Source organism: Cyrtonyx montezumae, unplaced genomic scaffold (assembly GCF_038088225.1).
Source record: "Cyrtonyx montezumae isolate F1298 unplaced genomic scaffold, pur_monq_1.0 scaffold_143, whole genome shotgun sequence".
Lineage (NCBI taxonomy): Eukaryota > Metazoa > Chordata > Aves > Galliformes > Odontophoridae > Cyrtonyx > Cyrtonyx montezumae.
The window spans coordinates 1-55,193 of record NW_027071874.1 but is presented as its reverse complement, the minus strand read 5'-3'; the positions used below and the strand labels follow the sequence as shown (position 1 = coordinate 55,193).

The 55,193-nt window shown below is 69.4% G+C and overlaps 7 protein-coding genes across 10 annotated transcripts; 1 reads left to right on the top strand and 6 right to left on the bottom strand.

Annotated features, from left to right (window-relative positions):
* Positions 1-9,036: 9,036 nt before the first annotated feature.
* CDC6 (cell division cycle 6) lies at positions 9,037-12,261 on the bottom strand. The gene is given in 12 exon segments (XM_065731616.1): positions 9,037-9,165; positions 9,283-9,423; positions 9,672-9,878; positions 9,928-10,027; positions 10,154-10,341; positions 10,343-10,395; positions 10,479-10,585; positions 10,671-10,840; positions 10,976-11,175; positions 11,254-11,472; positions 11,570-11,799; positions 12,062-12,261. Coding segments are annotated over 11 exon segments (1,695 nt in total). The 5' UTR covers positions 11,790-11,799; positions 12,062-12,261; the 3' UTR covers positions 9,037-9,075.
* Positions 12,262-12,904: 643 nt separating this feature from the next.
* Positions 12,905-22,194, bottom strand: WIPF2 (WAS/WASL interacting protein family member 2). Of its 2 annotated transcripts, none has more exons than XM_065731611.1 (8): positions 22,114-22,194; positions 16,575-16,682; positions 16,110-16,242; positions 15,832-15,951; positions 14,793-15,452; positions 13,912-14,121; positions 13,688-13,789; positions 12,905-13,278 (listed from the first exon to the last, which is right to left on the bottom strand). In XM_065731611.1, the coding sequence occupies exons 2-8, from the start codon at positions 16,635-16,637 to the stop codon at positions 13,238-13,240; spliced, it is 1,329 nt and encodes a 442-aa protein (XP_065587683.1). In that variant the 5' UTR covers positions 16,638-16,682; positions 22,114-22,194; the 3' UTR covers positions 12,905-13,237. The 2 variants fall into 2 exon arrangements, with proteins under 2 accessions (XP_065587683.1, XP_065587684.1); XM_065731612.1 differs by lacking the exon at positions 22,114-22,194 and adding an exon at positions 16,987-17,153 and having other exon boundaries at positions 16,575-16,689.
* A 628-nt stretch (positions 22,195-22,822) lies between these two features.
* On the bottom strand, positions 22,823-28,378 carry RAPGEFL1 (Rap guanine nucleotide exchange factor like 1). Of its 2 annotated transcripts, XM_065731609.1 has the most exons (15): positions 27,951-28,378; positions 26,766-26,844; positions 26,405-26,555; positions 26,238-26,335; positions 25,574-25,686; positions 25,009-25,176; positions 24,814-24,911; positions 24,584-24,706; positions 24,317-24,495; positions 24,141-24,231; positions 23,992-24,042; positions 23,707-23,794; positions 23,565-23,629; positions 23,369-23,423; positions 22,823-23,028 (listed from the first exon to the last, which is right to left on the bottom strand). In XM_065731609.1, exons 1-15 carry the CDS (start codon positions 28,330-28,332, stop codon positions 22,904-22,906), a joined length of 1,866 nt encoding a protein of 621 aa, XP_065587681.1. In that variant the 5' UTR covers positions 28,333-28,378; the 3' UTR covers positions 22,823-22,903. The 2 variants fall into 2 exon arrangements, with proteins under 2 accessions (XP_065587681.1, XP_065587682.1); XM_065731610.1 differs by lacking the exons at positions 22,823-23,028; positions 23,369-23,423; positions 23,707-23,794 and having other exon boundaries at positions 23,561-23,629.
* A 1,116-nt stretch (positions 28,379-29,494) lies between these two features.
* CASC3 (CASC3 exon junction complex subunit) lies at positions 29,495-36,285 on the bottom strand. Of its 2 annotated transcripts, none has more exons than XM_065731607.1 (13): positions 36,038-36,285; positions 35,805-35,832; positions 35,500-35,537; positions 34,377-34,535; positions 34,150-34,301; positions 33,701-33,877; positions 32,873-33,555; positions 32,040-32,104; positions 31,809-31,923; positions 31,205-31,303; positions 30,675-30,889; positions 29,791-29,916; positions 29,495-29,616 (listed from the first exon to the last, which is right to left on the bottom strand). In XM_065731607.1, the coding sequence occupies exons 1-13, from the start codon at positions 36,278-36,280 to the stop codon at positions 29,575-29,577; spliced, it is 2,142 nt and encodes a 713-aa protein (XP_065587679.1). In that variant the 5' UTR covers positions 36,281-36,285; the 3' UTR covers positions 29,495-29,574. The 2 variants fall into 2 exon arrangements, with proteins under 2 accessions (XP_065587679.1, XP_065587680.1); XM_065731608.1 differs by having other exon boundaries at positions 29,791-29,913.
* A 971-nt stretch (positions 36,286-37,256) lies between these two features.
* On the bottom strand, positions 37,257-42,442 carry MSL1 (MSL complex subunit 1). The gene is given in 9 exon segments (XM_065731606.1): positions 37,257-37,438; positions 37,511-37,583; positions 37,655-37,779; positions 37,867-37,934; positions 38,138-38,202; positions 38,841-39,220; positions 39,552-39,720; positions 39,723-39,774; positions 41,682-42,442. Coding segments are annotated over 9 exon segments (1,599 nt in total). The 5' UTR covers positions 42,258-42,442; the 3' UTR covers positions 37,257-37,347.
* Positions 42,443-45,878: 3,436 nt separating this feature from the next.
* Positions 45,879-50,389, top strand: LOC136045600 (nuclear receptor subfamily 1 group D member 1-like). Its single transcript, XM_065731604.1, is given in 12 exon segments — positions 45,879-45,991; positions 47,413-47,552; positions 47,555-47,738; positions 47,818-47,905; positions 47,997-48,142; positions 48,550-48,752; positions 48,754-49,048; positions 49,051-49,239; positions 49,242-49,291; positions 49,850-50,060; positions 50,167-50,276; positions 50,278-50,389. Coding segments are annotated over 12 exon segments (1,734 nt in total). The 5' UTR covers positions 45,879-45,963; the 3' UTR covers positions 50,368-50,389.
* Positions 50,390-52,900: 2,511 nt separating this feature from the next.
* Positions 52,901-55,104, bottom strand: LOC136045605 (thyroid hormone receptor alpha-like; the record flags this gene model as incomplete). Its single annotated transcript, XM_065731615.1, is given in 5 exon segments — positions 52,901-53,168; positions 53,171-53,273; positions 54,084-54,335; positions 54,840-54,901; positions 54,904-55,104. Coding segments are annotated over 5 exon segments (770 nt in total), but the record flags the coding sequence as incomplete, so codon positions are not given.
* Positions 55,105-55,193: the final 89 nt, after the last annotated feature.

Sequence of the window (55,193 nt, the reverse complement as noted above, 5' to 3'; positions counted from 1 at the left end):
TGTGTGCGTGCACACGCGTGTGCAACCCCACCGTGTGCACGTGTGTGCGGTGAGTGTGAGTGTGCGAGTGTGCAATTTACGGCTGCACTGCATCCCCAGCACTTCCACGGCGCATCCACTCATGACGCATCCACGGCACACGCGTGACAATTCACGGCACATCCATGCTGTCACACAGCACACGCATGACACACACACACAGTGGTGACCTCAGGAAGAAACCCCACAGCACGGCCCACCACGCACTGCCCCACAGCATTGGCCCCACAGCACGGCCCACAGCACTGCCCCCACAGCACGGCCCCACAGCACTGCCCCACAGCACTGCCCCACAGCACGGCCCCCACAGCCTTGCCCCACAGCACTGCCCCACAGCACGGCCCCACAGCACTGCCCCACAGCACTGCCCCACAGCATGGCCCCACAGCACGGCCCCACAGCACTGCCCCACAGCATGGCCCCACAGCACGGCCCCACAGTGCCACGGGGGGGTCCCCATCCCCTTCCCCCCCCCCCCACGCAGCACTGACGGTGAAGGAGCGCTGTGTCCCCACGCACTGCCCCCCATCCTCTGCCCCCCCGGGCTCCCTCGCTCCCCGCCCGCTGGGAGCGCGTTTCCCTCATTAATTTTTAATAATTAATTAATTACGGAGCGCTGCGGGGGGAGCGGCGGAGGAAACCGGAGCCAATGGGGTTGGGTGACTGAACCCCCCCCCCCCCCCCCCCCCCCGGTGCCGGAGGGGGGGGAAGAATAACGGGGACACCCACCCCAGGGCACACAACTTGGGGGGGGGGGGGGGGGGCTGAGCTCCTGAGGACAGCGCCCAGAAATGGGGACGGACAGAGGGTCGGGGGTCACAGCCCCCCCCCGCCCCCCCACTGCTCCACTATGGGGTGGGGAGGACCCCCCCCCACACACTGCAGCTCTGCAGCCGCTCTTGCACGCACACACACTGCCTGCAGCAAACCTGCATGGGGGGGGGTCCTGCAGCACGGCCCCCCCCGGGACGGGGGTCTGCACCCCAAAGCCCCACACCCAACGGGTGCCCCTCCAGGACGGGGTCAGAGGGAACCGGGGGCACTGCCCGACCCCATTCCCAGCATGTGGGGGTGGGGATGAAAGGATGGCGACGGTGCCCCCCCCCCCCTCCCGTTCCCACAATCCGACGCGGAGGGAACGGCCCCCGAGCGAAGCGGGGGAGGCACCGCGCCCGCCGCCACCACCGGCACAACTGGTCCCACTGGGTCCCACCCGGCGGGGACAGCCCGGCCCTGCCCCGGACCTGCCCCGAGCCCCGGGGCTGGGGGGGCCGGCACGCCCCGACCCGCTGCAGGGCACCCCCGGACGGGCTCCGGCGGTGGGACCCCCCCCCCCCCCCCCCATCGCCCGTACTCACTGGCAGGTGACGGCGTGCTGTACCCGCTGACGGGCAGCTGGTGCTGGATGCCGGGCAGCGAGCTGGGGGGGGGACAGCCCCCCCCAGCATGTGGGGGAAGAAGAAGGCGTAGGGGGGTGACGGGGGTAACCGTTCAGGTGCCCCCCCCCGGGCGTGGGGCAGGAGCTGCTGTTGCTGGCCATGGTGGGGCCTCCGGCGCTGGGGGGCACTCAGGCGGGGGGCACGGGGGCCGAGCAGAGCATGTCCTGGCACGGAGCGGCTCCGGGTGCTGCGGGGGGAACACAAAACGGGGGGGGGGGGTTAGAGAGGGGCACCAAACCCGGCACTGCCCCGTGCCTCAGTTTCCCCACCCCGGACTCGGGGGGGGCACAGCGCTGCCCCACACACTCACCGCAATCCCCAATGAATGGCTACCGCACTCGGCCCGGCCCCAGCGGCCCCCCACTTCGGGGGGGGGGGGGGGCACCCCCGGGGCCCCACACCTGAACGCCACGGCACCGGGGGGACCTCGGGGGGGGACACGCGGGGGTTCCCCGAGGACGTCCCCACGGCCACCGTGGTGCGCTGAGCGCGTCAGGACCTCAGCCGCGGGCACGGCGCGGCGCCCCACGGGGGGGGGAGGGGAGGGGGGGGGGGGCCGTGGGGAGGGGGCCGCGCGTTTCACAATGGGGCCCGGCTGTCACGGAGCGCTGGCGCGGGGCCCGGCGGGGGGGGGGGGGGGGGGGGATGTTTATCTGCCGAGCTTTGGCTGCGGCCCCACGGAGGAGGAAAAGGATCCCGAGGAACGAGGCCGTGCCGCGCGGGGGGGGGGCACGGGGCTGCGCGACCCCCCCTACATACACACACACACACGGGACCCCCATCGCCGCGACCCACGGCACGGACCGCACCGCCCCACGGTGGACACGCGGGTGGGGGGGGGGGCGGATGGGACGGCGGAGGCCCCGGGTGCCCCAGCACCGACGGCACCGAGGAGGGGACGGCCCCCGAGAGGTGGGGGGGGGGGGGAGGGGGGACCCCGGTGGCAGCCCAGCGCGAGGAGTGCCCCCCCCCCCTCCTCCCCCCCCCCATCGCGCGGGGGGAGCGGCGCGGGAAGAACTGTTTATGTTCGCGGGTGCCAAGTGCAGGCCGGGCACCGTGCCAGCCGCGCGGGGCCGCTTACTCAACCCCATCCCCCCCCCAACACACACACACGCACACGCACACCTCCCCCCGTGGGGCCGGGACACGGCACGGGCGGCAGCGGCACTGCCACCGCGCGGCCGCCCCCACCCGGGGCACGTCGGGGGTTGTGTGCGTGGGGGGGGGGGGGCGGCACCGCGGGGAAGGGGGCGGACACAGGGCTGCAGCCCACGCGTGCTCGGGGGCCGTGTGCGGTGGGGACCCCGTACCCCCCGCCCCCCCCGGCGCCTTTTCCTCCAGTCCCCCCCCCGCGGAGCTTCCTGGAATCCGGCGCCGCGTTCCAGCCCCGCACGGAGCGGCCAAGTCCGGCCCCGCGTCCCCCCGCCCAGACCGGGGGCGGCCCGGGGGGAGCGGGCGGACGGACGGAGCGGGGCCGGGCCGCCCCAACGCGGGGCACGAAGCGCCGGGGCCGCCCCGCACCGCCCCGCACCGCCGCGCTTCCTCCCGCGCGATGGCAGCGCCGGATGTGACACGGAGCGGTGCGGCCGCCGCCCAACGCGTCCGCGTGTCCCCGCTGCCCCCCCCCCCGACCCCCCGACCCCTCCCCCCGGCTCCGCGGGGGCACCGGGGCCGTGCCCCCCCCTCCCCCCCCCCGCCCTGCCCGGCACGCCCGCGCCCGCAGCTTCCCCTCGCCGCTCTCGATTCCCAGGACGCGCGGTTTCAGTTCGGCCCCGTGTCCCCACGTCCCCCGTGGGCACCGCCACCCTCGTGTCCCCCCCCCACCCCCCCTTCGCCCTCCATAACCCCACGCAGAGGACACCTCCACCCGCGGCCCCCGCGCAGTGGGGGCCCATCCCCGCGGGGACAGGGGGTCGCAGGGGACGTGGGGCACGGTGCCCCTCGTGGCACGCAGCCGCTGCCCCCCCCCTCCCCTTCCCCCGCCCCCCCGGGCAGAGCAGGAAGCGCCCCACAGCCGCCGTGCGGTTTCCTCGCTGCTGGGACAGCCTCGCACGCGAGCGGCACCGCGGCCCCCCCCCGCTCCCCCCCCCCAGCCCTGGGCGGGCTCCCCTGGGCCGGGGGCGGCGGGACCCCCCTCCCCACGTCCCCACGTCCCCGCGGCCGTGAGTCACCGTCACGTTTCTCACGTCCCCGGGCAGACGTGATTCCTCACGCCGTGCCCCGCGCACGCTGCCGGGCGTGGCCGTGGGGGTGGGGCACGGGGGGGGGGAGTCCCGGAGCCGTGAGAGGGGGGGGGGGGTTTGGGAATAGGGGCTGAGCTGACCCCACAGCCCCGCTCAGTCCCACGCGGCACCGTCCCCGTTGCCCCACGGGGACACACACCCCACTACCCCCCGCCCCCCCCCGGCTGCCGCCCCACGGCGCATCGCCGCGGCACCGCCGGTGCCCGGAGCCGACGGGAGCGGAGCGCTGAAATTCCACCTGTCACAGCCGGGACGGGCTCCGGTTACACCGGGAACGCACCGCTCCGGTTTACACCTCCGCCACCGCCGCGCCATTCTTCCCCGGGAACAGCTGCCCGGCCCCACCGCGGGCCCCCGGCCCCACCGCCACCGCCCCCGGGCTGCACCGAGGGGACACCGGTGAGCGCACCGCGGGCTGTCACGGGGCCACGCGCCCCATAACGGCTACCGTCCCCGGCAACGTGGACCCCGCGGTGCAGCTCCGGGGACCCCCGCGGGCACCGACGGCCTTAGGGGACACCGGGGACATCGGACGGGCGCCGCGGGGAGCGGCCCCTACGGCGGACGGGCGGCACAGAGCAGCGCGGCACAACGCGTGGGGGGTGGGGGGGGGGCACCCACGGGTGGGACGCGGCGCCGCGATGGCGGTGGGTACCGCACGCACGCGGCCCCCGGCCACGAGCCCCCCCCCCCCCCCCCCCCCCCCCCCCGCTAAGCCGCCGTCCGCCGCGCCGAGATTAACCCATTTTCCGTAATCAGCACATGTGTCAGCGCAGATATGATCGCGTCCCCCCCCCACGGCACCGCAGCCCTCCCCCCAGCGCCGCATCGCCGCCCCACGGCACCGCCGGCGGTGACCCACAAAGGGACGGGGGATGGGGGGAGGGGCACACACACACCGAGCGCAGCCGTCCCCGCGGGGGCTGTGGGGAGAGTGGGGCGCGGCGTCGCGGCCCCCCCGGTTATAAATAGGGCCGGAGGTGAATCCCAGCGCCGCGGGGCAGCGGGGACACAATGGGGACACGGGGGGGGGGGGGGCAGTGGATGGCACACGGCCGCAGTCCTCACCGCGGGGTCACCGCGACGGGCACCGCGCGGATGCCGAGGGGGTCCCCACGGCCGTGTCACGCAGTGCCACGCGTGTCCCCCGCCCCCAAGGTCACCCCCAAGGGCAGGGAGCGGGGCCGCGGTGACATATGGACCGCGGGGCCGCTAAGCCGTGGGGCCATCACCCGCTAATCCGGCCGGGGCCGCGGGCAGATGGCCGCGCAGGGACAGCGGGACCCCGAAAGGGACGCCCCCCCCCCCACCAGACCCCCCCCACACACACACACGGCCGCGGTGACCTCAGCGGGACAACGGGGTCAAAGGTCAAAGATTGTGGGGACAGACAGAGGGGGGATTCCCTGCTCTGTGCTGGACAATGTGGGGGGCTCCCTCCTCTAGGGGGTAGGGGGGAGGTCACACCCCCTCCCCCCAGCCCCGCCCCCTCCGATCTGACCTCAGGGGTCCTCGCAGCTCTCAGTGACGCCCCCCCCCCCACCCCCCAGTCCCAACCCCTCCCCGGGCACTGCTGTGCAGAGTTGGCCGGGTCTCAGCCGCCCCCTCCCCGGCCCCTGCCGGATGTGAGCATCTGCTGCTGTGCGCCGGAGGGTGGGGAGGGGGGCGGGAGGGGGGGAGAGCAGCCGGACCCCCTCCCCGGCCCCCACCGCCCACCAGCGCTGTCAGCCGGGCAGAGGGATGGCTTCCTCCGCGGGACCCGCCCCCCCCCCTCGGCCAGGAAGTGCCGCAGACAACCGCGCGCCGCCCCCCCGGACCCCCACCCCGGGGGTGTCCGTCCGTCCCCCCCCCCGCAGACCGACCTACGCAGCCGGGGCAGAGGCAGCGCCCTGTACCCCCCACCAGGACATCCCCCCCCCGCCTCCCCCCCCAAAAAAGGGGAAGCAGCGGCTGCGTGCCAACCCCCCTCCCCTTCCGAGCCAGGAGGGCTGCGGCAGGAGGCGGCCCTGAGGGGAGGGGGGGGCACACAGCACCCGGAGCGAGGGTTGGGGGCTCAGCACCCCTCCTCCAGAGCCCCACATCCACGGCTGAGAGGAAGGGACCCCCCCCACCCCCCCTTAATTCGGATGTCGTATGAGAACGGGGGGGAGGTCTCACCCCTGTAAGAGCTGCCGGGGGGGGGGGGTGTCCTGAAACACACACCCCAAGAGAAACCCTAAAATCTGAAAGGGTTAAAAATGGGGCTGGGGGAGGGAGCGGGGCGGAAAGGGGGAAAAACCTTCATGGAACCTGGGGGGGTCCCCACAATCTGCTCCCACTGTGCCCCCAAATACACAGCTAAGCGGCAGGGACCCCCCCCGGCACTCCCCCCCACACCGCCAGCCTTATTTTGGGCGCCGTATGAGAGCGGGGGTGGGGGGGGTGAGCCGTCCATCCCAGGAGCAGCCCCCCAGGACAAAAAAAAATAGGGGGAAAACGAGTGGGTCCGGAACCCCCGCGCCAAGAGGAACCCCGACCGGGAAAGGGGAAAAGGGGGGGGGGGAGAGGGCCTGGAGCAGCCCCCCTTATCATCAGGGGAAAAATGGGGGAGCAAAACGTTAACGAACCGTGGGGGGGGGGGTCGCAGTTCGCAGGTACCGCCCCCCCGTTCGGAGCCGCCCGCTCCTCCGCGGAGGATCCCCTCTTTCCGGGGGAGCCCCTCCCGGGGAGGACCCCTTTATCTGAGGGGGGGGAACGCACCGCTCAGGGGGGCTCGGTCCGGCACGGGGCCGCGGCGGGCGGACGCAGCCTCGCTCCCCCCCCCCCCCCGGAACACAATGCAGCGGAGCGGTACCTGCGCGCGGCGCTCACGGCCGGGACGCTCCGGGTAACGGCGGCTGCATGGCGGCTCACGGCGAGCCGAGCGGAGCCGAAGGACGACGGAACGGCGAAAGGGAACGGCTCACGGCGAGGAGGCAGCGGCCATCGCGAGTCATGTGCTCGAGGGGGAAACTTTACCCGGGGTTGGGCCGGGCCGGGCCGGGCGGGGCTCAGCCCGGGGCACAGCGGCGGCGGCGGCGGCGGCGGCGGCGGCGGCGGCGGCGGCGGAGAGAGGGCGGGAGGGCGCGCGCCGCCCCGCCTCCGCTGGCCCCGCCCACCCCGGCCCGCGGCCACGCCCCCCTCAGGCTCCGCCCCCGCCGCGCTCTCACTCGCCCCCACTCCGCGGCCCCGCCCCTCCCGCCAATGGGCGCCGCGGGGGGCGGGGCGGCGCTGCCCGGAGCGCTTTGAAGTCGCGGGAAAAGGCGGAAGGGGAGAAAGTGGGTGCGCGCGCCGCGCCCGGGAGGGGGGGGCGGCTTAAAGGGGCCGCGCTCAGGGCATGCCGCGTCTATCGCTTCGTTCCTTGCCCCCCTTCCCACCCCCCCCCACCCGATCCCTCCGTCCGGAGGGGTCTGAGCTGCCCCCTGTCGGATCGCTCAGGGCATGCCGAGGACGGCTCCCACCCCGAGGGAGGAGGGAGCCTACGGCCTCCGCAGGGGGTGTGGGGTCACCCAGGGGGGGCTGCACCGTGCCCGGGTCCGTGGGGGAACAGCAGTAAGGGGCGGGCAGCTCCATAGCGCTGATCCCCGGGCAGCGGGGACCGGGGGCGGCCGGGACAGAGGGGCCCCGAGGGGGCTGTGGGGACACGGAGATCCCACAGTGGGGGGACAGCAGTTGGGTCTGCAGGAACTACAACGGCAGTTCGGGCTCAAGGGGCGTGTGGGCACATACAAACAGACACACTGCACGCAGGCACAAAGACACACGGACACGCGTGAATCGGGCTGCTCCCACTACCCGGGCCCACCCCACTGGGACAGGACAGCAGAGGCACTGCTGTCCCCGCACCCCACAGGTGCCTCAGTTTCCCCCCGGCCCCACTGCAGCCCCCTCCCCACACACCGCAGCCCGGCCCGGCATGCGCTCAGCCCGGAGGAATGCACCAAATCACTGCCAGATGCGCACAGACCCCCGCCCGGCTGAGCCCCCCCAGCCACCCCCCAACCCCACGGCACCCACGAAGGTCGGGGGGCACCGCCGACCACGCACCCCCATGGGCTGTGGCCCGCAGGGTGGGCGCCGGTGTCCCCACGCGGGGTCACGCGGGGTCGCGCCTGTGCCCCCCCGTCCCCGGTGCCCATCGCGGGCGCAGCGGAGCGGAAGCGGCTGTCAGATGGAATCTGGGTGCCCGCGGTGACAGCGCGGCGGGAGGGGACCGTGCCCGGCCACGTGGCCGTTATGTAAGGAGAGTGCAAGGGAGGACAGCGAGGCGCTGGGGGACACCGGCGGGGGGACGCGGGGGCCCCGCCGTCCCCGTGGGCGCAGACGCAGAGCACGGAGCGAGGGGGACGCGGGCACACGGCCGCGCCGTCCCCGTGGCACTGCGGGGCGGTCCCCGGGCCGTGCTGCTCACACAGGTGGCCGCGGCCTTCTGCTCACGTCGCGTGGTGCCGTGGGGGGGCCCACAGCAGCGCGGTGCCACCGCATCACCGCTGCGTCACTGCGGTCACCGCTTCCTTCCAGGCACTGCCAGCGCCGGGGCTGCGTCACACGGGGGGGTGGGGGGGGCACACGGGGACACCCCCCCTCCCCGCCCCCCCCCACGCAGCCCCACGGCGTGGGGACAGGTGAGAAGGGACACGGAGTCCTGGGAGTGGGAGCAGAGAGGAGGCGCCAAAATCTGTTCCCCCAAGGTACGGCTGTACACAGCAGGGACACAGCTCAGCCCTACAGGAAAAGAGCGGGGGGGGGAAGGGACCCCCTGGAGCACCTTCTGAGCCCCCCCTTCACTCCAACAGCCCCGGTCTGGGTGGGGGGGTGTGGCAGAGGTGGGGGAGCAGTGCCTAGATGGGGAGGGGCAATGGCACAGATTGGGGCACCCGAGATTGCAGCCCCCCCCCAACACTGCAGCTCCATTTCCCCCCCCCCCGCAGCCGGGAAGCTGCAGAATTAGGTCAGCACAGCCGTTATTTAACACGAGTGGAGGAGCTGGGGGGGGCGGGGGGGCCGAGAGGCCAAGTGGGGCCAACCCTGCGCCCACGGGATGGGGACACAAAGCCCACGGCAGCAGCACAATTAAGGAGGACTTTATTAGGGCACAGAGATAGGGGGACCCCCACACGTTCCCCCCACAGCTCTGACGGAGCCATCCCCACACCCAAAGTGGGAAGGCACCACAGCAGGAGAGGGGGGGGGGTTGGGGGGAACACAGGGGGGCCACAGCAGCCCCCACCCTCCCACAAACAACAATTAATAAAATAACAAGGATAAAACTGCATAGGATTGCTGAGCACCCACGGAGACACCGACAGCGAGCGGCCGTGGGGGGGGGGGGGGGCTCAGGGCAGCCCCCGTGCCAGGATGCTGCCCACCAGCGCGATGTCCTGCAGCGCGTGCTGCGCCTCCTCCTCCTCCACCTTCAGGGACACCTGGGGGGGGGGGACACTGCTCAGTGCCCCTGCCCGGAGCGCCGGGGCCGTCCCCGGGGTGGGGGCCGTCCCGGGGGGGGTCCGTCCCAGGGGGGTCTGTCCCGGGGGGGGCCGTACCTTGGTGAGCCGCGTGTCCTTGGTGCGCCTCAGCTCCAGCACGCCGCGGGATTCCAGCAGGGTGAGCAGGGACAGGCACTCTGCCTGGGCCACGGCGCTCAGCTGCTGCCGCCGGCACACGCGGCTGTAGGCGTCGTGGAGCTGGGGGGGGGGGGGGGCAGGGGGTGTTAGTGCAGCCGGGGGGAGCTCAAGGGGACGCAGGGGGCTGTGGGGACGCTGAGGGCCGTGAGGACCTCAGGGAGCAGAGACCTCAAGAGCACTGGGGACGCCAAGGATCACGGGGAACCCTGGGGTTCAATGGGGAACTCGGGGATGGTGGGGAGCTCAGGGGGCACAGAGATGATGGAGAACGTGGGGGGGGCCCCGAGGAGCCCACGGCTGCTGCTCACCTTGCCCAGGGTGACCTGGCGTGTGTGCAGGTGCCGGGCGAGCAGCAGCAGGGAGCACACGAGGAGCTTCTGCTGCACTGGGAACGCATCGTGGGCCCCAGCGCCGCCCGGTGCCACGCGGTCCCCAAACACCTCCGAGAGGACGCGGGACACCTGGGGGAGCCCCACTCTCTTGGGGACGGAGTCACCTGCAGAGGGGCGGAGGGGCTTCAGGCGCTGTGAGATGGGCAGAGGGACGGCCCCCAGATGGGAGCACGGGGTCAGTGCCCCCTCCGTGGGTCGGTCACTCACCTCCAGGCGGCGGCTGCAGCAGCGTCTGGCTCCGCACGTCCAGCTCCACCAGCTCCACAGCACGCCTGAGGGCACAGCCCCGTCAGCACCCAGGGGTGGGCTCAGCCCCCCCCCCCAGACCACAGCGCAGCGCCGTCCCAGCCATCACCGGGCGCTGTGGGTCAGGACAGGCCCCGCAGCCCCACACCCACCTGCACACATCGAGCGCTTTGCGCGCATCCCCGGACACAGCTGAGACCTTTCGGGCACAGAACTGGAGGGCGTTGGGCTCGAGGACGGGGCCGCCCCGCAGCTGCTGCAGGCGGCCGTGCAGGATGGCAGCCAGCTCCTGGTGGCTGTACGGGGCGAAGCGCAGCAGGCGGGGGCCGGGCAGCGGGGGGGGTGTGCAGGCGTGCCAGCACGCGCTCCGTGAGGTCCAGAGCGTTGGCCAACCCTACAGCACAGAGCGGGGTGAGGAGGGCAGGGGGATCCCGGTTTAGGGGCAGCGATGGATAGGGGCCGGGGGGACGCGCTCACCGATGAGGACCAGGCGGGAGCCGGGCAGCCGCGGCCACTCGAAGATGGTGTAGAGCACGTCCTGCGCCCTGCTGCCCAGCTGGTCCAGCTCGTCCAGCACCAGCAGCCTGCGGGGAGAGCCGGCAGCCCTCAGCCCCGACGGGGACCCCGGGGCCGCGTGTCCCCCCCCCACAGCCCCCCACAGTCACTCACAGCATGGGTCCCTTGGCCGTCAGCGCCCGCTCCAGCCGCCGTGCCAGCTCCCTGCCGCCCGCCCCAGCCGTGGGCAGCCCCAGCTGCTCCGCCACCGCGGGGAACACGGCGTGGGCACTGCTCAGCGCCATGCAGTTCAGCACCGCGCTGCGGACGCCCGCCAGCTCCTCCTGTGGGGATGGGACAGTGTCACACGGGGCTGTCTGCATCCTGCCGGGCCCCGTGTGCCCACTCTGAGCTTATTGCACTGAAGAGCCCAGAGCGTGGTTAGGGGGAGGGAGCAGGGTTAAGGGCAGCACACACACCTGGCAGTCGTGCAGCACGCGGCTCACACACGCCGTTTTCCCGGTGCCGGGAGCTCCCGCGATGTAGAGGCTGCCGGGCCGGCGCGCGGCCACGTGCTCCCGCAGGAACTGCTGGACGGCGGCCGTCTCCCGCTCGCGGCCGTGCAGGCGCTCGGGCACCGCCGTGTGCAGCACACGCTTGGCCTGCTGGTAGCACGTGGCTGCGGGAGAACCGGGGGGACGAGAGTGGGAAACGGGCTGAGAACACGGGGCCGCGTCCCACCGCCACCCACACCCACCTTCCTGCCTGAAGAGGCGGCTGCGGGGCGGCCCTGCGCTGTGCGCTGAGCTCGGCGGTGTCTCCTGCCCACGTCGCTGCACGGACGGCCCCGGGGGGGTCGGCTTTCCAGGGGAGGACGTGGGGTCCCCGAAGAGCACGCGGCAGCCGCGGTTCTCCTTGCAGCGCTTGGCCGGGGAGCAGGGCGCGGTGCGGGGAGTGTTGCACAGGTTGTCATCGCCTGCAGAAGCGGAGCTCTGTGTGACCCACGCGGCGGTGCCCGGGAGTGGGGCTGCCCCTGCGTGGGGGGGGGGTCTCGGGAGGTGAGCGTTTCTTACCCAGGCGCTTGCGGGGGCTCAGGGGTAGTGCCGTGCTGCGGGGTGACAGTGAGACGGGGCCGGGCTCTGCGGGGCGCGGGGACGCAGGCGAGAGGCACGGGGCAGTGGGATCTGCGGGGTCGGGGTCGGCCGGGGGGGTCTTGGCCGCGGCACTGCAGCGGGCGCTCCTCCGCCGGGGGAAGGCGATGGTGGCCTGGCGCTGCGGGCGGGCACTGGCCATGGCTGCAGCCCTGCGGGGACGGAAAGCGGTCACGGCGGGACCCCGCCCCGAGCTGCCCCATGCTCCACACCCACCTCCCCTCCCCACAGCCCCTGCAGCCCTACAACGCGACCCCATACCGCCACAGCCCGCAGCGCTGCCCTTATCCGCCGGCCGTGCCCCACAGTTCCGCCCCCCGTATCCGCGCAGTCCGGTCCCACACCGTGCCCCCGCTCCCAGCCGCAAACCCCACGGCCGTGCCCCATCCCCTGCCCCACACCCGCCCCACTCACCCTATGGCGCCAACTCAGCCCTCAGCTCCGCGCTTCCCGCCAGCAAACCGGACGGGCCCCGCCCCCGCTGGTTCTATTGGCTGCGCCTCACAGCGCCGGAGCCAATCACGAGATCTCGCGCCAAACCCCGCGGAGGGGCGGGGCGCCGAACAGCCAATGAGCGGCAGCGCGCGGGGCATGCCGGGAGGCGGCGCCGCCAACTCCGGGAGATGGAGTCCGGCGGGCGGGAGCGCCGAGCCCCCCCCCCAAACCAAAGCCCCCCAACCCCCTCCAAAGTCCCCAATACCGACAGCGCTGCACCTTTATTACTTTTATTTAAACGCAGTTCCGAGCTCGCGGCTTTTTTCCCCTCTCCCCTTTTCAGCCCCTCCACCCCCCCCCCCCAGGGGCTGAGCCGAGCGCTCGGGGAGGGCCTTTTCTGCCTTTAATGAAACCAAACGGTGCCCCCCCCCCGCGCAGGGCCTCGCTCCCACCTGGGGAAGGTTCCAACATCGTAGAAAACAAACGAACGAACAAAGAACAGTGAAAGGTGAGGGCTCTGTACCCCCCCCCGCAGCCCCTCCCCCTACGGTGCAGCTCCAAACAGATCAGTAACTGTGGGGAACGGACCCCCCCCGCGCCGCGCGGACACAGCCCGGGGTCACCACTCCGTGAGCACACAGCCCCTGCCCCCCCCACGCGTGTGACAGCCCCCGGAGCCCCCCCTGCAGACCCCCCCACTCTGTCCACTCCCTTTTGGTGACGGGGGGGGGGTTACAATGGGGCTGCACGCCCTCCTGGACCCACTGTGGGGACGCAGCCCCACACCCAGCAGCTCCTGTGTGAAAGCACTGGGGCAGAGGGCTCCGCTGCCCCCATCCCACAGCCCCACTCCGCTCTGAGCCCCCACGGCCCCCCAGGCACAGCCCGTGCCCGGCCCCAGCAGCCCGCTGCCTGCCCCCCCCCGGCCCTGCCCGCTGCCTGGAGCGCGGGGTCCGACCTGGGGCTGCGGGGAAAGGAGCTGCGTGGGTTTGCGGTGAGCGTGGGCCGGGGGGGTCCACCCGTCCTGGGGGAGCTGAAGGGGCCGGAGTTCGTCATGCAGGATCCTGGGGGCGGGGAAGTGTGGGGGGGTCCATCTGAAGGAGGGGGAGCAGCTCCGTGGCTGTGCTCAGGACCGACCGCCGGCGCAGCTCGCTTTCACCTGGGGATGGGGGGCAGAGGGGGGGCCCCGCGTGTGGCTGCAAGAAGAAAGCATGGTGAAACCAGGCCTGCCCCCCCCAACCCCCCCCCCCCGCACCACTCCAGAGCTGCGATGTGAGCAGCAGCCGCTGCGGCACGCACAGAAAGCTCAGGGCCTTTCAAATCCACATTAAACATTCATGGCTCTAAAAATAACCGTGCATCCCGCCCTCCCCAGAGCCCCCCCCGGGATCCGCAGGGCTGGCACGCTGCAGCAGCACGGCAAGGCTGCTCCGTGCTGCATCCCAGCACAGCTAACGGGGACACGGGCACTGCTGGGGCAACCTGCGCTCCCGAACCCCCCTGCCCCACGCCAGCTGGAGCAGGACGAGGACAGCGGGCGGCTCTGCTGCCCCCCTACCCCCCCCCCGGAGCTCTGCAGGGCACGGGGGGCTGCTCTGCCCTCACCTCTGTTTGTTTTGCTGGGGTAGATTCTCTGGAAGTATTTATATTCTTCTGGGGCTGGAAAGTCTTCGACGGGGTGAAAGGAGTATTTGGATTCAAAGTCATCTGCAGAGAAATGGGGGGGGGAACAACTGGGCAGGTCAGGAGGGGGTGTGGATGGGCTCAGCTCTGCCCGAGACCCCCGGGGCTGCTCCCCCCATCCTGCCCCAGCACACAGCCCCACTCACCCAGGAATGCTCTGACAGTGGCAATGGAGTCCCGGTGCCCGTTCCTCACTGGTGGTGGGGGTGGGGGTGGGCCGGCGGGGGTCCGGGTGGGTGGCGGGGGTGGCTTCCCACGGCCGGGGGGCTCAGTAGAACCATGCAGTCTGTAGGGGGGTGGGGGCGGGGGGGCGTCACGCCCCCCATTTCGCAGCACAGGCGGCGGAGGCGGCGGGGCTGCAAGGAGAGCAGGGTCAGCATCCGTGCAGTGCAACAAGGGGCCCCACAGCAAAGCCCCCCCCCTCCCCCCGGCCCTGCAGCGGGGACAGGGACATCCCACCGGCACCGAGGGTGGAGGAGAGCGGGGCCGGGTGGGCACGAGCCCCCCCAGCTCTGCCCCCTAGCTCTGAGGCTGAGCGCACCCAGGGGCCACCGAAGCAGCAGCCCTGCCGCCCCTCCCTCGCTCCCGGGTCGTGCTCCTCGTTAGGCTAATTACACACACACTGAGGCAGCGGTCCGCCAGCCGTAACTCAGCAGAGGATTCTGGCAGGGCACGCAGCACGGCGGCCTGGCAGGGGCCCAGGCTGGAGCTGCGGGCAGCAGCGGGGGGGGCACCAGGACAGCGCTGTCCCCGCTCCCCGCCGGACGCATCCGAACCTCACAGGGCCGAACCCAGCACACGGAACGGAGGCTCTGCTGCAGCTTTCTGTCACCGCCTCGGTGACATCCAGGGAGCCCAGTGCTGCGCGCACGGCTCCGGCACGCTCCCCTCCCGCCCCAGGAGGACACGGCGGCCACGCGTGCCTGAGCTGCACGGCCACCGCCTACGAGCAGACGGACGGAGCCGGACAGACGCGACCCTGGGTCAACACGACGGCACCAGCACGCACTCGCAGCAGAGCTCTCACCTGCCCCACGGCTGGGGGGGTCCCGGGCCGGCGGCGGGGGGCGGCTGCTCTGGAGGGAGGGGGAGGCCGAGGCCGGCGGCGGCGGTGCGAGGCCCCGCACGGGACCCGGCGTCTTCCTGTGCAGGGAGTTGTGCCTCTGCGGCAGCTCCGGGGCGGACTCGTTGATGGGGCTGGAAGGGCCGTTGGGGACACCGGGGGGTTGCCGGTAAGGGGGCGGTGGGGGGGCGAGGGACTGGCCCTGAGCCGCCGACCCCGTTCGGATACTGACTGGGGAGGGCGGGGGCTTGACGGGCGGGGGGGCGGGGGGTCCGTCCCTGCCAGCAGGCGCTCGCTGTCCCGGGGTGGGCGGGAGGGGCTTCTCCCGGTTGTAAGAGGAAACCTTGGGGCCGTGTGCGGGCGGGGGGGCGGGCGGGGCGGCGGCACGGCGGCCGGGGGGGGGAGGAGGCGGGGCGGACGAGCTGTGCTTCATGCCGGTGCCGCCGGCGGTGCCGGGCCGGGAAAGGTCCGGGAGGGACGGCCTCTGCGTGCGCGGCAGCTCCGGAGGAGACGCTCGGCTGCCGTCAGAGTCATCCTGAGGTCGGCCGCTGCCGGCCGGCACCGGGGGCCTGGGGGCGGCGGCTCTGCAGCCGGGGACTTGCAGGGTTTGCTTCCCGGAGCCGTCTGCGGGGAGGGAAAGCGGGATGAGACACCGGGCACAGCGAGGGACAGCGCGGCGCTGCCCGGGGCAGCCTGCCCGCTCTGCGGCGAGGGCCAGACCGCGGGGAGTGCTGTCTGGCACCGGCAGGGAGCTGGCACAGTGCGCAGCCACGCTGCTCCGCTCTCACCGCCCCACTCTGCTGCCGCTCAAAGCAGCAGCGAGCAGCGCTGGGCGGTGCTGGGGATGCCCCGCACGGAGCACCGCTCGTCTGCGGCCACCCGCGGGTGGCACTTGGGGGGTCCTGCTGCTAAGGTCCCATGCAAACACGGCAGATCCTCCACCGTTTCCTGCCCGGGGGTCTCCCAGGGCGCCCCACACTGACCGCAGTCTGAGGGCCTTTACCTGAGCTGTCCTTTGCTCCCACGGGTCTGAGCTTGGGCACACCCCCTTGGAAGAGCCCTCCCTTGGGCTGGATCGCAGCTGAGCCCGAGGCATAGCTGCTGCCACCGCTGCCCTTGGGCTCTGCAAGGACAAAGGCGCAGAGGTTACGCTTGGTGTGTCAGCTCCTCCAAGCAGCAGCCACCAGAAAGTGCACGGCTGAGAGCCCGGAGCCCACCCTGAAGTGCAGAGCAGCACCTGGTGTGGGGCACGTGCCGGGGGGGGGGGGGGGGGGCACTCACTCTCCAGGATCGGGGCGCTCCGGTCATTGATTTGAGTCACCTTCTTCAGCTTGGTCCCTTTACAGATGTCCTGGAGGAGGGCCCCGCGGCCGCGCTGCTCCTCTCGGCTCAATTTTGGTGGCTCTGTGTTGGCCTGCAGACAAGAAGCCCCTCAGCAGCAGCTCACGGCACGCACAGCAAGCACAGCCCAGTGCAGAGGGGGCACAGCCTGGCTGCCCCCTCCCATTCCTGCTCCACTGAGCCCCGCAGCACCCCACAAACAACCATTCCTGGGTGTCCCTCGCAGCTGGGGGTCAGGGCTGCCCCAGGAGCTAGCTCCTGCACCCCCAACCCACAGCTGAGGCCAAGACCCCATCCAACCCAAGGCGCAGCTCCCTCACAGCCACGTGCACAGAGCTGCCACAGGCACAGCCAGGCTGCTACGGGTAACGGGGACAGACAGATCGTGCCGAGGGAAGCCCTTACCTGACTGAAGGTGGGGGGCGGCGGGGGGCCGGGGGGCGGCGGCGGCGGGGGGGGGATCGGCATGGCGGCCCGGCTGCGGCTGCTCAGTGCTGGGGATGAGCCTGCTCACTCATGCCTGAGGGAAGGGAAGAAGCAGTCAGGACCGAGGGGAAAGAAGAGGAGAAACACCTTGCAGTCAGGGCTACAGCCACACAGAGGCCCCGGGGCTCCTGCCCCAACTCGTTCCCAACCCATTGCTGCTGTCCCATGCTCAGGTGGGGGCCAACACCCCGTGCCAACTCCACTGTGCCAACCCCAGACATCCCTGAAGGGGTGTGTGCGAGCCAGGAGCCACACAGGCATTCCCAGCACAGCCCTAACTGCACCACAACCCACCTGAACCCCAAACACAGCCACCCCCTCCGCAGCTCACCCCGAGCAGCTCCCAGCAGTGCGGCTCCCGGGTCCGGGTCGGCCACGGAGTGGGGACAGGAAGGAGCCTGAATCACCAGGAGGTGCAGGCCGGGCTCGTGCCTCTGACGGCACCGCTGCAGGCTGTGCCACCCTGGCAGCTCAGGGAATAGGAATGTGGTGACGGGAGCCCCGTGTGCACCCCAGGACGTTCAGGTGTCCCTGTCCAGAGCAGCAGCTCCTGCCCCAGGGAAACCCACGACAATGAGGAGCACTGCGGGCTCGCACCGCACCTTTCACCTCCTGATCCCGGACCCCCCAGGCCATGAGAGCAGGGAGGCCATCACCACACTTACACGAGTGAATTTCTTTTAGATCTCTTCTCACCTTTTGCAGTAAACTCCAATTTGCTGCCATACACAGAGCCCAGAATACGCTCATGTCTACCTTCAGGACACATCCACACTCCTAATAGTGCACAGCACGGGGACAGCAGCTCCCTGTGCCCCCGGCCAAGGCTCTGCAGCACGACAAAATAAACGTGTAAATCGCCTGCAATTAAAAGCAGCTCCTCTGCCGGGCGAGCAGCTCCACGACTGCAAGTGGCCTCACAAGAAAGCACCAGGACACAGCAGGAAGCAGCTCCTCACTGGCACTCACACAGAGCCAGCAGCCAGCCCACGGCTGCGGCACTCACCTCTCCCCGCTGCCCAGAGCTCAGCTCGCCCTGACCCGGCAGGGTGAGGGCACCAGCACCCGCAATCTCAGCCCTGGAGCTGCTGGGACACGGCCAAGTGGGGCTCCTTCCCCGTGCTCCTTCCCTGCCCAGGGCGCTGAGGCTCCCGCACGGGGCTCGTGCGTTGCAGGCTGGAGCCAGCAGCCAGCACAGGCACAGTGCCAGCACCGTGAGCTGTGTCACACGCAGCCCTGCTCCACACCTCCCCCTGACTTCGACTCACGGGCGGATGGTGCAGATCTGCACTCAGGATGCACTGCACCGGGAGCACGGTCACCTCCTGCAGTCACAGCTGGGGGGGAGAGGGGCTACCTGCCCTACCTCACACAGCCCTGACGTGCTGCTGAACACTGCATCCGCGAGAAGCTCTGACCTAGAAGCGTGAGAGAAGGGTTTAAGCCAAAGCAGCTCGAGGATAAAGCGGGGCTGAATTCCCGAGGAATGGGTCGTTTCAGTGCAGCACACGGCCGCGCTCACACCGCAGATCAGCAGCGGAGGTCACATTAAAAACACAACTCCAGAGGCACTGAGCGCAGCACAGCAGTGCCCGGCTTCACACCACCACCGACGCGGACACCCCCGGCCGGGAGCGGCTCTAACGCACAGCCTACATCTCATAAAGACAGCACACAAAAGCCAAAGCCCCCCAGAGGGGTGAAAGGACCCCACGGGGATCTCGGGGCACCCCTCACGTGTTGTGCACACCTCACAGACAGCGCGCTGCGCATCGATGCCGCTCACACAGCGCTTCTCCCCTTTGTTCCTCAGCAGCACAGCTCCTTCCCCCGAGCTCTGCGTGCCGCGGCAGCAGCTCGCTGTGCTCGCAGGGAAAGCGATTTGGAAGACGTGAATCAGGGCAGCGTGAAAGGCGGCCGCCAGATCAAAGCACTGCGAGCTCGTCTGGGCTGAGCCAGGAGGGGCGGAGGAGAGCCGAGCGAGGAGCACCCCGAGGAGCTCCCCGCAGCCCCGGCACCCCGCACGGAGCACTCTGCTGCTGCAGCCCCCCGGCACTGCCCCCCTCTGCGTTTGGGGCTCAAAGTGCCCCACCAAAGCCCGGGGATCCCCCCCACCCCCCCGGAACACACTGCCCGTGGGGATGCAGCAGCTGGGATGTGGTCTGCAGAGCCCTCTGCCCCGAGGGGAAGAGAAATGCCCCCTCCGGGCAGCTGGACACCCGGCAGCGACCTTCAGGTGCTGTCCCTGTGCCTTTCCGGGGACCTGGGCTCTGCAGAGGAGCGGTGTCTCCCGGCCCGCACGCATCTGCAAAGCCGACACGGAGCGCTCCATCCTCAGGGAGGCAGTGGCTTTGAACTGCAGATCAAGAGGAACTTCCAGCCCTCTGATGTCGGCTGCAGAATGCAGCTGCACCGGTCCGGGGAGGCCTTCCAAGGCCGCCCCCGCCTCGCACTGCTCCTTTTCCTGTCCCCCCTTCCCACCCAAACCTCCTTACCCCGGGGGGGGCACAGCCCTCCCAGGCCCAGGCCCTGCCATTGCTGCCCGTGGTGAGCGGGGGCTCAGGCGGCCCCGAAGATGCGCCATAAATAATTCATCCTAAAAGACAGCCGTGGCAGGACTTAAGGTCACTCAGGCTTTTAAAATCGCAGCCGTGTGCTTTCAGAGCATGAGCTGCCACCTCCATTTGGAGCAGCTCGGAGAGCTGTCTGCGTGCAGCCAGCCACGCCACGGCCCCGCGGGACTCGGGCGCTCCATTCTGCACAACCCACGCTCACTGGCAACGTGTTTTTAACAAAACCCCGAATTAGATGCTCCCACCCCCCGCGCAGCCGTGCCTCCCACCACCCCAGCTCTGCTTCAGCCCGAGCAGGGTGACCTGCTCCCAGCTCTGCACGGAGCTGGCTTCGTTGGGCAGAGGAAGTGTTTAATGAGCGGTGAGGACTCACGTCCTGCCATTAGGATGCGGGAAAGGCCGGAGCAGGAAGGGCCCTTCCCAGGGGCTGCGTGCTTCCCCGCTGCCAGCTCCTGGGGAGAGGAAGGCGGGGAGGGAGAGGTGGCACACACAGCTCCGAGACTCCTCGTGCTCTGCCTGCTGCAGTGGGAGGAAGCAGGGGGAGACACACAGACTTCCCGCCAGCTCTGGGGGTGACCCACGGCTGAGGACAACGTGCTGTGCAGCCCACGTCCCACAGAGAACAATGCAGGACCCACGGGGAGCATCCGAGGGCATGGGGCAGACCCCGAGCTCCAGCCCTGCTGGGACACAGAGCTGAAGGTTGTGTGGTGGAGCCCGGGCCGTGCTGGCCTCGCAGCGAGGAAGCTCAGAGATCACTGCTGATCACTTCTGCAGAGCTCAACTGCCTGAAGAAGTGCACCTCTCCCACGGACAGGTTGGGAAAATGTGCAAGCCACCACAGCACATCCAGCAGCAGAGCGTTATTCCGGGGCACACACGTGTTGGATGTATGAGCAAGATCCTAAAGCTGCACACAGCTTAGCACTGGGCCTTGTTAACAGCACGAGATCACTAGGGCGCTCCCAACACACAAGAGCCACGTGAGCCGTGCTGCAGCCCAGCAGTGCTCCCATGCAGAGTGAGCACCCCGCGGGGTCAGCAGGTGCCAAGAACACGGTGTGAGCTCACGGGCAGCACAGAGGGCAGGAGAGCTCGCTCTGAGACGTGACCTACTAATGCAGGGTGACAGACGGAGGCTCTGAGGCACGGCTGCACGGTCCCTGCATGCCAGCACTGCTGGTGAGCACGCAGCTGCCCCACAGCTCGGGGTCCTGGGGCTCCTGAGCAGCCCCACAGCTGTCAGCTCAGCTCACGGTGGGAAAGCCAAGTGGAGCACGAGCCTCCGTGTGCTCAGCAGCGTCACTCCTCGCCCTGCAAGCTTCCCTGCCCAGCTGCCACGGCCCTGGCTGGTCCGGCCGGTGCTGCAGGTATCTCCAGCTCTCCTGTCAGGGAGAAAGGAAGCAAGGAAGGGGGGCAGGAAGGGGCCGTGGGAAGCAGGACGGTGCAGAGGCAGCTGAGCACGGTGCCGTGCAGGGCACAGACCTGCAGGGCCTGGGAATCTCTGCTCTCAGCACTGCAGTGCCCACGGGCTGATCCTGATCAGGAAAAGACCAACACATGATCGAGCCAAGCCGGTAACACCGGAGCAAGCAGTGAGCCCGGGGAGCTGTGCTCGTTCCAGCACTGCCCTGGCACAGGCAGCAGAAACCCAACACGCTGGCCCCTCGCTCTGAGGGCACTTCCCCCCCGCTCCCTCCTCCCACCTTTGCTTCCCAGCAGAGAGCTACTTCTTTGGCACAGCAAATCTGCCTTCCTTCCAAGCAGCCAGATGTAAGTAAGTAGGTCAGACGAGGACCAGAGCGCCTCCACGACAGCGCTTTAAAGCAAAGCAGAGTGGGCAGTGAGCCCTGACCTGGAACGCGCCCTGCTACCCCGGCGTCACGCACCCAGCCCCGGCTCTGCACGGGCAGAAAGCCCCACAGCCTGGCTGTGCTCCTGCACCGTGCTGCTCCTTCCAGGACCTGCCATCCTGCAGCCACAGGAGCCACAAGCTCTGCAGCCTCACACACTGCAGTGCTGGCTGGGAGCCACGCAGAGCCACACACCTCCGTGCAGCTGGAGGAATGGATTCAAACAGCTCTCACACGCTGCAGAAGCGGTGGTGCGGGGGGGAAGCTGGCAGCACAGTGCTGGGTCACCTGCACTGCCGTCCCAGTGGACGCTCCTGGTGGCACTGGGCTTGGCACGCTGACAGCACACAGGGACAGAGCCAAGCCCGCCCTCGCCCCGCTCAGCACAAAGAGGGGTCTGTGCTGGGAGCCATGGGAAAGCAGGCTGCGTGCTCGCATTCCTGTGGGGCCGGGAGGGGGGGGGGGTGGTCCTGGTGCCGGGTAGCAGCCCCCTCCCATGGCCACCGTGCTCAGACAAGGAGCACAGAGGCGGCTGCACCCGCGAGCAGCGGTGCTCAGCAAGCAGGATCCGGCCCAGCAGCGCTGCGGAGGCAGCACGTGACACTGCGGAGCACGGCCACGCAGCTCCACGCATCCGCACTCCGCGCCGGCGGCAGACGGGCCGGATCCTGCCCTTCGTGGCACACGGCAGTGACACCCACAGGGCGCGCACAGCCAACTCCGCCAAAGGTAAACGGGGCCGCGCTGGGACAGCGGCACCTCACCGAGCAGGGCCCCGCGGGGCAGCGCCCCACGGGAACCATTCCACGCTAAAACCTCCGCCCCGAGCACCGGGCACAGCGGGCAAGGACGAAGCGGGCTCGCAGCGACCCGGCTCCGGGCCCACGAGCCCCGCGAGGCGCCGGTACCCACGGGCAGCACCGGAAGCAGCGGAAAGGACGGCAGAGCCGCCGTGTAGGCCTCGCCCCGGCAGCCCCGGCCCGCCGCTCCCCTCCCCCCGCCGCTCTCCCGCTCCCGTTCCCCGCTCCTCACCGCCGCCCGCCGCTCCTCCCGCCGCACCCGGAAACGCGGCCCAGCGGCGCCTCCGCCTCCGGCCGCCCCGTAACAAAATGGATCCCGCCGCTCCCCGACTGCGCCTGCGCGGCCGAGCTGCGGAAGTGGGAGGAGCAGAGAGCCGCGTTGGAGAGGGCGGGCGGACATGTTGGGAAGGGCGCAGTGCCGCGGAGCTGCTGCATTGCTGGGCTGTTTCGGCGGACATCGGGGACGGGAAGGAGCGAGAAGGCGCCGATGGGGACGCGCCCTGCGGTAGCGGGCAGCCGCACAGCACATGCAAGTCGCCACCCAGGAACTACGCCTATTATCCGCCACCTTGAGAAGGTCGTGCGGCGGTATTCGGGCGGCCATTTTGAGGCGATCACGTGGTTCGTTTTGCGACCGCCATGTTGGGGAGGTCACAGCGCCCCACTGCGGCCATCTTAGGAAGAGCTGCTCCTGCGTGACGTCACAGAGAGCAGCGTGACGTCATAATCGCACCTCATGACGTCAGCCCGGGCTCGTGGCTGTTTATTGTTTAGTCTCTTTTTTCAGTCTCTTTTTTCTTTCTTTTTTTCTCTTTTTTTAATCCTTTTTTTCCTCCTTTTTCTTAAAAAATAAATTTACAATTAAAGACACATTTGGTACAAAATATACACATTCTGGGGGCACAGGGCCCGGGGCGAAAGCGGGGGCAGGGACACGGGGGCACATAGAAAAATAGAGGGGGCCCGCGGGGGGGCGGCCCCAGGGACCCCCGGGCAAAGTGCAGAGTGCGCGCGGGCGCCGCTCACTGCCCGCCGGGCTCCAGCTTGTAGGACAGCTCGAAGAGCAGGTTCTGGTTGTCGATCACCTGCAGCTGCCGCACGTACGCCTTGGTCTGCAGCTGGCTGGGGGACGGCTCCAGCTCCAGGCCTGGGGAGCGTGGGGGGAGAGGACGGCGTGGGGCTGTGTGCCCCCCTGACCCCACAGGAGGGGAGCGCCCACAGCCCACGGCCCCATTCCAAGTCCCAGACCTCGGTCCCTGATCCCACGGTGTCACCTCCATCCCGGATCCCCATCCCGGATCCCATCTCCCCACCCCGTGTCCCCATCATGGAGGATCCTGTGACCCACACCCACCCCATGCTGCCATCCTGGATCTCCACCCTGAATCCCTATCCTCCCCCACATCCTTCATCCCCATCCCACAGTCCCACCCCCATCCCCATCCCACAGCCCCCCCCGCCCCCCAGCAGTTCCAGGCCCCACTCACACAGCGGGCGGCTCCGGTATTTGCGGATGGTCCTCACCTTCTCTGCGATGCAGTGCTGGGACACACAGCAGCTCTGTCAGCCCCCCCAGAACCCTGTGACCCCCCCTCCCCCCACACTTCCACCCTTGGGATGCTGTGTGGATGCCCCAGGGCCCCCCCATCCCCACCGTGCACCCCCCAGGCACAGAACACCCACCAGCTTCTCCACGTTGACCAGCCCGTCCTGGAGGGTTTTGCTGCCTTCGTGGAGGAAGGTCAGATCTGGGGGGGGGATGGGGAAGTGAGGGGGGGCCCCATGGGGAGCACCGAGACCCCCACCCTCATGTCCCCCACTGCACCTTTGAGGATGAGTGGAACGAAGGGGATGAGGGGGGGCTTCATCTTGGCCAGCACCTCCCTGTAGGTCTTGTGGTTCCTGCAGGGGTCCTGGGGGGGGGCAGTGGGGGGGTCAGGGGTGTGGGCAGCTCCCCCCACACCGAGTGCACCGATCAACCATCCACAGACCAAACACCGATCAAACACCCCACGGAGCACCCTGCTGCTACAGGTTTACCCCCCCACCCCATATCCCCGCTATGAGCCCCCCTCCCCCCCCCCCCCCGGACAGCCCATCCCCCCCTCACCGTCAGGTTCTCAAACTTCCGAAACAAATTCTTGAATTTCCCCGGGAGCTTCTGCAAGACAACACCACCGCACGGGGGGGGGGTTAAAAAGGGGGTGGGAGAGGGGGGAAGGGGGGGCCGGCGCAGGGGGGGGTCCCCCACACCCTCACCTCCCACGTGAGCCGCAGGCGGCTGATGGCAGCGTTGTTGAGCCCGATGACGATGGCGTAGAAGGAGAGCATGTCCTGGTTCTGCTTGCATCTGAGGGCAGCGGGTGAGCCCCGGCAGCCCTCCCCCCCCCCCCAAAAAAAAAGACAACCCGCCCCCCCCCGGGCCCCGCACTCACATGGCCGCGATCTTGATGAGCTTCTTGAGCAGATGCGCGCGCCGCCCGAGCGCTTCGCAGAGCAGCAGCTCCGTGCCCACCCAGTGCTGCACCTCACTGCAGCGCTGCAGCAGCAGCTCCAGGTTGGCCGTCTCGCGCCGCCCGCGCTCCCCATGGAACACGTAATCCACGAACTCCAACTGCGGGGTAGGGTGGGGGGGTGGGCGAGCTGCAGACCCCCCCCTCCCCCCCCGCGGTCCCACCCCACCCCCCCGCGTGCACACACACCTCGTGGATGCAGCGGAACAGCTCCCAGTGGAAGGCGGTCAGGTGGTTGGCGATGTCCTCGGGCTCCACGCGGTGGATCTCGCTGTCCCCGGGCACCACCTGGATCTCCTCCGGGAGCGGCACCTGCAATGGGGCGGTGGCGGCGGTGGGGGGGGGGGGGAAGGGGGGGTCTGGGGCGGTGGCAGGACCGGGGGTCACCCCGCAGCGGGACTCCCCCCCCCGGTGCTCACCAGCGACTCAAAGGTGTCGCGGGTGCAGGCGAAGAGATGGCTGTTGATGCCCAGCGTGGTGAACACGCACTCCTCGCTGGGCTGCAGCACGGCTTTCTCTGTGGGGTGTGGGATTTGGGGGGGGGGTCAGCGCTCACCCCACACTCCATCACCCCTCCCCCCCCACCCACACCCTCTCCTTGGCCTCGTAGCCACCTCCGGACGAGGCCACGGTGACGAGGATGAGCGCGTCGTCGCGGGCGCTCTGCTCCTCCGAGTACTGCAGCTTCTCGGTGACGGAGCTCAGGATGTCCTGCACTGAGGCCGAGAGGCGGCTGCGGATGGTGACGTACGAGTGGTCCGGCATGTAGACGCGGCAGAAGACTGCGGGCGGACACACGGGCAGCTGGGGGGCACAGCAGGCCGGGACCCCCACATGGGGATGGGGTCAGGGCGCATGGGACCCCCCCAGCTGGGATTATAGGGCCAGGGGAGCTCGGAGCCTCAGTTGGGTGTGGGGTGCTGCGGTTGGGAGCGCCGGTGGGGTTATGGGGTCACTGTGGTTGGATCCCTGGGGGTGTGATGGGGCCAGGGTGGTTTGGGGCTGTGATGGGGCCAGGGTGGTTTGGGGGTGTGATGGGGCCAGGGTGGTTTGGGGGTGTGATGGGGTCGGGGTGGTTTGGGGGTGTGATGGGGTTGGGGTGGTTTGGGGGTGTGATGGGGTCAGGGTGGTTTGGGGGTGTGATGGGGCCGGGGTGGTTTGGGGTCCCGGGGCACTCACTCTCGTCGGAGCCACGGAAGGCCACGCGTGTCTGCAGACACGCATCGATGCGGCGGAAGTGGCGGAACAGCGGCTTCACCTGTTTGCTGGGGGGGGGCGTCTCGTCGGGCACCCTACGGCACCGTGTGCTGTCAGGGGTGGGCACCGGGGGCCACAGACAGAGCCCCCCTCCCACCGCTGCTGCACTATAGGGCTGGTTGTGGGCTGATGGGTCCCCCCCCGGGGACCACAACCCCGTGTATCCCATGGAGATTCCACGGGGACCCCGCACACCCCACAGTGACACCGTGAACAACACCAGGACCCCGTGCCCCACGCAGGAAACCCCCACACCCCACGGGAACAGCCTTCTCTACACAGGGACCACCCTCTCTGGGGAAGCCCTCCATTCCATAGGGCCCCACACAGTACACAGGACCCTTCACATCCCCTGGGGACCCACCGAGCTCCATCGGGACCCCAGGCACCCCACGGGGACCCCATGCACTCAGACCACCCCCTGTACCCCACCAGGAGAGCTCCATGCACTACACAGGAACCCCCTCCAGCCCATCAGGACCCCATGTGCTGCTCTCCCTTCTCCACATCGGAGACCTCTGGCACTCCTCGGGGACCCCACGCGCCACACGGGGTCCCCCCAACACCCCCAGGGACCCCCACTCACTTCAGCTCCACCGTCTCCACGAGTTGGTGCAGCTTCAGGATCTCATCCTCCAGCTCATGGTACAGAGACGCGTCCTTCATGATGAGCAGATACAGCTCCTGGGGGGCGAGGGGGGTTAGGGGGCGGCGGGGGGGGGGTGGGGAGGAGGAGGGGGAGGGCACACCCACCTTGATGACCTTCCCCGCGCTCTCCTCCTCCTGCAGCAGCCCCTTGTAGGTCTCGAGGAAGTGCAGCAGCACCGCCAGCACCGCTCTCTTGCGCCGCATCCCGGCCCCGTCCTCCCAGCGCGGGGGGGGTCCATCGCCCGCCAGCACGAACGTGGCAGCGTTAAGGAGCGCCGGGACACGGCCGGGACACCTCCCCCCCCCCCGCGACGCCCTCCCCACGGCCGTCCCAATTCCACCCCCGATGTCCCCGCACGGAAGCTCGTGGACACACCCGTGTCACTGTCACACCCACCCGTGTGCCTCCCCCCCAAACACCCATGCCCACCCTCCCGCAGCCCCCTGATGCCCCCCCCGAGGATATTGCTGGTGCAGCTGCTGCAGGAAGAGCTCGGTGGGCAGGAACAGCGAGTGCGTGAGCACAATGTCATCCAGCAGAGAGTCTGGGGGGGTCGGGCAGGGGTCGGTCACGACACTCCCACCCCAAACCCCGCACCGGGACCATCCCCGCCCCCCCCGCAGAGCTCCGCGCTGACTCTGGGCCCCTCCCGCCCCGCAGCGCCTCGAGACCGTGGGGGCAGTGTGGGGAAACTGAGGCAGCAGCGATGGGGCGAACTGGGCCGCACTGGGGCGGTGACATCGGGGACGCCGCAGTGGGGCTGTCCGGGCGGGCACTGGGGGCACTGGGGCGGCACTGGGACGCGGTGCCGGGAGTGGTGCCACCACCGCGACCTTTGGACACGCAGTGCCGCACCCGACCCTGCCCCACGGACACGGCTGCGGGGGCACCCCGCTCCTCCCCCCCGCACGGCGCCCGCCGGGCACCGCCAGACCCGGACCCCATATCCTCCACCCGCAGTGGGGCCGGGGTGGGGGGGGGGAACTCAGGCAGGTGCACATCCCCCGCCCGGCGTGCAGCCCCCGCGGAGCCGCCGCCAGGATCCCCCGTGGGTCTCCGTGTCCCCGTTCCCCCCCGCCGCCCCCCGAGCGCAGCCCTCTCCCTCCCTCCCACTGTGCCTCAGTTTCCCCACGGCTCTGCAGCACCGTCCGGGGACCCCGCGGGAACCACGCGCGGCAGAAGGGCCACCATCCATCCCCGCGCCCCACGCGCCGCCCCCCCCCGCGCCCCACGCGCGTGTCACTGCACGCAGAGCCGCCGCTGCCAGTCCGCGCCCCCCCCCGAGGGCTCCGCGGTTTCGGTGCGCCCCACCCCGGCCCCCCCCAATCACATCCCCCGAGCGCGACCGCGGCCGTGGGGGGGGGGGAGAAAGGCAAACCTCCGTGGGGGGCTCCCACCGAGCGGAAGGGACACGCACCCCCCGCCGCCCCCGGGGTCAACGGGGGCACCGGGAAAAGCGTTACACATTAACCGGGAATCACTGCGCGGTGCCATCGCGGTGCGGGTCCCCCCCCCCCCAAAACCCCGCACGCCCCCATCCCCGCTCATCGGCTCCCACGCTCCCCCCGCACCGCCGCACCGCGCACTGCAGCACCCGGCGGTGCCGCAACGTCCTCCCCCCCCCCCCCCATCCCCCCCGCACCCCCGTACCTGCTCGGCAGCCCCGGCCGTGCCCCCCCCCCGCCGGCAGCCGTTCGAGAACGGCGCTCAGGAGGCGCTCGGGGGGTGCGGGATTGGCGGGGGGGCAGCGGCAGCAGCAGCGCGGGGGGGGCGGCGGCGGCTCCGGGCTGAGCGCGGCGCGGTCCCCCCCCGGGGACGGATCCGACGGGGACGGCGCGGACGGGGACCGCGGCGGAGGCGGCGGCGGAGGCGGGGGGGGCACCTCGGGGGGACGCAGCTCCAACCGCCGCCCTTCGCCCCCCGCCGGCCCCGGGGGCTCCTCCGGGGGGGCCGCGCTGTGGCGGCGCGGTGCGGGCAGCGGTGCGGGCAGGTGCGCGCTGGGCTTCTTCAGCAACTTCTCCAGCGGCTTCATGGCCGCGGAGCGCCGCGCGGGGCCATGGGCGGTGCGGGGCGGTGCGGGGCGGTGCGGGGGGGCGGCTCCGCTCGCTCTCGCGCTCGGGCTCCGGAGGAGAGGGGAGGGGGGGACCGCCCCGCCCCGCCCGGCACCTGCCCGCCCCCGGCCCCGGGCGGAGCGTCGCGATCACGCGTGGGCCCCCCCCCACTCTTCGGCCGCAGCGCCGCGCAGCCCCGCTCACAGCCGTACGCCCACGGCGCGGCGCGTTCACGCAGCGTGCAGCCCACGCCCCCCACCCTCTTTCATTCCGGCGTGGGAAGAGCCCGTGGGTATGGGGGGGGGGGGTTCCCGCTGCGGCTTTGTTCGCGCTTCGCCTCCATCCCGCGTTGCCTGGCAACTCACGGCCGCGGGGGGGGGGATTGGGGGGCGGTGGCAGAACGCAGCGCGTCCCCGCGTGTCCCTTCCACGCGCAGCCCCGCGCTGCCTTCACCTCTGCGCGGGACCGGGACGGGAAACTGAGGCACGGGGGTACTGGGGGAGGGGGGGAGGAACGCGGCCCAGATCCGCGCTGCCCCACTTCGGCTCGGGGATGGGGGCAGCGCGGCGCCGCGTAATTAACGCGGTTATTTCTCCTAATGAGCAAGGAGATGCGCGCACCCCCCCCTCCCGGCACCGCCTCCGTTTGCAGCGGTGGGGGGGGAGGGGAGGAACAGAGCACTGCCGTCCCGAACCGCCATCATCTGAGGATGGGAACGTGGGCGGCCCACGCGGGACGCGCCGGGACACGCCGGGCACCACCCCCCCCATTGCTGAGCCCGGTCCGGCCGGTTGTGCGGGGCCGCCAAAGGCGCCACGCACCGCGCATGCGTGGCAATGGAGCCGGGGGGGGGGGAGGGGAGGGGAGGGGGGTCCGTGTCCACGCGGGGTCGGCTGCCCCCGCCCACAGGAGGAGCGGGACCGCGCTCGTTTCAATGGGGAATTTACACGGGTGGGGGGGGCAGAAACGCGGATCCCAAATACCCAAAAGGAACAAATGAGATTTACTGGAGGAGCTGCTTAAATAAAAACGGAGCACAATGAGGGAGAGCTGAACAAACCGGGGGGGGGGGGGGGAGAGGCACCGCAGCCGACGGTCACAGGAGGGGCACAGTGGGGGGGGGCAGCGCCGTTTGTGGGGGAGGGGCAGAGGTGCCCAGTGCGGTCCCACAGCTGTGGGTGGGACCTCCGTGGGGTGGGGCTGAGGGTCCCACGGCCGCGTCCCTACGTGACGCTCCTCTCCTTCAGCTTCTCGCCTTTGCCATCCTGTGGGAGTGGATACAAGAGATGGGGGGGGTCAGCATCACCCCCCCCCCCCCACAAAGCAGCCCCACCAGGGTCAGTTCTGGGGGCACTGCAGGGAGAAGGGCGTCCCCACAGCACAGCAGTGCCCCCCACCCGAGGCACAGCCGCACACGGACACGGGGGGGGGCACGGTACCTCGGGAGGAGGCGGTTTGATGGTCACGGGCTGCGATGTCCTGCGGGGTGGAGAGGGCTTGGGCTGCACCTGCTGCTGCACCGTGTTGTAGTACGTGACACCGCCGTACACCTGGGACTGCGCCTGCTGCACCACAGCGGCACACTCAGCTCGGCTCGGCTCAGCTCGGCTCGGCTCAGCTCAGCACGGCTCGGCTCAGCACGGCTCGGCTCAGCACGGCTCAGCACAGCTCGGCTCGGCTCAGCTCAGCACGGCTCGGCTCAGCTCAGCACGGCTCAGCTCAGCACGGCTCAGCACAGCTCGGCTCGGCTCAGCACAGCTCGGCTCGGCTCAGCTCAGCACGGCTCAGCTCAGCACGGCTCAGCACAGCTCGGCTCGGCTCAGCACAGCTCGGCTCGGCTCAGCTCAGCACGGCTCAGCTCAGCACGGCTCAGCACAGCTCGGCTCGGCTCAGCTCAGCACGGCTCAGCTCAGCACGGCTCAGCACAGCTCGGCTCGGCTCAGCTCAGCTCGGCTCAGCTCGGCTCAGCACGGCTCGGCTCAGCACGGCTCAGCACAGCTCGGCTCGGCTCAGCTCAGCACGGCTCAGCTCGGCTCGGCTCAGCTCAGCTCGGCTCGGCTCGGCTCAGCACGGCTCAGCACAGCTCGGCTCGGCTCAGCTCAGCACGGCTCGGCTCAGCTCAGCACGGCTCAGCTCGGCTCGGCTCGGCTCGGGCTGACCCCGGGGCCAAGGCCGCGCCGTGCTGCACTGCGGCCACTGCGTGTCAGCCGTGTGCTGCTCACACCGCCCGGGCGGCTCTGGCTCCTCCCCCCCCTCCCCCCCCAGCAACGCTGTCCCCACGCACACGGAGCCCCTCCCCCACGAGGCAGCACGCGGAGCTCACCTGGGTGCTGGAATAGAGGTGCGGAGGGGGCGGTGGGGGCAGAGCGCCCGGGGGGTACGGGTAGCCAGGACTGCCGAAATTCATGACTCCAGGAGGGGAGAAGTAGGTCGGTGCCAGCAGCTGCTGCGGGGGGGGCTGCCCCGGGGGCATGGAGACCGGCGGGGGGTAGAGGCCGGGGTTGGCCATGGGGGCTGGGGTCTGGTGGGGATGTAAACCTGCAGGAGGAAACAGTTGTGCAGGTGAGATAGAGAACACCCCGATTCAACTGCTCTCCTTTCTGCTCTTCTGAGCTCTGAGCAGTGGGGAATGAAGGCCCAGCCCGGCACGACAGGGAGGGCTGAGCCAGGACCACGGCCACACAGCCCAGGGCTGCTGAGGAGCCGGGATCATCTCAGCCACAGCAGCCACACGCCGTCTGTCCTCCTGAGTTACACGAATTCAGCCCCACTGCAGCAGGGAAGCAGGTCTGCGCGGCACAGAACAGGGACAGGGGGCTCCCCCGGGGCAGGGGGCTGTGCAGGGCTGCTCACCTGGATGAGGGAGATGCATTTCTGGCTGCACAATCATCCCCTGGGGCGGCAGCGGGGCCGGGTTCTCGCTGTGGGTGTAGATTGGTCCCTGGAATTGTACTGCAACACAGAAGGGAAAGCTCCACCACATTCTGATCGACTGCAGATGCAGCACAGCTCCCACCCAGCACAGCTCCCACCCAGCACAGCTCCCACCCAGCACAGCTCCCACCCAGCACAGCTCCCACCCAGCACAGCTCCCACCCAGCACAGCTCCCACCCAGCACAGCTCCCACCCAGCACAGCTCCCACCCAGCACAGCTCCCACCCAGCACAGCTCCCACCCAGCACAGCTCCCACCCAGCACAGCTCCCACCCAGCACAGCTCCCTATTCCCTCTGCAGTGCAGAACCTCAGGGAACATCTGACGCTGAATCCCAAACCCACCCCCGTTTCTGCTCAGCATCCCTCTGTGCTGCTCTGATTTTCGCTCAGCTTTCACTTCTCACAAAACCAAGCAGTGCCTGAGGAGCCCCCGCAGGGCACAGGCTCAGAGCTGCTGCCCCACAGCACTGACAAAGGGAGCAAAGCCCCCGAGCACACGGGGCAGGAGGGGCTCACTCACGTGGGTCATAGTAGTGCCCCTCCACGATGCTGATGTGCATGGGGGGGGCAGGCTCCGGCACCGGGGGTCTCTGGCGCTGCGAGGAATAGCGCTTCACACGGCCGCTCTGCACCGCCTGCGGAGCCAAAGCAGAGCTGAGCACCCACAGGGGAGCACCCACAGGGGAGCACCCCCCCCCCCGGTCTGTGGGTCACAGCTTGGCTTCCCCGCCCCCACAGCGACGTGCTTTACCATCTCCTCCATCCTGCTGAACTGCGGGGGTGGCCCGGCTCCCACGTGCATATGGTTAGGGATACCTGAGAAAGAGGCAAAGGGGTTATTATGGGCTGCACGTGTTCCCAGTGAGCTGCCACCTCAGGCGAGGGTCTGCTCACACCACGCTGCGTGCCGTCACGTCAGTGCAAGACCGTCTGCTTCCACAGACCTAACCCCCAGGAGAGGCTTATGAAAGCAGCAGGTCGCTTTCTTCTCCTTGCTCCAGTTTTATTTCTCTTGGGAAGGACTCTCAATTCTCCCCAGAAAATAAAACCAAAACCCTTTAAAGAGATAATGATATCTGGACGACCTCTGGCACGGATGCTCCACAATCGTGAGCCCTGCTTGGCCTGCCCCCTGCCCAGCACAGCCCGCCCTCCTCCAGCCACACGATGCACTTACAACCAAGTGGCGCTGCTGGGAAGCAGCTCGGTCTGCAGTGTGCCTGCCCCGGGGGGCGGGCCCGTCCTGCCCCAGCAGGGCTCCAGGAGCAGTCACTCACCACCCTCACCCATAACCACACACAGTGCTCTTTATCCTCTGCCTCTGAGCTCGCTGTGACTCACACGGCTGCACAGCCCTCCCCCTCCTCAACAAAACGGGGCAGGGAGAAAGAGCCTGCTCCGATGCCCACCTGAGCCCTAACCCAGCTCACCCACAGCACAGCGTTTCATTTCCTCCCTTTCACGCTCTGTTTTGTCCCCTCTCACCATCCCACTGCATTTTCTCCACCCTGTGAACCTCCACCACCACACAGCTCAGCTCTGACCGACAGCACGAGGCTGCAGCAGGGGCTGGCACACACTCACCCCGCAGCTCCCGGGGCTGCATGAACTGATTCTGCCCCGGGCTCCAGTTCTGCTCCGTCAGATTCATCTGTATCATCTCCTGCTCAAGTCCATCCACGCTGGATTCCGCGGGTGACTCCCAGTTGCTGCTCTTGGCTGCTGGGGGGGACGTCTCAGCTTGGACGGGTTTTGGTGTCGCAGGAGCCAGCCCTTCCAGAGCAGGCACGTCGTCAGCCAGCTTCCCCGCGTCCCCAGCTTTCACTCTGGTCCTCCTTGCCCGGGAATAAGACTTCTTCTCGATCGGTCTGTCCGGCGGTGGCAGCGCAGCGTCGGCCTGGTTTTCCAGAGCACCCTCATCCCTGACAGAGCCACCGTGGACGTGCGCTGCCTCCACATCTGGTGACGTGTCCCTGGGTGGGCTCTGCTCCGCGCGCTTCGCTCGATAGCCGCTCTCCTGTTTGCTCTGCTCGCCGCTGCGAGGCGGGTGCTGCACGCTGCCTTCCGAAGCTCGGTAGCTTGGCCGGGTCTCCTTGTAGCCCCCCACCCTCGGGTAGCTCCTGGGAGGGGGCATCCTCCCCGTTCCTGCAGAGCTCCTGCTGGTGAAGGTTCGTGGAGGAGCCGAGCTGCTGTCTGCGCCCTGGTGCCGCGGGGGCTTGCTGGGCCGCTCGCTGGACCAGTTCGGGTCTCTCTGGGGGCTCCCAAACCTGAGGGGTGAGAGCAGTGCGGAGGACGGGAACCACACCTCGGGGCAGCTGCAGGGAGCCCTCCCCGGGAGGCACCATCCCCACCCCAAGCTACACCCAGCGCACACAGCAGAGGCCTTCCCCGGGCCGGGCAGGCCGTGCTCACCTCGGTTTGCGCATCCTCCTCGGCCTGATGTCGTCGGGGTTGTGAGCGGAGCGGATGTCGTAGCCGTACAGGGCGATCAGCTCCTGCCTGGTCTTGGGGGCCTGCTCGTCCTCGCGGAACTTGTCGTGCTCCCAGCGGCCCTCGTCCTTCCACAGCTTCCGCTGCCGACCCTTCGGCCTGCAGCACGGGGAGCACGAGGTTGGGGCACAGCCGGGAGAGGCACGCGGAGGCCCCAACCAGCGGCAGGCACCTCTCCTTCCTGCTGCTCAGCAGCTGCCCGCCAGAGAGGGCCTTTGCTCATCTTTCCCCCACTCCTTCCTTTACGAAACTAAGAGCCACCGCGTCCTGGCAGGACAGCGGGGCCTGAGAACACAGCAGCTCTCTGCTGACTCCTTCCCAGCACATCCCACGTGCCACCAGCACCACCGGAGCTGGGGACCGTCACGTACCTGACCTCCTCCTCCTGCGTCTGCCCTCGGAGGTCGTGCTCAAAGAAGAGCCCTTTGCGTGGGATGTACGCCGGGTTCTTCCGGTCCTCATCGTCGTCCAGGTGCTTGGGAACTTTCTTCCCAACTTTATTCTCAACAGCATCGGTGCTCTCCTGTCAAAAGCAGGCAGCTCCTAACACTGCAGCAGTCCCGCCGCCAGGAGCCCCCCCGGAGCAGGGGACACCTACCTGCCCGTCCCCACTTTGCCTTTCACCGGTTACAGTGCCCTTGGAGTCGTGTTTCTCATCCCCTTTCTCTGCTTTTGCTGCAGACTCGCAGGAATCGTTGCTGTCCTGCTTCAGTTCCACTTTGGCACTTTCTTCCTCGCTGTAATCCTCTTCCTCTGCCTGGAAGAGCCCCGGTTTTACTCACCCCCCCCCCCTCCCCCCGCACTGCTGGGCTGTCCCTCTCTCCCACGAGGACCCACGCAGCCCCACGCTCCCTGCCGGGCTGACTCACTGGGAGCACTCTGCTCGCAGGAGCGTGACCTCATTTCACCCTCCCGGAGCCTGGGATAGCCACTAAAAATAGCCCGGTGCGATTAACGAAAAGGCTGCTCTATTTTTCTCTTTCAACACAGCCTATTTGCACATCAACTGCTCCTTTTGTTTACGCCGGGGAAACCCAGACGGGGCCTTATTTTTAGGCGCAGGAACAGAGCCATCCTGGCACGCCGGTGATGCAACACCCCCGGGAGATGACCCCTCCTCCTCCCCAGGGCACGGGCTGCTCCAGGAGCTCCCATCCCATCCGCTTTACTCTGAGGCTTTGGTGTTAAACCGATGCCCACCTGAGCACGGGCACAACACCTTCCTGAGGAGGCACTGCTCCCCAGAACGCCTCTACGAACGCGGGGCAGCGTGCTGCCGTGGGCTGCACCCCGAGCACAGTGCTCAGCACACGCAGGGGAGGTGCTCCCAGCACATCCCAGGGCCGCACACAGACACCGGGGATGCAGCTGGGATGCTCCCAGCCCGGCACTGAGCTTTTAATTTCAACTAATTACACCGCAGCCGCCCTCCTACGCCCTCTTCCACGCCCGTCTCAGCCCTCCCGTGCTCCTGCATTCACTCACACCCGCCCTGCCCCGACCGGACGGGGGGGGGGGGCTGCACCTAGAGAACCCGCTCCCCCCTCACACCGACGGCTGCAGCACACACACAGCTCACGAAGTGAGTGTCGGACACAGCACAGGGGCCCGAGGACACGAACGGAGCGCTGCGTTAAAGAGGGCCCCAACAGAACCCCCCCACCCCCGCCCCCACCCCCACCCCCGCCCCCTCCCAACATCGGACACGCGCTCCGCTTTACCTCCGAGTCCTCTGCGCTCTCATAATCCGACAGCACCGCTGCAGGGGAGAAAAAGGAGCGCGGGGTCAGGGCAGCAAGAGCAGCACTGCTCCCTCTGACCGCAGCGCCGGGCCACCAGCAGCCACCACACAGCACGGCCCCACAGCGGGGGAACAAAGGGCACCCGAGGGACACCGCCCCACGCAGGGGGACACGGGGGAGGGGGGGGTGACCCGCACCCCCCGCACCCTCACGTGCAGGACCGGAGCACGGCGGCAGCGCTGCGGGACGCGGCCTTTCCTCCCGCACGCGCATCCGTCACTCACCGTCCCCTTCGATGCCGTCCTCGCTTTCCTGCAGGGGGGGAAATGCGCTTCAGCGGAACGAGCGGAGCGCGGCGGCCGTCCCACCCCGCGGGGCTCCGCCGGCGTGGGGAGGGGGGGGGGGAACGGGAGCCCCGAGAGCAACGCACCGGCCACACCGGGACGGGGCCCCGCGGGGCGGGACGGACCGACACCCGCACGGAGCCCCCCCCTCCCCGAACCGCAGCCCCACTCACACATTCGGACTGCGGAGCGCTCTTGGCCGCCCCCCCCCCGGCGGCGCTCTCGGCCCCGCGGCCCCGCGGCCCCGCGCTCAGAGCTCCGGCGGCGCCTCGCGGGGGGCGGTGCGAAGGCCGCGGCGAAGCGGAACCGGAACCGGAGCGGGCGGCGCTGGCGGCGGAGTCCCCGCTGTCGGAGGCGGCCGAGTCCGAGTCGTCCTCGCTGTCCTGCGAGGCGCGCTGCCGCCGCCGGTCCGCCATCTTGGGGCAGGCGCCGGGGTGGGGGGGGGCGGCGCGGGGCACCACGGGAACGGACTACGGCTCCCGGCGGCCCTCGCGCGCGGTGACGTCACGTGATAGTTCCCGCTCCCCCCAGCAGGGGGCGGGGGCGCGCCGAGGGCACGACCCGGAAGCGGAAAGTGACGTGACGTGCGCTGACGGCGCAAGGTCAGAGGTCGCGGTGGGGGGGGGGGGTGACACGCGTGGACACGCAGCCGTTGTTTTTCCGCTTTTATTGAAAAAAGAGAAAAAAAAAACAAAAAACGAACGAATAAACAAAAACGTCTCCATTGAGTCAGCACCGGGGATTTACAGCGACGCAGCCACGCGGGGACGGCCCGGGAGCAGGCCCAGGCCTGCACGCACGAAATGGGGGGGGGGGGGGGGGTCGTGTTGTTTAATTGGCATTTTTAATAAGAGCCGTCCCGCGCAGCTGTGGGCAGCGCTGCGCCCTCAGAAACCGCGTGGGAGAGAAAAAGGGGGCGGGGGGGGGGGGACCGGTGGCCACTGCCGCCCTCAGAAGGCTTAAATTAAAAAAGAACCCACGTTGTGCGCAGAGGATCTCTATTTCGCACACACACGCACGCACGCACACACACAAACACGCACACACACAGAAAAACATGTTCTGTTTTCGTTTCCTTTTTGAACCCTCCGCCCACCGCGTTACAGCCACTCCACGGGAACGGCGGCGGATGGGGCGCAGCATCGGGCTCCGCTCCGCCCTCCCGCCTCGGCCGGAACAACGCAGCGCAACGCCGGCCCCGCTCCGGGGCTTCCCCGGGGAGCGGGAGGGCACCGCCGTGGGAGGGGCACGCTGGGACCCACGGGAAGTTCCCACCCCCACGGAGGGTCGTCGAGGAGGGAGAAACGCGAACGGGAGAGAAACCCCAGCTCAGAGCAGAGTCGGTGGGGACGAGTCTGAAACGCGTTAAAAAGAAAACAAAGAGAACAAAACCAGGGCGTGGAGGGAACAACACCGTCCCCTGAACGACAACGAGGAGGGCAGGGACTCAGCAACGTCCAGAGCTCCCGGCTCCGCTCTGCTGCTATTTCCTGCAGGTCCGGTGTGGAGTCTGCTTCTTCTGCACCTCCAGCCTGCAGCGGCTGCGCTCATCCAGCCAGGGCAGCTCGAAGTTCCTGCGGGCAGAGCTGGTGCTGAGCACCCCACAGCACCGTCCCCGTCCCCCCCCAGTGCCCCTCCGTACTCACTGTGGGGTCAGTTTGGGTAAGGGGCGGCCAAAGGCAACGACAGGCAGGTAGGGGGTGATGAGCAAGCTTTCCACTGCGGGAGAGACACAGTGTCACAGAGCTGCAGAGCGCTCCCTGTGTGCCCCCGCACCTCCAGGCACTCACCATCATCCGGCTCAGGGAAAAATGAGGTAACTTCAGGCTCTGACTCCTGAATTCCTTTCCGTTTATACATTCTGAGCTGCAGTCGCTGTAAAATTCTTTGTTCCCTGATCCTCTGGATGTCCCATCTGGAAAACAGCAAGGCACGGGCTGGGCTGTAAGGAGCTGCGGGGTGCTGGCAGGAGCTGTGTTTGCAGCACTGCCCCTATTCCCACCTTTTCCTTCGCTTTTCATCCAGCTCCAGTTTTGCATGCCGTTTGGAAAACACGCTGTCATCGAGGTTCTGTGTAAAGAGAAAGAGAGATGGGCACTCCCCCAGCACCGATTCGGCCCTCTCACCCACTGCAGGTGCCTTCACCCCCTGCCTGTCCCAAACTACAGCGCCATCTCCTCCAGCCCCGCAGCCCCAGAGGAACCCTTCTGTGGCTTAAGACAAATGAGGAAAGGGTGACAGTCACACACAGGGCAGCTGTGACTCGTACGTACCTCCAGGATGTCTGAGGGGTTGGGGTCTCGCAGGGGCTCCACAACATGGTCCCTCCAAGATGGAACTGCAGGGGGAAGGTTCAGATGTTAACCCAGCACAGGGGCACCGTGGGCTCGCTCTGTGCCCCCAGAAGGCTGCAGGCAGGCTGCCCTGGAGCTGCAGCACGAGGGCTGGGAGCTGCCCTGCCTCTCACAGCACACCTGAGGCACTGGGGGGGAATGCAGAGGTCCCCTCGCTCACAGACATTTTGCTGTCCAGCTCTGCAGGCAGCTGGCCATGCAGCCCACCCAGCACCTCCCTGCTCCCACCGCTGTGTGCTGGGCACCTCGCAGAGCCCAGGGCTCTCTGTTCACCGAGACAAGCTGTGCTCTGGGGCCTGGCACCCAGCGGGGCACAGCCAACCCCCAAACACGTCTCCCAGCCACAAACAGGAAGCTGCTTCGCATTGTGCTTAAAGGGGCACGCAGGCTGTGCTGGAAACCAGGGTGGTTTGACACACACGGAGCGGGGCCCAGAGCCCCTGCCCGACCCCAGCACGGGCAGTGTGAGCCAGAGAAGGGGCCCGGAGCACTCGGGCAGTGCAGACAATCTGCTCCACATCTCCACGGTGTCCAGAGCGCCGCTCTGTGCCGGCCCTGGGGAAGGGCTGAGTGCTCCCAGGGCAGGCAATGCACCCCAGCACACGGGCTCTCCATGGCTTACTTGCTACAGTCTCCTCCTTCTTTGGGGAGGGCTCTCGTAACGGCAACGGTGATGGGGGGGGCTGATGCCAGCGACACAAGTACATTTCCGTGGTGGAAAGGTAGGGCAGATCGTCTATCTCGCTGAAGAAGCCCTTCTCCTTGGGGTGGCTGCTGGGGCCCTTCAGTGGGGCGGAGGGTCTGAGCGGGGTCTCCAGCAGCGACCTGTTTTTTTCTGGAGTCTCTTGGCTCCGCAGTTCTCGTTTGCAAACAGTTTCGGACAGAGAGCCGCTCGAGTCGTCTTTCACCGGAGAGTGCTTCAGACTTTTACCCTTCACCTTCGAGAATTCGGACACCAGCTTCTTCACGGGCGTCTTCCTCTCCGCGCTCCCGAACGTCTTCCTGCAAGAGAGAGAGGAGAGCTGAGCTGCCCCGGCCCCGCACACCACTGCTCCATCCACAGCTTCAAGCTGTATTCCCTCTCGGTTGTGCCACCGCTGCTTTAAGAGCACCCACACACACGGGGGAGGCGTGGAGTGCCAGGCAGCACCAACACATCCCGGGGTTTTAATCAAGAGCTGAACTGCCATCGGAACGGGCAAACACAATGGGACCGAGCCCGGCAGCGGAGGCAGGAGAAAGGGAAATCCGCAGGCAGCACCGAGCTGGGCGAGCCCCACACTTCCCCACGCTTCCCCACGCTTCCCACTCGCCCCACCCGCAGCTCCTCTACCTTTTGTGCCCCTTCCCATTCCGGCCATAGGGGAAGTGCTTGGGCTGAAGGGTCTGTGAGGGCTCCAGCAGTTCCTGCGGGCACTCCAGCGGCAGTTTCTCGCACGTCTCTGCTTCGGCCTTCTCGTCCACCTCGAAGCCCTGGAAGATCCTGTGCTTCTCTCTCTCGTGTCCTTCTTCACCAGCTGCACTCTTCTTTCCATGCGCTCGATGCGCGCAAGGAGCTGAACACAGAGCACAGAACAGCACGGCTCAGGTGTGGGCAGGCAGGGGTGCGCACAGCTCTGCCATCGCAGCACACGGAGGACTGCAACACCTTTCTACGTCCTGACCACAGCGAGCCCTGCCTGCCCTGGCTTTTACTCAGGCAACAGAGCGCTTCCAAGAGGGGGGAGGAAGTGTTTGTGAGGAGCCCCCAGGGGGCACCCACAGCCCCAGTGCTGTCCCTGCACCCCAAGAGCCAACAGGCCGAGGATGCTGCGGGCTCTAACTCGTGCTCACTCTCCTGAGCTGCAGACGGGAGGCAGAGAGCTCAGGGCTGTGCTGACATGGCAGGGGTGACGATGTAACACTCAGACACACAGCCCGAGGTGCCCCAGCAGCACAGGGTGGCCCCGCACTGCCCGGCTGCCCCTCACCCAGCACTGCTGCCAAGGGCACTGTGACAGAGCTGGCACGTGACGAGCAGCGATGGCACAGCCGCTCCAACTCCACCGCATCCCTCCGCGAGCGCTCGGGCTCCAGGACACAGCTCGTAATGAGATGCAGCCTCTATTGGAAAGCCGTGCTGGGCTCTGCAGCAGAGCTGAACCCCCCGGCTCCGGGACACCCAGAGATGTGTTTTGCTGCAGATCCATCCCAGAGCCCCTCCAGGCATTGGGCTGCGGGGGGGGGGTATTTTTAGGCTGCTGCCTCAACCGTGCAGATGAGGGTTGGGACCGGGAGGCGAGAGCAGAGCAGCACAGAACAGGGGATGGGGGGCCTGGCAGCCCCACGGCACACAGCACTGGGGTCGGTGCTCCCCACTAACACAGCCCTGAGAGCACAACCACCTCGGGGGGGGGGGGGGGATGAAGGGCAGGATGGCCTCAGAGGGCACCGCATCCGTGGGGTATACACACGAGGAAGGGGGGGGGGGGCAATGCAGATAGAGCATTCCCACCCGCGTGGAGCACTGGGTTGAGGCTGGGCGCGGGGGGGGGGGGGGGGGACATGCTGCAGTAGGTGCCAGCTCTGCAGCAGCTGTGCCGGGGGGCCATGCGGCAGCACAGCCCGGCCCTCGCTGTGAGCTCTGTGCGGCTGCGGCAGCCGCGGGGGCGGAGGAACGGAGCTCCGCAGCCCTCCCTCCTCCCCCCCCCCCCATAAACACCTCACCCCGTCGCTGACGCGGCCCCTTTAAGTTAACCCTCGGGCGGCGGGGCCAGGAGGCACCGCGGGCTCTTTAAGGCCCGGCCCCCCCGCCCCCCCCCCGCAGCCGCTGCTATGGCGACGGGTGCGGCCCGTTAACCCCCGCCGTCCCGCCCCGCCCCCGCCCTTTGTGCCCCCGCCGGTACCCCCGGGCTCTCAGCCCCCCCCCCCAACCCAGGCCCAGGGGCAAACCCCCCATTACCCCCCCCCTCGCCTTTGTCTGGGCCGAGGGCGTTAACGGTTGGGGGGCACCGACCCCACCCGGGGGGAATTCATCCCATGGGGGGTGAGGGGCTGGGGGAGAGCTCCCAGACGGGCGGGGGCTTTGACCCCCTGTGTGGTACAATGGGAGGAGAGTGCCCGGGTATTAACCTGGGGGGGGGGGGCATTACACGGCTGCAGGAAGCTGGGGGAGGGGGAACCCCCAGGAGTGGGGGGGGCACGAAGTCCCCGCAGGAGCGCTAACGCGTGGGGGTGGGGCATCACGGCCGGGGGAGGGCGGGGGGGCAGGCGTTAACCCCTTGTGTGCCATGGTGTACGCGTATGTGTGGGGGGGGGGCAGTTAACCCCTTGGGTGCCACATGGGAAACAACTTACCTTTGGGGGGGGGTTGTGCCACAACCCGTGCGGGGGGCGGTGTAACCCCCTGCGTGCCGCGTTAACCCCCGCATCCCCGCACTCCCCCAACCCCCCGCCACCCCCCGGTCCCCTCCCCCCGCCGTACCGTGTCGCGCTCGGCCTTGAGCTCCTCGATCTCCTTCTCCTTGGCCTGCAGCTGCTGCTGCTGATGCTCGATGAGGTCCAGCTGCAGCAGCAGGATCTGCCGCAGGCATGCCGCCTGCCCGGGCGAACCTCCGCCGGCGCCCATCGCGCTCCTCCTGGCCGCGCTCCTCCACTTGTTGGCGGCGGTGGGCGGCGGAGGGCCCGGCCCGGCGCTCCCCGCTCCTGCGCTCTCCTCGGCGGCCGCGGGAGCCGCGCCGCGCCCGGGCAGCACCGCCTGGAAGCGCGGCCGTCCGCTGGCATCCCCCGCGCCCGCCTGCTTGCCGCCGGCCAGCGGCACCGGCCCGGCACAGCTCTCGGCCGGCGGCCCGGGAGCCCCCCCCGGAGCCCCGCCGCCTCCCGCCCGGCCCTTGTGTGCCCCCAGCGGCGGTTCCTTGAGCCTGCGGGGCGGCGGGCGGCCCTCCTCCTCCTCCTCCTCCTCCCCCTCTCCTTCCTCCTCCTCCTCCTCCTCCTCCCGCCGCTCCCCCGCCGGTCCCGGCCTTTCGCCGCCGCCCGCCCGGAAGGCGGTGGTGGATCGCATCCTCACGGTCCTCCGCCGCCGCCCCGCACCGCCGCTCCGCAACCGCTACCGCCGCCGCCACCGCCCGCCGCCATAGCGCGGCTCCGCCGGCACAACGGCAGCGCGCGGCCGCGAGGGCCCGAGGGGAACCGGGGCCGCCCCGCGCTCATAACCCCGCGGCGCGGGACGGGGGTTGCGGGGGGGGGGGGGGGTGCGCCCCGGAGCCCGCTCAGCGCCCCTCCCTGCGGCCCCTGATGTGCCCCCCCCCGCACGGCGGCCCCTTCCTCGTGGTTCCCCCCTAACGCTTCCCCCCACCCAGCCCCGGGCTGTCCCCTGACACTGTCCCCCCCCCTCAGCCTCTCCCCGCAGTACCTCGCGGCTCTCCCCGCAGCCCCCCCCGCCCCTCGCAGCGTCTCCTCCCGGCTCTGCCCCCCATCGTACTGCACCCCCCACCCCAGGGCCGGGCCGCCCCCAGTGCCGCCCCCCGGGTACCTTCAAACCGGGCGCGGGGCGCGTGCGCGGCGGTGCGGGGTGGGAGCGGGGGGGTGGGGGGGTCCCGCCCCGCACTGCCCCGCACCGCCCGGATGCGGCCGCTCGGGGGCGCCCGAGAGCGGCGGCGCCACCGCCCGCACCGGGACCCCCTCCCTCCCCTCCCTCCCCCCCCCCCCCGCACGCACGCAGCCCCGCTGCCCGCACACCGATTGCACGAGTGCGCGCTGCGTGTGCCGTGCACACGCACGGCTCCGCGGGGACCGCAGCCCTCCCACCCCGGGCACGCGTGCAAGCAGCCACACGCGCACACTGACACGCCTGCACGGAACACACGCACCCCGGACTACCCCCCCCCCCCGTGTTTGCACGGCGAGCACGCACTGCACACACACACACACACACACACACACACACACCGCGCGTGCACGCTGCTGCTGCGGGGAGTGCGGCCCCGGGCACGTGTGCACACACGCACACACCGCTATAAACACGGATGTAAACAGAGCTGTGCTGGCGGAGCCTGCAGCCCTGGCTTCCATGTGCAAGCACGTGCACACACTGCAAGGCTGCAGCCCCAGCTTGCACACGCGTGCACACCCACCCCACACGGACACCTGCAGGGCACGCACCCCCTGCTGTGTGCACACACACATTGCACACGCGTGCACGCACTGCTCACACACATACACACGCTGCAGGCAGAGACTGCAGCCCCACTGCACACTCACACGTACGTGCGTGCACGTACGCTGCACACACACGTGCACACTTGCTCACACACCGCCCTGCAGCAAGGAGCTGCAGCCCTGCTGCTTGCACGCGCACACACCTGTCCGTGCACGTGCACAGTGCACACAGTCCTGCTCACACCAGCACATACAGCCCTGCAGAGCCGTGCTGCATGCACACGCACACGCACACACACACACACACGCACACACGCACACACATCGCCCCCCAACCCCTCCCCGCACAAACCCCGCAACCCGGCCGCCCCCCCACGCACACAGAGGGCACTCTCCTCCGCAGACCCACACGTATGGGGCTGCCCCACGGCGCCCCCCCCCCCCCCCGCACTCTGCGCAGCGCTGCTGCAGCCCCACGTGCACCCGCAGCCGCCCGCACATGGCTCTGCAGCGCGGCGGGGCGCGCGGGGCGGCTAAAAATGGAGCAGCGCTCACATGCGGCCGCCACGTGACACTGAGCTGCGCGGAGCGGGGTGCGGGGGGGGGGGGGAGGAGGAGGAGGAGGAGGAGGAGGAGGGACGGGGAGCGCCGCTCACATGCGCGGCCACAGACGGCGGCTGCAGCCAACGCCGGGGTGCGGGGTCTGGAAGCGGGGTGCAGAGGTGCGGGGATGGGAGGGGTTGTCCCTTCCCTTCCCCCCCCCCCCCTCATTGCCCGCATCGTCCCCGCAGCCCCGCACCGGGCGCCCGGCCAACTGTGTCACGCACACTCGTACAGTGTCGTCGCCTCTAAACCCCGCACCCCTAAACCTTACACACGTAAACCCCTCACCTCTAAGCCCCGCACCCTTAAACCCTGCACCCCTAAAGCCCGCGCTGCAGAGCCTTACACCCCTAAACCCCGCACCCCTAAACCCGGCACCCCAAGGACCTGAGCACCCCTAAATCCTGTACACGCAGATGTAAGCACCCCTAAACTCCCACACACCGTACCCCATGAATGCGAACACTGCGTGCCCTAATCCCGCACCCCACGGAGCGGAGCCCTCCTCCCCCCGCGGGTCGGAGCGCCGCGGACCGCCCGCGTTCCCGTGCTCCCACTCCGCGGGGAGGGGACGGTGCGTCCTGGCAGCGGACAGCCCCGGCCCGGCCAAGAGCCGCGGGGCCAAACTGGGGCCACGATGGGGCCGAGCTGGGGCCGAGCTGGGGCTGAGCCCTCTGCTCATAACGCAGAGATTCTCCCCCCCGCACCCCCCCGGCACCCCAAGCTCCTTTGGGGCGCTGCCAGCAGAAACCCATGGGGAAAAACGCACCCATGGGGACAAAACTGGGTCATGGGGCACAGCCCCCCCCCGATCCAGGTCAGCCCCTCCACCTCCATGTGCCCCCTCTCCCCCAGCACTGCTACCCCTGCAGGTGGGGAAACTGAGGCACGCAGTGAGCGCGGTGGCACACGGCCAGGCACAGTGACCTCGGCCCCACGGGGACACGGCAGCTCAGCAGTGCGTGCGTGGGGCTGCGACACGGGCTGTGCGTGTGTGGGGGGGGGGGGCTGCACCGCCGGCCTCCCAGCACCGGACCTTTAGGGTGGGGGGGGCGGCAGCAGCACGGACCCCCCTTCCCACCCCCCCGGCTTTTCCCGGAAAAGGTGCGGCAACGTAAACAGCGCTGCTCAAAATATCCCCGTGCGCTGCGCTCCCGCACGTGGCAGCGCCGCACGGCACCGCGCGGCACACGGACACGGAGACACGCGCGTCCCGACAGCCACGGGAATGGACGGGGACAGCCCCACGGGGACGCGGCGTCGCGCGGGGACAGGCGGGGGTGGGGGCGCGGGGTGGGGGGGTGGGGGGGGTCACACACGTGAGTCCCCGCGGTGCTCACCTGGCACCTGAGCGCGGGGACACGTGACATCTCCGGCTCGAGGTGGCCCCGGGCCGTGACGTGGGGTGGGGGGGTGGGGGGGGCACGGCGTGGGGTACGGTGGGGACGCTCCTGGCAGCTTTGGCCACGCATCTCAAGGTCCCCTCGTGGTCGTGGGACCGTGGGACCCCACAGTGTTCCTCTTGCCCGTCCCCACGCCCCCCTCCCCCTCCCGGGGGCTCTTCGGCCGCGCTGTTCGCGAGTGGGGGACAGCCCCGCGCCGGGTGACAGTGCCCCCCCCACGGCGTCCCAGGGTAGGCACGGCTGCCCTCGGGGTGCGCGGACACCGCCGCACCGTTCCCCCCCTCCCCCGCGCCGCAGGGACATCCCCGCCGCCCCCTCCCCCCCCGGAGCGGTGCGGGTCCCGGTGCCGCAGCGCGGCTCTCCCCGGTTCCGGGCCGGGTGCGGTGCGGGGCCGCCGGCGGAAAGTGTGTCACTGGGGCACGAGGCTCTCCCCGGGAATCACATGGGGGAGGCGGCGGCGCCGCGTGCGGCCCAGTGCGCAGCCGCGGCCGGTGGCGGCGGGGGGGGGCTGAGGGGGGGGGCAGCGGGCGCACAGCGGCGCTACCGGGCGGCACTGCGCGGCTCGGTCCGGTCCGGTGCGGCACTGCGCGGCTCGGTTCGGCGATGGCCGCCCCAGATACCGGCAGCACAGGTCAGTGCCGCCGGAGCGGCGCCCGCGCCGCGGGAATTGCGGGGGAGCGGTGCCGCGGGGACGCGGAGCGTCTGCGGGACCCGCACCGGGAGAGCGGTGGAGGCGGTCCGCCGTCCCGGGAGTGCGCGGTGCTGCGGAGCAGGGGAAGGACCGGCAGCGGTGCGGCACCGGGAGGTCCCGGTACCCGGGCACCCGGGCGCGCTGACAGCGGCACCGCGCGGTGCGGGGTCGGGCGGGCTGCGGACCGGCACCTGGCGCTGCTGAGTACCGGGACGCGCCGATAGCGGCACCGGGAGGTCCAGGCACCGGTACCGGGCACAGGGCTGTGCTGACGACAACGGCACCGCGCGGCGATGGGCACCGGTACCGGGCGCGGGGATGCGCTGACAGCGGGACCGGGATGCGCCGATCCGCGCTGCGGGAGCACTGCGCACCGGACCCGGGCGATCCCCCGCACCGCAGTGCGGGGACGGCTGCACCGGGAGCTCCGTGTGCGGCCCGGGATGCTCCGGGCTGCGGGGGGGGGGGAGGTGCGGGGGTCCCGCAGCGGTACCGGGCGCGGTGGGGGTGGAGGCGCTGCCCCCCCCCGCCCCCCCCGGCACGTGGCCCCCCTCCCCGGCGCTGCCACGTGCGGAGTTTGTTTTCCCCGCAGCCCCGCCCCGCCCCCGCCCATTGGTCGCGGCCCCTCGTGACGTCATCGCATCCCCCCCTCTCCGTGACGTCACACGCGGAAGCGGGGACGCCGCACTCCGTTGCGGAGTGGGGGGGGCGGCCAATAGGTGCAGGGGGGCGGGGCGACGCGTGAGGGGCGGGGCCGGGGGCGGCCACGTGCGGGGGGAGCACGTGGGGCGGCGGCGTGAGGCGGGCGGGGGGGGGCGGCTGCGGGGCCACGGCGTCTCCGGGCCCCCCCCCGCGTCCCACGGCGCCGGGGAACCCCTCCGGGTGTATCCCGCGTTATCCCCAACGCTCCGGGTCGGGGATCCCCGCTGCAAGCTCGCGGGGGGGAGGGACTGCAGGAGCGGGATCCGCCACCCCGCACTGGCGCGGGGGGGGGACAGACACGGGGCTGTGACCCCACGCGGGGCCGTGCCCTGCAGCGGGTGGGGGCTCCCAGGCAGAGCCCCACCGCCCTCCCGCATCCCACACGGGTCCGGCGCTGCCGCCCACTCCACGGCTCGGGGTTCCACCCGCGGGGATCCCGTGGCGGCATTCCCGTGTCTCCGTCCCCTCCCCACCCCCCACCCACCGTTTCCGGCCGCGTGTCCCCACGGCACGTGGGACGCACCCACGCGTGCCGCCCGCCCCGCTGACCCCGCTCCGTGCCACACGTGGAGCTCCGGGCACGGCCCTTCCGGGGCACTCCCCGCGGGGCCTCCCCACGCCCCCCCCACCCGCTCCGACCCTCTCCGTGCCTCCCGCAGGCGGTGTCATCAGCTACGTGGGCTCCGTGGGGTCCCCCCCCCGCGCCAGCCCCATCCCGCTCTGCAGCGAAGGCTCCGCCGGCGGCCCCCAGCCCGTCCCTCTCTACTTCCCCCCATCGCCCACCGGCTCGCTGCAGGACTCCCGGCCCTACGGGGCGGCCCGCTGCCCCCCCGCGATGACGGCTCGCCTTCTTCCTCCTCCTCCTCCTCCTCCTCCTCCTCCTCCTCGCCCTACGTCCCCGCGGTCGCATTCCCCGGCGCAGTGGCGGTGGCAGCGGATGAGCGACGCCGCGGTTCGCCCAACAAAAGCGGCACCAGTGTGACCAGTGAGTGCGGGGGGAGGGGGCGGTGGGGTGGACACCCCCGGCCCGCTCACTTCCCCCCCCCCCTCCGTTACCCCCCCAGAGCTGAACGGCATGGTGCTGCTCTGCAAAGTCTGCGGCGATGTCGCCTCCGGCTTCCACTACGGCGTGCACGCCTGCGAGGGCTGCAAGGTACGGGCTGGGGGAGTGGGAGGGGGGGGAGGCGGGGATGTGGGGCCCCCTGTGACCCCCCCTCCTCCCCCCCCCTCGGTGTCCCCGCAGGGGTTTTTTCCGCCGCAGCATCCAGCAGAACATCCAGTACAAGAAGTGCCTGAAGAATGAGAACTGCTCCATCGTCCGCATCAACCGCAACCGCTGCCAGCAGTGCCGCTTCAAGAAGTGCCTGCTGGTCGGCATGTCCCGCGACGGTGAGCCGCGACCCCCCCCGCGGGTCGGGAGCCCGGTCAGAGGTGGAACCCCCCCCCCAACCTCCATAGGGCTGAGATTCCTTCAAGAGATGGGACCGCCTTGCGCCAGGACCCCTACTGTGCCCCTCCCCTTCCCCCACTTAATAGCACTGGGATGTTCCCATAGGGCTGGAACCCCCCAGGGCCGGGGCACCCCATAAGACAGCCCCCCCCCCATCAGAGCCACGCACTCCTCTGGGAGCAGTGCCCACGTGCTGCGCCCACCCCATTCTGAGCCCCATTCCTGCACGGTGTCCCTGTGGGGTTGGAGCTGGGGGGGGGGGGGGACACAACACAGCTGTGCCACCAGCAGTCCCCACTGTGCGGGGGGGGTCACCCCGTGCCCCCTAACCCCGCTGTCCCCACAGCTGTGCGCTTCGGACGCATCCCCAAGCGGGAGAAGCAGCGGATGTTGGCGGAGATGCAGAGCGCTATGAGCGTGGGCAGCGTCGTGCCGGGGGGGGCACCTCTGGGCGAGGGTCCCGTTCCCATCGGGGGCCGCCCACTCCCCCCCGGCCCCCCGCCGCTCGCCCCCCCCGCCTGCTTCTCCCAGTTCCCGCAGCAGCTGACCCCCCCCCCGCTCGCCCAGCCCCGGGGGGGCCACCGAGGACGTCATCGCTCAAGTGGCCAAAGCGCACCGCGAGATCTTCGTCTACGCTCACGACAAGCTGGGCCCCCCCCCGAGCTGCGACGCCGCCCACCCGCGCTGGGACGCACCCCCCCCCCGCCTGGACCCCCGCTCCCCTCGAGCCCCGGCTCTGCCCACCCCCCACCGCCGCGTACCCCGACCCCACGGCGCGGGACTGCGCGTGGCCCCGCGGCCCCAAGGACGTGCTCCCGGTGAGCCCGACGGGGGCTGCCGTGCCGACCCCCCACCCCCCCCCCGGTGGGGGCCGCTCTCGGCGCTGAGCCGCCCCTCCCGCAGGCCTGCCCCATGAACAGCCACCCCGCGGGGCGCAGCGGCCGCTCGGTGCAGGAGATCTGGGAGGACTTCTCGCTCAGCTTCACGCCCGCCGTCCGCGAGGTGGTCGAGTTCGCCAAGCACATTCCCGGCTTCAGGCGCTGTCCCAGCACGACCAGGTCACCCTGCTCAAGGCCGGCACCTTCGAGGTACGTCCTGGGACATGATGCGCTGCAGCACTGCACGGTGCCCCACATCCTCACACGGTGCCCCAAATCCCTTCACAATGCCTCACATCCCCCCCCCCGGATGCCCACATCCTGTCACGGTGCCCCACATTCCCACAGAGTGCCCTACATGGTGCCCCACATCCCTGCACGATACACTGCAGTAGTGCACGGTGCCTGACATCCTCTCACAGTGCCCCACATCCCCCCACAGTGCCCTCCACAGTGTCCCACATCCCTCCACGATGCCCACACCCCCCCACGGTGCCCCGTACAGTGCCTCATATCCCCCCACAGTACCCCACATCCCCTCACGATGCCCTATATGCCCCCACAGTGCCCCACATCCCCCCACAGTGCCTTCCACAGTGTCCCACATCCCTCCACGATGCCCCACATCACCCCACGTGCCCCATACAGTGCCTCATGTCCCCCCACAGTACCCCACATCCCCCACGGTGCCCCGTGTGCCCCCATACGACGCACCGCAGCACCGCGCAGTGCCCCCCCCCCCCCCCGCGCTGACGCCGTGTGCCGCAGGTGCTGATGGTTCGCTTCGCGTCGCTGTTCGACGTGAAGGAGCAGACGGTGACGTTCATGAGCCGCACGAAGTACAGCGTGGAGGAGCTGTGGGGCATGGGCATGGGCGACCTGCTCGGCTCCATGTTCGAGTTCAGCGAGAAGCTCAGCGCGCTGCAGCTCAGCGACGAGGAGCTGGGGCTGTTCACCGCCGTGGTGCTGGTGTCGGCGGGTGGGTGCGGGGAAGGGACGGGGGAGGGGACGCAGCGCGGGGTGGAGGGGGGGGATGGGGTGAGGTGAAGCCCCCCCCCGACCCCCCACCGCCCCCTTCCTCGCAGACCGCTCGGGGATGGAGGACGCGGCGTCGGTGGAGCAGCTGCAGGAGACGCTGATCCGAGCGCTGCGGGCGTTGGTGCAGAAGACGCGGCCGTCGGAGAGCTCCCGCTTCAACCAAACTGCTGCTCAAACTGCCGGACCTGCGCACCCTCAACAACCTCCACTCCGAGAAGCTGCTCTCCTTCCGCATCGACGCGCAGTAGGGACCCCCCCCCCCCACGAACCCCCCCCTCTATATCCGCCCCCGCCGCCCCCCCCAAAGTGCACACGACCCCCTCCCCCTTCCCCACAAAGCCCTCAAAGCGAGGTCCCCCCCGCCCCGCCCCGCCCCCACCGCGTGGCTCTGGGGGGGGGGGGTGTTTATGTTGGGGGGGGGGGGTTGGGGATTTTGTTTTTTGTTTTTTCTCTCTTTGGGTTTTTCCATCATATATTTATTACATAAATATATAGTAAAATAGACCGGCGACAACGACCATAAAAATATCTGTCTTTAAAATCCCTGACCATGACACAAAAGGGCTGAAAATCGCACGTCACAGACTGTGATTGTCACGGAGCTCAGCAGCGCCCCCCCCCACCGCCCCCCCACCCCACCATCCCCCCCCCACCCCGCGCCGTACATTCAGCCGCCCCCCACCACGGCCCACACCCACCTCCCCCCCCCCCGTCCCCGCCGCGGGGAGGGGGCTCAATGCATAGTACTGGGGGGGGGGGGGGGCAGCCCCGGAGCCATGAGGTACGTGCTGGGGGAGGGGGGGCTGCCCCCCAACGCCCCCCCCCCCCCGTTGGGCACAGCACATAGGACGTGCGACGGCGACACGAGACGGACACAGACGGAGCGGAGCGGCCCGGGGGGGGGGGGCGGGGTTGGGCCGTATCCCCCTCCCCCTAGGGCTGCGGCCCCCCCCCTCCCCCTCCCGCGGGGCGGTGCTGCCCCAGGGCCCGGGGGGGGGGCCCGGGGGGGGTGGCAGGTTGGCTGCTTTAAGACACGTGCAGCACAGCGGCCACGCGTGGGCAGTGCGGTGCGTGGGGCACAACTGCTGCGGGGGGGGGAGAGGGAGAAGGAGAGGGGGGGTACAGCACTGCCCCCCCGCCCCCACCTCCGGGCGCTGTGCCCCCACCCGAAGGCACACGGTGAGGCCTGGAGGGGGGGGAGGGGCACACGCAGGGCAGCGGGTGGGGGCTGTGCGAGGCTGCCAAGGGAGGGGGGATGCATCCCTGCCCCCTGCCCCCCCCCCCATACACCCCCAACCCCCCCAGGTGCCGCCACTGCCATTTCCCACTGCATTTCCTATTGCACAACCCAGTGCTGGAAGGGGGGGGGCAGTGCCCACCGGGACCCCCCCCTCCCGTGCTGCGGTGTAGGGGGGAACGGGGGGGGGGGGGCTTAAGACATTTTGCACCGAGAGCACCGCATCCCCCCCTCCTCCCACCGTCACCACAGCCCCCCCGTGACCCCCCCCCGCCCTCCCCCCATCCGGGCCCTGTGGGGAATGCGGAGGGGGGGGGGGGGTCCGGCACAAACCCCCGCGTGGCCCCCCCCTCGCGGTGTCGGGCTGGGGGGGGGGGGGCTGTCCGAGGTTGGGGTTTCTGTTTTTCCAACGACCCGTAAAAAGATTCGTTTTTTTTTTTAATTACAAAAATTATATAATTTTATATATATTTATATATATATATATGTATATATATATATTAACTCCACCGGGGCCCCCCCCCTGCCCGCCCCCCCCGGCCCCGCCTGAGGTAACAGAGATTCACAAACCCTAAATGGGGGGGGAGGGGGGGGGAGGAGAAAGGAAGTGAGGGTAACCACGAACAGCCCCTGCCCCCCCCACCCCACTCGGTGCCCCCGAAGTGCTGATGTTGTGTGTGTGTGGGGGGGGGGGGGCAGTAGTGCATGGGGGGGGGGGGCCGCTGAAACGTTTTTTGTTTTTCTTTTTTTTTTTGGGGGGGGGGGGAGGGGGGGATTTTTTTTCTTTTTTTTTTTTGTGCCGTTTTTTCTTTTTTTTTTTTCTTTTTTTTTTTCTGACGGAAAACGACGAAATCGAAGAACGACGACACCGTGGGGGGGGGGGGGGGGGAGGAAACGGCAAAAAAAAACCAACGAACAACAAAAAAAAACGAACGAAAAGGAGTGGGGGGGGGAGTGACCCCAACCCCCCCCCCCCCCCCCCGCGTTTGGCACTGAACCGCTGCTCTCAGCCCAAACCCGAACAGAGAAAAAACCCAAACCCCAAAGCCCCGAACGCGGCCCCAAAATGGGGGGGGGGCGGGGGGGGGGAAGTCCCTGGAAGGGAGGAGGGGGGGGGGCGGGGGGAGGTGGGGAGCCCCCAGAACGCTGCCACTTGCTTCCCCCCCCTCCCCCCCATCCCCCTGTGGCCCCCAAAGTGCGCATGGCCAGGGCGCTGCCCCCCTCCCCCCTTTGCCCCCTCCCCTCCCCCCCCCCCCCCCCGCAGCGCAGAGCCCCCCCCGCCCCCCCGCCCTTCCTCCTCCTCCTCCTCCTCTCTCGCAAAGTGCAGTTTTACATTTTAGCCTCTCAGGGAGGGAAATAAATGCTTCAACATAAGAACGTCCGAAGAGAAGGACGCCGCGGGGGGGGCCCTTCCCTGTGCAAACAAACAAAACCCGGCGACGTCTGGGGGGGGGGGGGGGTTGTGGGTGTGTGGGGGGGCAGGCGAGCGGCGGCGCTGATTTAACCCCCCCCAACACCACCTCCCCCCCCACCCCCCCCCTCTTTTTGCCGCGCCCACCCCCGTGCAGCACCGGAGAATGAAGTATCGGGGTGTGTGTGTGTGTGTGTGATTGGGGGGGGGGGGATGGCGGGGCTGGAGGGAGAGGGGGGGGGGTCGTCCCTACACCTCCTGATCCTCGAAGACCTCGAGGAAGAGGGGGGGGAAGAGCTCGGTGGGGCACTCCACCTTCATGTGCAGGAAGCGGCTGGCGTGGCACGCGCCGATCATGCGCAGGTCCGTCACCTTCATCAGCAGCTTGGGCCAGAAGTGGGAATGTTGTGTTTGCGGTAGTTGATGTAGTGCTCGAACGCCAGCAGGTACGTCTCCTGGCACTTCTCGATCTTGTCCACGCAGATCAGCCCCGTCCGGTCTGAGGAGGGGGGGGTTGGGGTTGGGGGGTGGGGGGGTGGGGGGAGGGGATGCGTCTGAATGGGGTCTGAGCTCACGCAAGGACCCGAAAGGTGCGTGTGTGTTTTTACGGGTGTGGGGGGGGGGGATGTGGTGCTACAGGTGGCCCTAAAATGCTGTCAGCGCTGTGGGCTCACGATGCTGGGGATGTGGGTATCGGGGTGTCCACCCCATGTGCCCCACAGCGCTGGGCCTCGGGTTCTGGGGTGCTGAAACCCATGTGCCCCAAACGCTGCGGCTCTGGATAGTGGGGTGACCACCCCATGCACCCTCAAGTCCTGGGGGTGTGGGTATTGGGGTGACCACCCCATGCACCCTCAAGTCCTGGGGGTGTGGGTATTGGGGTGACCACCCCATGCACCCTCAAATCCTGGGGGTGTGGGTATTGGGGTGACCACCCCATGCACCCTCAAATCCTGGGGCTGTGGGTATTGGGGTGACCACCCCATGCACCCTCAAATCCTGGGGCTGTGGGTATTGGGGCACACAGCCCTGGTGCCCCAAATGTTAGGGCTTTGGGTATCAGGGTGCTCAACCCCATGTGCCCCACAGCGCTGGGGGCTCCGGGTATTGGGGTGCCCGCCCCAGTTATCCCACAATGGCGGGGCTCCAGGTATTGGGATGCCCACCTCTTGCGCCCCAAACTTGGGCCTCTGGGTATGGGGATGTCCACCCCACACTGCTGGACCCCACATGCCCCAAGCAGAGCTCTGGGGCTCAATACCCCCCCCCAACCCCCAAAAACCGGGTGCCCCCCCCCCCCGTGCTGACCTGAGGGACATGAGCAGCACGGCCTGCAGTAGGGCCACCTCGGTGTCGTCCAGGTTGAAGGCGGACAGCGACTTGCCGAGGTCGAAGATGGCGTCGGACACGACCCCGAGCCCGCCGTTCTTGAGCTGCTCGCGTTTCACCGCCATTTCCCCGCTCAGCGTCAGCGTTTCGCTCTCGGGGTCGTAGCGCACGGCCGCGCGCAGGGACATGATCTCCATGCAGCAGCCCTTCAGCAGGATGATCTGATCCTCGCACGGCAGCTGGGGGGGGTCAGCGGGGTCAGCGGGACCCCCGCGCGTCCACGCACCCCATACCCCCCCCATGGCACCATCAGCAGGGCTGCAGGACCCACCCCACGTTCCCTCATCCCATATCCCCTCCACGGCGCTGTCCGTGGGGCTGAGGGATCCCCCCACGTCCCCACACCCCAAAATCAGCCCCCCACAATGCCAGCAGCGGGGCTGAGGGACCCCCCCACATCCCCACATCCCATATCCCACCCCCACAGAGCCATCAGCGGGGCTGCCACCCCCAGAACCCCCATACTCCACATCCCATACCCCCACAGTGACAATGCCACCAGGGCTGCGGGACCCCCCTCATCTGGGGGATGTCATTTGGGAGATGGACCCCAAATCCCTCCCCCCCCCCCCCCCCACAGCACCATCAGCACGGCTGCCCCGCTCAGCACCCCATAACCCCCACCCCCAACAGCGATGACACTGGAGCTGTGGTCCCCCCCACCCCCCCCCCCCCCCCATTACCTCGGAGAACATGGGCAGTTTTTTGGCGAAGTCCACCACGCGGGTGATGGCGGGCGTGATGATTTTGTAAACTCACTGAACGCCTCCAGGTCCACTTTGTCCCCGTCCGGCATCGACGCCATGGGCGACTGCCCGATGTCCTCGGGCTGGGGGGGTTTGGGGGGGGAAAAAAAACACAACGGGAGGGTGGGAGGGGGGCAGAACAGTGGGGACCCCCCCCCCCCCCAACTTCCTGCTCTGGGGAAACTGAGGCACAGCGCAGCAGCTGCCGGGAGAGGGAGCAGTGCACAGCACTGGGGGGGGGGCACAGCTGTCCCCTTCGGTCACTGCTCCGCCCAGACCCCCCCACTCCGG

Coding starts and splice junctions, on each gene's coding strand:
- RAPGEFL1 (XM_065731609.1), bottom strand. CDS start 28,332: ATGAAGCCGCTGGAGAAGTTGCTGAAGAAGCCCAGCGCGCACCTGCCC. Junction 24,496..24,583: donor TGTTCCGCTGCATCCACGAG/GTGTGTGTGCAC, acceptor CCTACCCCGCAG/TTGGAGTTCGTGGATTACGT. Junction 23,424..23,564: donor TGGTCAACGTGGAGAAGCTG/GTGGGTGTTCTG, acceptor TGTGTGTCCCAG/CACTGCATCGCAGAGAAGGT.
- WIPF2 (XM_065731611.1), bottom strand. CDS start 16,637: ATGCCGATCCCCCCCCCGCCGCCGCCGCCCCCCGGCCCCCCGCCGCCC. Junction 15,952..16,109: donor GAGCGCCCCGATCCTGGAGA/GTGAGTGCCCCC, acceptor TTGTCCTTGCAG/AGCCCAAGGGCAGCGGTGGC. Junction 15,453..15,831: donor GGGAGCAAAGGACAGCTCAG/GTAAAGGCCCTC, acceptor CCCTCCCCGCAG/ACGGCTCCGGGAAGCAAACC.
- CASC3 (XM_065731607.1), bottom strand. CDS start 36,280: ATGGCGGACCGGCGGCGGCAGCGCGCCTCGCAGGACAGCGAGGACGAC. Junction 33,878..34,149: donor ACGCAGGAGGAGGAGGTCAG/GTACGTGACGGT, acceptor CCCGTGCTGCAG/GCCGAAGGGTCGGCAGCGGA. Junction 31,304..31,808: donor GGGGCACTACTATGACCCAC/GTGAGTGAGCCC, acceptor TCTGTGTTGCAG/TACAATTCCAGGGACCAATC.